Raw genomic sequence first — 64,931 nt, forward strand, 5'->3', positions numbered from 1 at the left:
AAGCAAAGAACCTGTACTTATTCTGCATGTGAATACCCGTGGCACGGGGTTGGGGGCGTGGGGTGCACACAGGGGGAAGGGAAACCGTGCACACAGTCTATGCTGCCAAGTTGCACCTCCTACCTGCATCACAGGCCAGACCGAGTGAGGTCACCCACCAGAGTGAGCAGTGTAGAGAAGGCCCTGGCAGGGAAATATTGGAGGTCCAGAAGAAACTTGCTCTCCTCTCGCTCATAATCAAACACCAAAGGGGCCTCCTGGGGGGGGGGGGGGGGGCGGGGCAGGCAGATGGCTAGCAGGGGGAGAGCCACAGCTGGGTACCATAGGGGGATGAAGAATCTTGAAACTACCCGGGAAAAGCCCCTGGATCATGTTTACTGTTCGTGAAAGACCAAGGACCAAATTCTCCCCTATTTGTGGAAACGAAAAAATTCCTTCACAGTTATGAACTGTGGGCTCTGCTGTTGTGCTCAGGTTTTGAGGACCGTTTTAATAGTTCAATTTATACCCATTACATATGGCCTTGATGAAGGATGGGCCCCCGAACTGTACTTGTGTAACATTGGGGAATCACTGTTCCAGTTTTTGATAAGTCTGGTTACTTATATTTCTCAAGTCACCTTGCTTTTATATTTAGGTCCATTAATGTTAGTTTTTTTTTTTGTGCTCCTGTTATTGCATATATTAAATACCTATACCTATTAAAAAGGTCTGATCTTTCTACTAAAAAATCATCTATACCATTGACAAGCATAACACATTTGGGAAATCGTATTACTACAAAAAGGTGTAAGGTCCTTCATTATTTCCAAATCACGGTGAAGGACTTGGAAGTTCTCTGGGAAATGTCAGAAAGGCTAAGAAGGATTCTGTGAGCTGTTGGCATTTTCCTGAAGAGAAAGATCCTCCGCCCTATTAAGCTTCTCTTCAAAAAAAATGCTCATCAATGGAGACCTTCAGAAATCTCAAGAACAGAATGCTATAGGTTTCCACTTCCCTTGTAGGATATCCACATCCCAAGGGGTGTCAACTTGTACAGAAGACCCATCATCTTTGGGGCTATCTAAAGAGAAAGGAAGAGATTAAGGCAACTACAGTATGTTAACAACTTACAGAATCTGAGCACATTGCTGTGTTTAGTGGAAAGGACACCAAAATAGAGAACCAGGAGCACCTGGGTCCCCCATCTCATCCCTGCCACTTACAGGTGGAGCTGAGGTCCTGCAGGTAAATGGCTCCCATCGCCAGAACTCCATTTTTCTTCTAAAAAAAGGGCTGGGTCAAACCAGAGCCTCTTAGACTACCAATGGATAGGCCTTACCTAGGAATATCCTTACAAGAAGGTAAAATAAGGAGTAGCACTTTTCTAAATTTGGTTATTCTCCAGGGGGAAAAAAAAAAAAAAAAAAGACAGCAACCACTGGACAGTGTGGTCTCTAAGGCATATTCAGAGGCCAACATTCCTTCCACAGTTGGGAGTCCACCTGCCATATAGAGATGCCCCTCTGAAGCCATCCGCAGGGAAGAGCTCCCAGGGAAGAGAGGAAGAACCAGGAGCAAAGCCTTAAGCTCACCCAAGACAGAAGTGATAGGGCCCTTCCCCCTTCCCTGGGAAGGGAAATCGCCCTTGAGTGTAAGGGCACTAAAGGCTCCCCTCAAACAGTCCCACACCCTTGCTCCCATTCTCACGTGTCCCCTGAACCCTGGGGCTGGCTTCCTCTAGGGACACGCAGATTCAGCCCAGAGGCGCAGTGGAGGTCAATGCCTCCAGTCAAGCATGGTCTGGCCCAGTGAGCTGCAGCCCTTATGTTCCAGGGCACTAGTTTTCTGAGGTAATCTTCCTTTTAGGTTTTCTGCTCTGAAAAACTTGTTCAAAACAGCAATGTAAGGCTTTGTATGGACTAAGGCAATGCATTCAAAATTCAGAGAAATGGCTCAAAGATTTATAGTTGCCTGAATTTTCACTTCCTACTCCTTTAGCCACAGTCTTGGTCTTTTAAGCTTGACAACTATATCTCCCTTTGCATGCGTTTGTACCCTGTAACCCTGTTGTGTGAATTGCCTTAGAATGGAAGCTTCCCGGCACAGGAAGGATCCTTAGTCGCCCTTATATGTCGCACCTGCAATCCACAGGAGCTGCTCACTGATGGTCACATGTCATTTCATTGTATGACAGGCTAGTGCAGCTACAGTCACATCGGGGCCACACCAAGACCTCTTCTAGGCTGGCCTTCAGGAGCTACAGGAGGACGACCCAGTTCCCCCAGCAGCAGCTAGAAGGGTAGTGAAGTTAGCCCCTGGCCCCTTGAAATAATTTCGAGCTCAGAAAGGAAGACTCTTATCCAGGGCAAGCCCAGGTGTGCCAGCATGCAGGGCTCTTGCTGTAGACTCCTGGCCTCACTCTCAAGGCTGCACATAAAGCATCCCAGCACCCCTCCCCAACTCAACCCCCCCCCCCCCCCCACACACACACACACACACACACACACACACACACACACACACACACACAGGCGCGGCAGTGGTAGTTAGCACTCCATAACACCACTACAAGCTCTTTATACCTAGTAACTTATTTGACACAACCCTGTAAGAACAGGGCAGCTACCACCATTTTACAGGTGGGGAAATGGTAACTCGCCAGAGATCAGATTTCTACACACTGAAGCCAATATCCAAACCCAGGGATATGGCCAGCTCCTTCACACAGCGTGGAAAGCATTCACACACGGAGTGCTAGACCCTGCTCCTGCAGATTTTAGCACAAATCCACAAGCAAGATCCAAATGCAAAGGACTGGAACTCCGTTCTGGTTTAAAGCCTTCCTCGGCTGGTGAGCAGCAGGCCAAAACACCACCACCAGAAAGGTATCTATGGAAGACCAGGAGAAACATGTCAGAGGCCTGCTCAGAGAGCCAGGGAGCAGTTGTCCCCAGGGGCACCTCCCCCTAGGCTGTGGGCCCATTGTGTCTGCCCAGTCCTTGGGACTGGAGCCAGCTAGGGCAGTGCCCTTGCACTAGATCTCGTGACAATACTTATTTCTCCAGGTAGTTTTTGTTACTAAGTTTTGAAACTTCTGCTTCTAGCCTTTGCTAATGAACTCTGAAAGGCCTGGTTTTCAATCTAATTGCAGGACAATTTTTTACACTTGCTTACATACACACACAAACCAATTAAGCTGGGCAACTCCTAGTGCCTGCCTGTACTTTCTTGAGTTTCCATGTGAAATGCCCTTGAACTAGTATTAAAACTCTGGCTCAGGGGCGCCTGGGTGGCTCAGTCGGTTGGGTGTCCGACTTCAGCTCAGGTCATGATCTCGCAGTCCATGAGTTCGAGCCCCGCGTCGGGCTCTGTGCTGACAACTCAGAGCCTGGAGCCTGTTTCAGATTCTGTGTCTCCCTCTCTCTCTCCGACCCTCCCCCATTCATGCTCTGTCTCTCTGTCTCAAAAATAAATAAACGTTAAAAAAAAATTTTTTTTAATAAAATAAAATAAAATAAAAAGAACAAAAAACTCCGGCTCAGATGCCATGTATACCAGAAAGGCTTCCTAGATCTCTCCAAGCAAGATTCTTTCCCCTCTCTAAACACTGAGGGCTTTTTAGATTTCATCTCCTTTCTGATACCTTCATCTTATAAAAGTGTTCTTCTAATCTCCCCTGATCCCTTGGAGGGCCAAGTACCTTACTATGCACTCCACCTCTGTGATGAGTGGATCAATAGATACTTGTTGAGTTTTACAAACTCTGATCCCCAGTGATGGCAAAGGTTAGAAGTTAGATTGTAAAGAACACCTGGGTGGAGTTAGAGGCCCTCATCAGGCTCCACACTAACAATGTGGAGCCTACATGGGATCCTCACTCTCCCGAGCTCTTTCTCTGCCCCTCCCTCGCTTGCTCACATGCTCTTAAATTTAAAAAAATATGATTGTGATCACTCATGATCTCTGGTGAGAAGGATTAAAAACAGTGAGACCATCGGAAGCACAAATAAAGGTGAACATTTGGTTTATGACAAGTTATGCATCCTACTTCTCGAAGAGGAAGATTTGCATTAAGGATCCTACCAGATCAAGCCAAGAGCCTACATCTTACTACCAGAAACAACCTTAATTCTCCTGGCATAAGAACATTCACTGACCAAGTTTATCAACAGGGAAATTTTAACATTCTTTCCAACCTTGCCACCCTCCAGTAATATTGGCCAAGGCCTTAAAATATGTAAAGATATTCAATGCTTCGATTATCCTCTGGGAATTTTAACTGTTGTTTTCATGTACATTAATAATTTCTTGGTGTAATTTTTCCCAAGAGAACGTATCAAAAGAAAGTTGCATAGATTTACATATGTTACTGCTAATAAACCTCCCAAGAAAATAGCCTTCCATCCAGGTGGAAACCATATCGCTTTAAATCAAAGCTTAATGACAATCAAAGTGTTTTTATAGAGTTATAGAAGAAAGCTAGGCTGGAAGTCAAAGGCAATTGGGAAATTTAAATTGCAATTTTGACAAGTGGCTACTCATCTGATGGCCGTGTGAGCATGTTCTGATCTCTAGTATGCTTTATCTACCATTTTGTCTGCCCAGGATGTATACACCCTTCTTGTTAAGAAGTAATTCCAGGACAGGTGGGCCTGGGGGGAGTGGGTGTGGAGAATGGCTTAATTTTCTATCATGGATACCAAAAGGATGAACATTCCCTCCCCAGCTATGAGGCTGCAAGGGTGTAGGCATAGGATGATGAAACTTAAATAGAAAAGATTTACCAGTGAGCAGAATCCTACACGAATTTATAGGAAAGACAGCATCTCAAGTTAGGGTAGTATCGTGGGTAAGTTTTGTTTTTAAAAAGTCATCTGGTAGAAAAAAAAGATAGGAAGTATTTGTAAGTGACTTATTGTGAGGTCTAAGATTGCTTCAAAATACTCCAAAAAAAGTTAAATGGAAGACAGATTAAATAAAGTTAGCAGAACTATAATAGGGAATGTGGGAATTGATTCATGGAGATTCGTCATGCTTTATTGTGTAGGCTTGAAATTTTTAACAAGTTAAACTTTCCACAAGTCTGAGAATGTTGCAGGGAAAGTCCCAGAGCAGTTGTGGGGTCCATACAACAACCAGCAACACCAGGGATCCCCTGCCTAGGGCCATGCCCAGCTGATCTTGGTTACCGCTCATTTTCTGAGCTGGGTTCTCCAGTCTTCCTAGAGACTCAGTCAACTACCCAATATCCTACAATATTTTTGTTTTCTGCTTAATTCCCTTGGTTTGCAACCAAGAACCTGAACAGTGAGATCTGATAAATTTAGAACTCCACAAGACTTCATGGAGTCCTCTCAGCTGAGGAGTACGACTAGTTAACATGAAATTGGCTCAAGGATGGCAAAGAGGTTTTACAACCACAGCTATTCTCCCCTCCTAAACCCACGACTAGTTTGATAGGGTCACACTAATTACCTTCCCGTTACACCTGCTTATGACCTCAGACTCCTCATCACAGACCTCCCAGCAGCCCCTGTATAACATAGGTGAGGCGTTCGTTATTTGACATTACCAACCAAAGCAGAACAGTAAACTGTTCTCTTCCCGAAAGAGATTTTAAGTTGATTACAAATGAGCATCAGATTATGGACTCCGCCTTCCCTTCTCCACCTTCCCTTTCGAGGCTGCAGAAGTATAGATGACAAACATTTAGTATAAACATCAAATTCAAAAGGAAACCATAAGGCAAGATCCCTACACCTGAAGGGCTCCATAATCCTTTTTGTTCTATCTCCTCTCCGCACCTGTTGATTCATAAGTAACTCCGGGACTTCCTCAGGTGAAATTTGAAACTGGTTCCAAACACAGAAAGCAAAGAGGCCAAAGAAAGCAACTTTGCCACAAACTGCTCCAGACCTCAACCCAGAAGGACTGCACCCTCCTAGTTCTGTAGGCCCTTATGCTAAGCTTCCCAACTCCTCCTGCTCTCCTACCTAGCCTGCCAGTCTTGATGCCAGCCACATAGTAAACACCTACCCGTCCTTCTTTCAACCTCTGCTCTTCTTCCAACTTTCTAACTCAAGCTTCAACCCCTACCCTAGTTGGGCATCGGCGGCTAAGCTACCCACAGGAGACGCTAGCCCTCCGTGCGCCACATGCTTCCTTTCTCCACCGAGTACTTTACCCAGCTCAACAGAGCGCTTTAAGTCGACGTTTACAGAGCGTCCCTCTGTTCACACAACGGTCCGCAAGCACCGGGGGTACAGGCCACCCCTCCCCCCAGAGAGACGCGGCACCCACCTGGGATTCTCTCCATGGCTGCCTCTCTGCCAATGCCGTTTTTTTTAGTCTCCGGGTAGCTCACCTATTGCCAGGTCACAGCTCTGGGAGCTCCCCTAGTGAAACCTGAAACTGGCGCGAGGACACAGAAAGCGAGGAGAGATCCGAAAAAAAAAAAAAGCCACTCCACGTAGGTAAGTGACAGGTTTTACAGCAAGGATAACTTACCAACCAGACTTGCAGAAACCTGAAACTGGCCCAGGGACGCGGAGAACGAAGAAAGATCCAAGAAAGAGACCACTGCAGATGAATAAGTGGCAGGTTTAACGGCCAAGTAAACTTACCGACCAGGCTCCTCCCTGCGCCCATGAGCGAAACAGACCCCCACATCTACCGGCCCCAAGCTTAACGGTCTTTATAGAAGTCTCGCGTGGGTTCAGTCACGTGTCCCATCCAGGTGGTCTCAAGGCTGTGCACTTGAAACAGGTTGCAGCTGGGGAAGGCGAGCGGAAAGCACGTGCCAAGCACAGGGGAGGGGGTGGGAAGCCCCTGAGGGGGTCTGATTGCCCCAGGCAGCTGGCAGGTAAACCCAGGGTCATGTCCTCTCCGTGACCTCCTCCTGCAACAGTATTTTCTAGTTATTTGCCACAACCACAAACCCTTCCACACACACACACACACACACACACACACACACACACACACACCCCTCATGCACGTTTCACAGTAGGGCTTTTTAAGCCCTCTAAAGAACAGAAGGGCACAAGATCTGGCATTTCCCAGCACCAGGGGATGTGCTAAATTGAATACTACTAATTCTGGCTTCTGGAATTTTCCTCCAGTAGAGACAGAAACGGGTAAACAGGATCAAGGCTATCCCACCCAGGCCATGACATTCAAGGAAGCCCCCGTGAACAGAAAATTTCTCATTTCTTTTTCTATTTGAGCTAAAAGTCTAATTTGTTTAAATAAAAAAAAATCACTTTTCCTCAAAAGTTCAAGAAGGAACCCCAGCTTCCCGACCCCCTCACTCACCCCTAGAAGCTCCACACCCCGTGTTGGGTTGGGCCATCTGTCCATCAACTAACTCCCGCCCCAGTGGTTGTTGGTTATTGGGGGGACACTAACTCCCTCCCACTTCCAGGCCTGAGCCTGTGTACTGAGCAAGCTCCTTGCACTTTGGAGAAGCACCTAAAACAGAAAGCCGAAAATCTTGGGTGCTGGAGGTGGGAGGTGGTCGCCCGAGAGCTCCCAACACAAGGCAGCTGAATGCAGAGGTAAGCTGAGGGCATGGCGCATGAAACACCAACAGCATCTGCTTCAAGCCTCCTAAATAATCAAGTGTTAACAGGTGTTAACTATTTATGATGTTCCATGAATGCCTCAGGAGACAACCATGATATCTAATCACAGAACAATTTTATAATTTAAAAGGGATTTGAGTCTCTTCTCTGTCTAGACAGAAAATAAGCTGGGAGAATGACTCAGACCCTGTATATTTAAACAGAACACTTCATGTGCACCTTAAGTTAAGATATGTTAGTCTCTAGTGTGGAAAGTCAGATTAATACACATTATTTTGCAGGGAAACTAATTAAATTTTTCTATCTTCCTTCTTGGCCTCTATCAATTAACTGTAATTTAAACTTTACCTGGGTCTTTCCGTGGAGGAAATAAAGCACACAACCAAAGTCCTAGAAAGCAAATACAGTGTTCTTAGGGGGAAACTCGTAAAGTGTGAGATAAAAGCTGAGAAACGTGGGTAGTTTGCCACTCAACCAATTTCAGACTCTATTATTCAAAGAGGATAAGGCCTAAATGGTACAAAGAATTTCACAAATATGCTGGCCCACATCATCCATTGCAAGGAGATACTAATGAAATTTATATTTCCCAAAATAAAGAAAATCCCGCACAGGGCAAAGGAACTATCGCACATAATATTGCTCCCTAGGCTTTTTCTTACAGGAGTTCTGGATGTTTCTGCAGGCAAGGAGCCATCGTTCCTTGAAGGAACGATCTGAATGAGAGAAAACAGAAAACTGTTCTTGAGAGTTAGTGCAACTTTAGCCAGCCCTGCACAGCCTGTGGGAGCCAATGGGGTGACATCAGCAAAAATAACTCATTTTTCTGTGGGCCATGCCCCTACAGGGTGCTTTAAGTATTTCTTCGAGTTCCCAGGTATATCTCAGGTGTATTTATGGACATGTCCACCCCGTGTGAGTGCTGCTGCTGTCCCTCTGTCTCCTGCCAGATGTCCCCTTTCCCATTACAGCTGAACTCCCGGAACCCCAGGAGTTCAATGCTGCACAGTGGTCCCTCTCCCTTTATTATATGCTCTGTTGCAGGAGTGTCAAAGCTGTGTAGCTCATGCCCTAAATCTTAGAGAAACAAGCCTTGTCACTCCTGAAATCAGCGTTGCACTATATGCTAACTAATTTGGATGTAAATTTTAAAAAATAAAAAATTAAAATTAAAAAAAAGCAAGCCTTGTCAGGTTTTATGTAAGGCACAGCTGTTTTCCAAGGGACTCCCCTCTTCTGTGAAACCTAAAGGAGTAAGGACAAGGACAAGAACTGAAATAGCAAATGCTTCTAAGTCCACATCCAACCACATCCCCATGGCTCTGGATGGTTCAGGACATCTTCGTGGTCGCTTCTTCCTTTAGGTATCTTTCTTTCCAGGAGGCACCATATTCCCACCAGATATAACCAGGTAGTCCTAAATCTCAGTCTAGGACCCCCTTGATAAAAATACAAAAATGGTGGTTTTTATTTTCTTTACTCAATTTGTAATACATGTTTTCCTTAACAAGCACTTTCTCTACACAATTGCTCAACGAATTTTCACTTAACATTCTCAGGGGATGGTGTTAAATTGCAGATTCAGGGCACCTCAGGTCATGATCTCACGGTTCAGGGTCCGAGCCCCATGTCAGGCTCTGTGCTGAAATCTCAGAGCCTGGAGCCTGCTTCGGGTTGTGTCTCCCTCTCTCTCTTCACCGTCCCCCCCACCACTCTCTCTCAAAAAACAAGTAAACATTAAAAAAAATGTTTGTTTGTTTTTAAATACAGATTCAGTAGATCTAGGATAGGGCTCAAGAGTCTACCTTGTTAACAAGCTTCCAGGTGATGCTTATGCTTCTGGTCTTGGACCAACCCTTCAGGAGCAAGGCATAAAGTATTTACAGATAAATGTGACACACCCTGGCCTTCAGGAGGTTACAGTTTGGCTAGAAAAATAAATTTATCCCTATACAGTCATCAGTACAAGAAAGCATATGTCTGAGAATGAGTACCTGTTCTTGATGATGCCCAGATAGTGATCCATGACCAAACTCATATAAACAGGTGCCACAGCAGAGGTTCTCAAACTTGAATGAACATCAAAAAACCCTGGAGGGCTTGTTGAACACAGATTACTGGGCCCCACCCCCAGAGCTCTGTTTTAGCAGATCTGGGTTGGAACTCAAGACTCTGCATCTCTAACAGGTTCCTAGGTGATGGTGATGCTGCTGGCTCAGGTCCCACACCTTGAGAGCATCTACCCTAGAAACCCCAGGACCAAAAAGCCTCCTGCCGAAGGGAAAGATGCCTTTCAATCATCAGTGTGAGGATAAATTACCCCTGGATCCCTGCCCACCCCCTACCCCGAAAAAAGCTTTTAAATACAGTCCAGACCTCCCTACACATGCTTCCCTGCAAACATATTCACAAGAGCCTTTCAATATTAATCTCCATCCTTTTATCTTTTTTTAATTTTTTTAAATATTTATTCATTTTTGAGAGACAGACAGAGAGAGACAGAGCACGAACAGGGGAGGGGCAGAGAGAGAGGGAGACACAGAATCTGAAGCAGGCCCCAGGCTCTGAGCTGTCAGCACAAAGCCTGAACTGTGAAATCATGACATGAGCTGAAGTCGACGCTTAACCAACTGAGCCACCAAGGCACTCCTCCAATCTTTTAAGTGGAGCTTTGTGTTTACAGATTTTTGTGTGTGTGGATCACTTATAGACAACATACTGTTAGATCTTTTGTTTTCTAATACACTCCACTCCAACAATCTCTGTCTTTTGATTGGTGTACTGAGACCAACTAAATTTATTTTTTTATTATTATTATGAAATTTATTGTCAAGTTGGTTTCCATACAACACCCAGTGCTCATCCCAAAAGGTGCCCTCCTCAATACCCATCGCCTACCCTCCCCTCCCTCCCACCCCCCATCAACCCTCAGCTTGTTCTCAGTTTTTAGAAGTCTCTAACGTTTTGGCTCCCTCCCTCTCTAACCATTTTTTTTTCCTTCCCCTCCCCCATGGTCTTCTGTTAAGTTTCTCAGGATCCACATAGGAGTGAAAACATATGGAATCTGTCCTTCTCTGTATGACTTATTTCACTTAGCATAACACTCTCCAGTTCCATCCACATTGCTGCAAATGGCCATATTTCATTCTTTCTCATTGCCACGTAGTACTCCATTGTGTATATAAACCACAATTTCTTTATCCATTTGTCAGTTGATGGACATTTAGGGTCTTTCCATAATTTAGCTATTGTTGAGAGTGCTGCTATAAACATTGGGGTACAAGTGCCCCTACGCATCACTACTCCTGTATCCCTTGAGTAAATTCCTAGCAGTGCTAGTGCTGGGTTATACGGTAGGTCTATTTTTAATTTTTTGAGGAACCTCCACACTGTTTTCCAGAGTGGCTGCACCAGTTTGCATTCCCAACAGTGCAAGAGAGTTCCTGTTTCTCCACATCCTCTCCAGCATCTATAGTCTCCTGATTTGTTCATTTTGGCCACTCTGACTGGCGTGAGGTGATATCTGAGTGTGGTTTTGATTTGTATTTCCCTGATGAGGAGCGACAGTGAGCATCTTTTCATGTGCCTGTTGGCCATCTGAATGTCTTCTTTAGAGAAGTGTCTATTCATGTTTTCTGCCCATTTCTTCACTGGATTATTTGTTTTTCGGTTGTGGAGTTTGGTGAGCTCTTTATAGATTTTGGATACTAGCCCTTTATCCAATATGTCATTTGCAAATATCTTTTCCCATTCCGTTGGTTGCCTTTTAGTTTTGTTGATTGTTTCCTTTGCTGTGCAGAAGCTTTTTATCTTCATGAGGTGAGACCAACTAATTTTCAAGTGACCATTGGTATATTTGGATTAATTTCCACCATGTTTGTAACTGTTATCTATTGTTGCATTTGTTCTTTGTTTCTTTTTTAGTCCCTCTTTTCCTTCCTTCTCTGGTTCTAATGGGTGTTTCAGGTTACTCAATTTTATCTTCTCAGTGTATCAGTTATATGCTTAAGAAAAGCATTTAGTGATTGCCCAAGAATACACAATACATATATTTAACTAATCTAAATCTATGCTGAAACAACACCATACCTCTTCATGCGTAGCACAGGCACCTGATAACAGTGTTCCCAGTTTTTCTCTTCTGTCCCTTGAGACATTGCTGTCATTCATTTCAATTATCCATATGCAAATAATCACCTGATCATTATTATTGCCTCAGATATCTTTTAGATCAATCAAGAATAAGAAAATAAATTATTTTCTTTCATATTTTTTATTCTTTTGCCAATGCTCTTCCTTTCTTTATGTAGATCCAAGATTCTGAACTATATCATTTTTATTCTGCCTAATGAACACATTTTAACATTTCTTGAAGGACAGGCATGGTAGTGATGAGTTTCCTCAATTTTTGCTATCCTGAAAAAGGATTTCTTCTTCACTTATGAAGTAACATTTTACTGGATATAGAATTCTTAGTGGGAGGGTGTTTTGATCAACACTTTAAGTATTTCATTCCATCCTTTTCTTACTTGAATAGTTTCTGATTAGGAATGTAGCAAAATTCTTATCCTTATCTCTCTGGAGGTATATGATTTCCCACAATCACTGCCCACTCACTAGTTTCTTTCAAGATTTTCTTATTGTCTTTTTTTTTTTGTCTAGAACTTAAGATATGCCTAGATGAAAGTTGTTTTGTTTTTGTTGTTGTTGTTGTTGTTGTTGTTGTTTGGGGAAGGTTTTGTTATGCCCAGAATTCGTGATCCCCAAAGACCACTAGGGAGCCGAGTCCGATGCAAAAGCAAAAGAACCTTTATTCGAGCTAGCTCGAGCTCAATCCCCTACCTGCATCGAGGCAGCGGTGAGATACCAGGGAGAGAGCGAGTTTCAAAAGCAAAAAGATTTTATAGGGGTCTAGGGGCAGTTGGTGAGGTAATGGCTGTGGCCTCAGCCGATTGGCTGGGGAAGGGTCGTGGCCTCGGCCGATTGGCTGGGGAAGGGTCGGAGTCCTGTTAGGCAGGTCGCTGGGCGTGTTTTGATCAGGAAGTTTGAACGGGTGAGCGGGAGGTTACTCAAGGGGAGGAGGCGCGGTCTGAGGTTTCTGTGATTTTCCCGGAAAAGGGGTCATGTTGGGGACATAGTCACTCAAGGTGGAGAACACAGAACAAGATGGAGTCGGCCGGCGTAGGCCCGCCCTTTCAGTTTTTTTTGTTTGGGGTCAGGAGGAAGTTGCTCATTTAACCTGCATGATGTTCTCTGTTCCTGGATCTGTGGTTTGGAGTCTTTTGTTTTGGAACATTAAATAGAATGTTATCAGCCATTAGTACCTCAAATATTTATTCTATTCCATTCTCTTTCTTTCCTTCTGATATTCCAATTTTGCCTGCATTCAACCTTTTGAAATTATCCCTTAGTTCTTCAGTGTTCCGTTCTGTTTGGGTTTTTTGTATTGATGTGTTTTGTTTTCATACTTTTTCTCTGCATTTCAGTTGGGGAAGTTGCTATTGACCCATGTTTAAGCCCATTGATTCTTCCTTTGGCTATTTCTAGCCTGCCGATGCGCCTGTCAGAGGCATTCCTCCTCTTTATTACAGTGCTTTTGGTTTTCTAGCATTTCCTTTTAATTCTTTCTTAGAGTTTCCAACCCTCTGCTTACCTCACTTCTCTGTTCTTGAATGTTGTCCACTTTTTATATTGGAGCGCTTAGCATAGTAATCATAACTACTTTAAATTCCATGTCTTGGGGCGCCTGGGTGGCTTAGTCAGTTAAGCATCCGACTTCAGCTCAGGTCATGATCTCGCGGTCCGTGAGTTCGAGCCGTGCGTCGGGCTCTGTGCTGACAGCTCAGAGCCTGGAGCCTGTTTCAGATTCTGTGTCTCCCTCTCTCTGACCCTCCCCCGTTCATGCTCTGCTTCTCTCTGTCTCAAAAATAAATAAACATTAAAAAAAATTTTTTTTTAAATTCCATGTCTGTAAATCCAAAATTTGTATCATATTTGAGTCTGGTTCTGAGAATGCCATTTTCTCTTCAGTGTATGTGTTTTGTTTTGACTTTCAGTAAGCCTTGTAATTTTCTGTTGAAAGCTAGACTTGCTGTATCAGATCCTAAGAACAGAGGTAAGTAGGCTGTTAGTGTGAAGATTTATGGTCACTGCGTAGGAGTCAGGTTATGTTTAATGTTTGCTGTAGCTATAGGTGCCAGAGACCTCAAATTCCTCTCACATCCTTATTGTTGTCTCCCTTCTTGACTTTAGCCCAATGTGGCCAGCACACTGCAATAATAAGTCATGGCCATGTTCCCTTTAATTTGTAAGGAAGGAATATCTACAATAAATAATAGCCACATCTAAAGAGATTTAGTGTTAGACAAACATTCTTAAATTTAAAAATGGAGGGGCACCTGGGTGGCTCAGTCAGTTAAGCATCTGACTTTGGCTCACATCATGATCTCACAGGTCATGAGTTCGAGCCCTGTGTCAGGCTCTGTGCTGACAGCTCAGAGCCTGGAGCCTGCTTCAGATTCTGTGTCTCCTTCTCTGTCTGCCCACCCCCCACCGCCCCCAACTCACACTCTGTCTCTCTCGTTCTCAAAAAAATAAATAAATAAATAGGTCAACATTAAAAAAAATTTTAATTGGGGGCGCCTGGGTGGCTCAGTCGGTTGAGCGGCCGACTTCGGCTCAGGTCATGATCTCGTGGTCCGTGGGTTTGAGCCCCGCGTCGGGCTCTGTGCTGACAGCTCAGAGCCTGGAGCCTGTTTCGGATTCTGTCTCTCCCTCTCTCTCTGACCCTCCCCCGTTCATGCGCTGTCTCTCTCTGTCTCAAAAATAAATAAATGTTAAAAAAATTTTTTTAATTCAATGCCTTCACTTAGTTTTGTGCTGACTCAGTACTAATATGGAATATGCTCACCTCCTTGTCTATGGGCACATTTTTCAAATCTGTAAATGATCCTGTTGTCCACTTCCCTGTTCTTATATTAAGTGTCTTAATCAAATACTAAACATGATTAGAAACTAGAAGCGGAAGTTAAATAAAGAGTATGGCATATTTGTGCTCACACTGTGTTCACAAAATTAGAAGCCAGTGGAGTGGAGAGCATGGCAAGGCAGAGCCCAGGCATCTGGTCACCTGACACAGCTGCCACTGTGTCATCTTAGGAAAGTCCCTCATCTGCTCTTCTCAAAGTTTTAGCATCCTTGCCTGAAATTGGGAGCAATGATATAGTACCTGTTATTGCAGATTCACCGGTTGTAATGGAGACTGAATCAAGGAGTCCGTGAAAAATGTAAGACATTGAAAACTAAATCAGTTTTCATTATTGCCAAGTCCCGTGTCATTGTGCATGTCTGACACACTCCTAATGCGTCAGTTCTGCACACGTACAGCCTCTAATACAGGCTCCAAACCTAAGTTCTCAAATTGCCTTGTACTTTATGCCCCTTTTGGCTTTTCCCACCCCACAACTTCTTCAGTCCTTGAACTGTCTACCAGATTTTGACCCTTTTTTTTTTTTAATTCCTGTTTTGTTTCTCCTACTTAGAATTCTACCTCCTGGGGCACCTGGGTGGCTCAGTTGGTTGGGCCTCTGACTTTGGCGCAGGTCATGATCTTACACTTCATGAATTCGAGCCCCACATCAGGCTCTGTGCTGACAGTGTGGAGCCTGAAGCCTACTTCCAGTTCTGTGTCTCCCTCTCTCTCTGCCCCTCCCCTACTCATGTGCGCTCTCTCTCTCTCTCTCTCTCCCAAAAGCAGATATTAGAATTCCACCTCCAGTTGGAACTTGACAAAAGAATGTCAGCTTCCCTAACGTTTATTATCAGCAGATCTCTAGACAGAATGTATGTTGGCCTTCCACGTCTTTCCCAACGGGAAACCCAGTCCACCTGACCTGGCTCTGGCCTTTGGATCTCCCACCCACGTGGCAAACCTCAGTTGGTGACATGTAATCTGTAAATTCTTTTAAAAAAACAATATGAAAGTACATATGGAGAGCTTAAATATTCATCCCTCAGGCTTAGTAATCTTGGTTTAGAAAATCTATCCCAAGAAAATAATACAAAACATAGGGATAAAACCATGGCGCACAACATTTTTCAATACAGCCTTATGTATTAAAGTGATAAATTAGAAACAAAATGTCCTGCAGAAGAGGAATGCTTAATTAACTTATGGCACAGACACTCCACGGAATATTATATGGTCATTAAAAAAGAATAATTAGAAAGAGTAAAAAACGACTCAGAGTAACGCTATGAGTCAAGTGAAAAAGCCAGGCATAAAACTATATATTCTGTATGATTGCAATTATGTAAAAACTTTGGGTGCATATAGAAAGAAATGAGGAAATACTCAAAAAGCAGAGTAACTATGTTAATGAGATTAGTAATGGTTCTCTTTTCTGTTTTTTCCCCTTCTATAATATTATTACATTGTTTTTAAAATGAAAAGAAGTTCCTTATAAAATATAAATAAATAGTTACAAGGCCAAACTCAGCTTCCAGAATATCTTGTACTTTTAGCTCAAATGACTCATATTCCAGGCTTAATTTCTCATGCTCAGAGGATATTCTAGAGGCAAATATTATTCTTTCCAGACAGAATAAAGGAAGTAATTTGGTTTACTGAGGAAAATTTGACCTCTATGTTGAATTAATGTTATACAAAGATAATGCTGTTGCTCCTCTGTGAGTAGGGCATGTGTTTTCAATTGTTTTTCCCTCATGGGGATAGATTTGAGCTGAACCATTCTGTCTCCTTTCACCTTGCTTTCCATTCAGCTGATGATGAAGCATTTGTAAGGCTGGGGACTGGGGACACTCGGGAACCTGGCCAAGCAAAGCAAATTGACATGTCCACTGAGCACACTGAGATCTTGGCCAGATACTCAATCCAAATGAGCTGAACTGAGATATAATAATGAAATGTTTTTAGGTGATTCTGTTCTAGCGAGGTGAAGCACATTCTTTGACAATGGATTGATGCATTGTCTTGGATACCACCAGATAACATTTTCTGTGTGTGTGTGTGTGTGTGTGTGTGTGTGTGTGTGTGTGTGTGTGTGTTTTAATATAAAGCACTAGAGAAATAAGGGGAATTGCTTATCATAATGTACAAAGAATAAATATTATACTTAAAACCATAGTCTATGATTATGAGAAGGGGAGCATATCTAATAATAATCTAAATTAGTTCCCCCTCTCCTCCTACCATCCTGTCTCTTTCCCAGCTCCTTCAAACCCACGGATAGGATAGTCTATACACACAGTCTCTCCTTCTCCACTTCCCATAGGAATCTGAAGGGCCTGCCCTCATCACTATGGGGAAATCGCTCTGATTAAGGTTACAAATTAACTTGTAGCTGTCATACTGTTTCAGCCTTTTCCTTACTTAACTTTTCTATAACCTGCAAGCCAGTGAACATTCCCTCCTCCATGAGACCTTTTCTCACTTTACCTAAGTTTTCCCACTGTGTGGATTTTCCTCCTACTGTTCCAGGTACACATTTTCATTCTCTATGTATGAGTTCCTTTTCCCCTTCCTGCCTTTATGTTGGTGTTCCTTAGCTCACCATGACTTCTCTGTCTTCACTTACTTCTCCTAGGCAGCTTCAGGCTGCAACGTCCGGGAATGCAACTCTGACCTACTTACTGAGGACTTAGAGATCTATGCTTCTATGGCAGACCTCTCTTCTAAAATCCTGGCTTTTGTATGACTAACTTCTTAGACAATGCTCCATGGATGTTCCCTGGGGATACCTCAACTCTGCATGTCCATCCCTGAATTTGTCTTGGCTCTCTTCTTCCAAAACCATTTATCCCTCCAATATTCCTGATCTCCAAGACAGATGCCTGGTACAATGCTTGACGCCTTCCTTGCTGGTTCACATCTAAGAACTCACCATGCTCTCTCCATTCTGCCTCTTAAATATCCCTCATATCAATTGCTTATCTGCTTTGTCCTTGCCTAAGTTCAGGCCCTGGTCATTGCTCCTAAATTATTTCAACAGTCACCTAGCTTCTAGTCTCCCTTCCTCCAGTCTTGCTTTCTTCCCATCTCTTATCCATATATTAATACCATGGTAATCCTGTCATTCCTGAAAATAATTCGGTGACTCTTCCTTACAAAAGAACTCAAATTAATAAGAGTAGAAGAAGTGATGGAAATAAAAAAATCACCATTTGAACACCACAGTAGTAATGGATCCAGGCAAATCCATGGGTATATGCTAAAATTAGTGGGCAGAAAATTAAGGAGAAGAAGACATTTGTATAGTGTCAAAGAATGTCCCTCCAAAATACTTAATAATCACAAAGGGAAAATAATAACTTCCCAGTGGATAAGCCTGGCATATACCCCCTTAGCCACATGAAAGAGGTTAACATCACCAATAATAAGCATGTCGGCACCAAGTACCACCTGATATAATACACTGAGAAGGTCAAATCACTTCTGTAGTGTTCTTGCCAAAACACCATAATCTCAATCTGATCATGAGGAAACTTCAGACAAACCCAAATCGAGAGATATTCTACAAAATAACTGACCTGTACTTTTGAAACATGTGAAGGTCAGGAAAGACAAAGGCTGAAACTATCACAGATTATAAAATACTGGAGACATGACAGCTAGGTGCATGCAGTGTAGATAGAATCTTTGGGATCTTGGAAGAGATTTTTTTTTCATTTAGTGGGAAAACTGGTAAAAATCTGAATAAAGTCTATAATTATTGCGATTGAACCAATGTCAATTTCTTAGTTTTGATAAATATACAAATTGTTGACATTAGAGGAAGCTTGGTAAATAGCATGTTGGACTTTACACTATTTTTGCAGCTCTTATGTAAGTCTTAAATGAATTATAATTAGAAAGTTAGAAGAGTGTTTCCCAAGTACTCTTATAATAAACTTTAATTTCTTTAGCATGACATTTAATGTCCCTCATGGTCTGACCTACTTGTCACCTCTATTTCCCACCACTGTTCATAACACACCCAACATTTCAGCTCTACTACACTTCTTACCTTGTACCACTTTTAATAAGCACACACACATACACACATACACATATATACTCTCTCAGCACACATGAAGCCCAAAGGCAATTGTCCAATTTTGTCATTAATGGACATACGGCTAAAATTCAGGTTCCCTGATTCCTACACTGCTAGTCTTTATTAAATGAATATAATTCTAGTCCGCTCAGTGGGACACCCAAGTTATTACATAGGACATGTCATAGCTCAGTCAAGATAGTCAACTTAATTTTTCTATCAGTTTAATTGAACCCTTTGATGGGGAGTAATTCCATGTATGTCATGCATGGAATTAAGGACTTTGAACTCATTCATCTCAAATGCAAACACTGCAATCCATTCCATGCAGGCAAAAATGGGCACAATTACACACATTTACAAAGTGCGTAGTTCTGCTTTTATCAATCCCATCACAGTCCTGTCTAAACCCTAAAGTAAAAATGAACGTCGCAGTGAAAAAATTACCGGTGCATATAAAACAGCCTGATCTAACTTTTTAATATATTCATAAACAGGGATTTCGTTCTTTTATTAGTAGTTAGGAAAGGTTGCATTAATATTCAGTAGTTAAAATGTGCCATTCTAAATTTTTCGTAATTTCCCATGGGGGAATGAATTTTTTTGAAAATATTCCCCGTAGGTGAATGACTCTAATAACACAGTGTCTGTAAAGATGGCAAATAAAATGGCTCGTAGATCTATGCTTGGGCAAACAGTTGAAATAGCTCTTCCTTCATAGACAATTGTCAGCCCTGCTCATCTAAGGTTGATTGAGATTGGTTAGATTGGTACATAAGTGTGTATTAACTTTCTGGGTCCCCAAATCCTTTCCTGAAATCTTTCAAAGCTGATGCTTTAATAGAAAGAGCAGAAAGTACAGGCAGATGGGCTTGAGGAAACTGAAGGATTCTGAAATAAAAAAAATGAAGATGCTAAATAAAACTCTGGGTTGCCAATCTCTCTCTTTTTTCCTTTCTCTCTTGGTTATGGAGATAAAGACTGACCAACGTCTTTTTTTTTTTTTTTTTTTAAGAATAGCAACTTGATGTAGCAGAAGGGGAAATTTCTTACTCAAGTGAGGAAAAAAGTTACTAGAAGCCACAGGAATAGACAGGCAATCATAGCAGGACAAAAAAGGACCACAGTCATCTCAAAAGCTTTTCTTCATGGGGTGCTGGAGAGAGGCATGGAATGCTCTGCAATTCACAGGCAAAACCAGATGCAACATTGCCTGGCCAGAAAGAATCACAGCAACTACACACAAGGCTTGTGATGGACTCTTTTCTAGAATTTGCTCACAATCAGGTAAACAGCCTTTTCCTTGAGAGTCCCATGTCTGAAGATTCCAGCCTTTTGAAGTAGAGCTACTTTTCTGTCTCCCCAAGGTCTGAAGTCGATTTGTAGATCTGGATGCAAGGGGCTGGCAGTTCCCAGGTAGGCTCACATTCATGGACAAAAACATCAGAGATAGTAGAGTTGGTGTGAGGGGAAGATTTAAGGAAGCCCCACCCCCAACAAATCCCCTCTCTGATGGAGAGGACAGCAAGAGTACATGAAAACAGCAACTGTCCTAAAAGTAGTAAAGTGAGATTATGGACACACACATATTGGGGGAACATGAAGATAAATCAATGAAAGAGATAGATGTGGGCAGCTGGTGGCTCAATTGATTAAGTGTCCAACTCTTGATTTGGGGTTCAAGTCATGATCTCACAATTTGTGAGATCAAGCCCCTCATCTGGGCTCTGCACTGACAGAGAGGAGCCTGCTTAGGATTCTCTCTTTCTCTCCCTCTCTCTCTGGACCCTCCCCTGGTCTCTATGTGTGCTCTCTTTCTCTCTCTCTCTTTCTCAAAAATAAATCAATAAAACCTAAGGGAAAAAAAGGCGACAGATGGAAAGACCAACTAATCTCATTCATAGGAAGGTTCTAGACTTCTATAACTATTGTATTAACAGTGCTCATCTCTGACCACTGGAATTACGGATTGCTTTGTTTTAATTATTTTTTATTCTGTCAAGCATTTTTTACATGTCTCTCAGATAACATTGGCCAGTCATTGGAAACTCTTGGAAGCATCTTTTCTAGGAAAAAGATGATATCACATGATGAAATGTTTCTCCTGCATCTAGGATTTTGTTACAGAGAACTAAAGAGGGAACAAAGAAAATCAAACAGGGATCTGTGTACCTTGCGAAGTACTTTTATTGAAAAGAAGAATAAGCTTTGAGCATGTATTTCTATAGAAATACTAATTTTATTTGACAATTACCTTCCAAATATTTACATATGGACTTCCTTTATTATTTTAATCACTCTTTTAAATGAGACTATAAAAATTACAAATGAATTGCTTTATTGTAAGAACAGTGTTATACCTTATATTAATGGAACTCTAAATAAGGAATAAGATATTAACCCTAGTTTTATTTTAGAGATATTTGTGAACTTACATCTGAAATTAAGTGAAACCAACTGTTGTTACAAATTACCTTTACTAACCTCAAACTCTAAAAAATGTATAATTAAGTACCATGATCTCTTGTAGAAAAGGTAAGATAAAGAATTGCTTTATGGTCAATTTATTCAGAGATCCGATTCCCCACAAACAGTGTGTGTCATTCCTCACAAATAGTACGTGTCACTTGAGATTCTGAACAAAAAGCCTATCTCTACCACCCAGAGGCAAAGGCTCATGAGTACCCATACCTGGCAATGGGAAATGAAGGCTACATTCCCACGATCTTAAGAATTCAAATTTTGTGGCAAATGTGCTAACGGTTTGGCTCCCATCTGCTAGAAGGAACTTATATATAAGGAACTGATATATATGATGACTTATTTCCTTGAAATTAGCCTCAAAGGAGGTTACATATTTCAAGTGGATACTAACAAACTGATAGCTTTGAAGAAATCCCTTCCTGTTTCTGGAATGGTCACATAACAGAATATTAAAGGTCTCTTGAGCTCGGGGACCCCAACATTAGAGTCTTTGCCCAGTGTAAACCTGGAAGTGACAAATTCCTATTCACTTCTAAAGCAAAAAACAAAAATAAAATAGTAAATAGCGATAAATGTATGAATGGATGACAAACATAAGTGCTTCTATCTAAGAAGGGTTTGTATCTAAATATCCTCTGGTTTCTCCTGAGAACAAGGCTCAGGAACCCCAGCATGCTAAATATCCAAGAGTATTCCCAGGAACTGTGCTCCCAAGTCCATGGTGATATGGATTCTGTCTCCATATGTCCCTGTTAATAATTTATTGTAAAGACTGAAACAGAGAACTTTCTCTTCTTAGACACAATAATGTAAACACAAATAGGTGTACTAGGTAAGCCCCCAAACCCTATAAACTGTACCAGGACAGTTATCTGGAATACACAGCAGGAGGCAAAGCCATAGCATGCTCAGGTTTTTATCCCAGATCTAAATTTTAAAACTTCCAGTGCAAATTCACTCCAGGGAGAAATTGTATTAAGCACAGACTCTTATTTTCTGCTGATGAGCACAGCCATGTGAACAGCTGATAAAGCCATCTCTCCCTGCAAAAGGGTGCCCGCAATATAGTTATGAGTTTCAGCTCCAAAGTTGAAAACCACCCTGTTTGCTAATCCAATTGTAGGTCTGTTGCCATTGCACTAGGCTAAATATATAAGTGTCTTAGTTCTATCTTTTTTTGTCTTACTTAGCAGGAATGGCAAGAAAACGTGCTCCGCCTACCAGAAAAAAAATGTTTCATAGGTCCATTCGGGAACTGAATGCAATGTGAGGTGATATGAGAATTTCTGGAGAAGTATCAAAAATCCTTAACAAACTCAACAAAAATCGTTAACAGTTCTCAGCATGAGGATGCTGAGTGTGTGTTTTGAAATCTGGGTGAGTGAACACTGGCAGGCACCTACTGAGGCTCTACACAGAAGGCTCTTCCGTGGCCCATTGGCAATGACCCTGGGCTGGGACCATTTTCAGGGATTTCTTATTGATTCTCCATTTCATTCAATCTCAAAGCTTTTAAGATAGTCATATAGGGCATGGCATTTATTAACAAATTTCTGTACGTTAGCCCTGCAATGGGTTTTAAACATATTAAGCCTACAGGCAGGACGGCATACATGATTGGCCAGGTCCAATGCAAAATGAAATTCTAAATAACTTTTGAACATTTTTTATTTTTAAAAGTTTTTTTAAATGTTTATTTATTTTTGAGAGACAGAGACAGAGAGACAGAAACAGAGCATGAGCAGGGGAGGGGCAGAGAGAGAGGGAGACACAGAATCCTTAGCCAGCTTCAGGCTCTAAGCTGTCAGCACAGAGCCTGAGGCCAGGCTCGAACCCACAAGTTGCAAGATCATGACCTGAGCTGAAGTCGGAGGCTTAACTGACTGAGCCACCCAGGGGCCCCTCTTTTGAACATTTTTTTAACAGCAAAAGCAGAGCATTAAACCAAGCACTGGATTCTTCTAAGCAGAGGGCCCTATGTGACAGCTTACATCACACGCTCATGAAAATATCTCTGCCTTCTCCTGCAATCAGTGCCAGTTACTGGCTATACTTCTGTCCAAGAATCCATTGTGATTTCTCTGATTTTACTCCCCTCTCAACTTCTCCTACATACAGACGAATGTGTGTTCACACACGTATGTATATGTTTGTGTGTGTGTCAAGAACCCCAGGAAAAGCGTTTTGAAAAAAGAAGCAGAAAACACTGACTCTCACTTACTCAGTCTCATTGAGCTCACTGCTAGATTTCTTTAGGCCTTGGACTCCTAAGCCAAAGTACAAGATGCTCACCTTTAAATCCTTGTGGTAAATTATTTTTCAAATGTAAAATATGGCCTTAAGCATAATAATATCAAATATTCACATTGATAATACAAAAACAATATTGAAAGGAGAAATGTCAGCATTTTTACTGAGAGGTATAATAAAAATACAGGGAGGTTAGGCATGAAATATTATAAAATATGAAACGCTACGAATACTTTCATTAATATTAATAATTAGCACTCTGCATTTAACCAGGTGTTATTAGTAATAGCATTTTTTAATTAATGCTTCAGCATAATAGATTCATAATCACTATAAATAATGTAAGTTTTTTTATTATTGATATTTTCTTTAAAACCTAAATTATTCAAAGATGTTGACAATGATCCCATATTTACTGGACCTGGTTTTAATGAGGAGTATCTCCATAATATTGCTTAGGGAAATTCTCTAAGAGTAAATAAAATACAAAGAAGCAAAATGCCTGAGAGAAAGAATGAAAAGCAAATGGACATTCAATTATGTTTGAGCAAGGTTAATTTGTAGCCCAATTTGTGGCTTTAACACGCACAGCTAGCGCCACCTATAGAAACAACAATGAAAATCCGTGCCAACAGCAACTAGCCTGTTTCTGCAACAATTGAACTGGATCAAACATCAGCAAGGAATGAGTCAGCATTTTAGTGAAAAACTGTGGTCTTTGTTCCGTAAACAAAGAGCACTTCTCTAATGAGCCTCAGCACTGAGCTACTAAAGATTTATTGGAAATGTAAAACGTGGTGTATTACCAAGACTGCCTCTAAGTCTTATCCCAGCCTGTTACAAGAGAAAAACAAAAGTGAAACGAGCGTAACAATTCTACTGGAGAGGGAAAGCATATTGAGCCTTTTATTGCAATTAAGATACCACATGGCTTGTCCTTTTCTTTTCAGACTCATTAATGTACACTAAAAAGTACTAGGGGGACATTTACTTTCTGCCAAGCTCTTGAAAATAAAATACTCTGCCCTCAAGGTGCTTCCAACACCTAAATAGAAAAATATATGCATATGTACATCGATAATGGAATACAGGATAGGAAGTTTTAAGTGTCATAAGATGGCTCATATAAAAGTTGTATTGCACGGCAGAACTACTTTCAACTGGGAGATCAGAGAAAGCAGCCTGGGAAGTGGTGCCTGAGCTGGACTTTGAAGGAGGAGATTGATTGGGACAGAAGGGAAAGGTGGGAAGATACAATTTGTGTATGAAAGAAAGCGGGAGAGACACATTTGGAAGGGTACCATGGAGCCAGATCATAAAGAATTTTGAATAGCAAAGTAATAAAATCGTAAGCACTTGCATAGTATCTACAATGTGCTGGGTACCAGTCCAGAAGCTCTCTACAGATTAACTCATGTCATCCTCAGAACAGTCATAAACAGATCAGTACCATATTTCATATCTAAGTTTTACAGATAAGAAACTGAAATACAGCGAGGCTACCTAACTTGACAGAGATCGCATAGCTAGCGAGTAAGGTTTGACCCACGTTCGTAACCCACTACTATCTCTTGATAATAAGGACTTTGGACTCAATTCTGTGCAAGATGAAGAAAAAGGAAACAGTGTTCTTGTTCTTGTTTTTTTTTAAGTAAATAAATGCTTTCATGAAAAAAGGAAATAAATGTCCACTATAGAGAACTCAAAAGACAAAGAAAAAAGAAGGGGGGGCGGGGATACAGTTTTACTTCCCAGAGACAAACACTGTTAACATTTTATTCTATTTTATTCCCATGTGCTTTAAAACCTCCTGATAACAAATTTAAAAAATAAGAGAGTTTAGGCTGAAAAGAAACAGACTACCCCACCATCCCTGCTCCCCAGCCCCCACCCCCTTAGACAGCCTTTTTCTAGATATAACAATTGAAAGCAATATCTATGGAATTCAGATACGCTACTCCTCTTCTCCTAATGTTTGAAAATTACAATATTGCTTTTACATCTACTATTAGTTATCTTAATCATTTCATTTTTAATAATATAGTAGTCCTCTGCTTATTCTATCAGCTTGAGTTGGTTCATTCTTTGCAAAATGAGAATATTAATGCCTCATTCATCCCTTCAACTTGCCTCCCTTGACCTTCGGCAACTGCACTTTCCAGTACAAGGCTGTTAACATTTATATTCTCTGCCGCAACCACAGTCAAGTCTTTTATTCTTTGTATTTAAGTTGGCTTTAAGACCTAAAAAAAAACAAACAATAAACAGCATTTACATTAATATGACTCTAAATATTTTTTACTGCAAGGCCAAGTGTAACGCTAGGATTATGTTTTCTTTTTTACAAGCCCAATGTCACAACACCTGGGGCCATGGAGAGGAGAAAGATCCTTGCATCAAGATGAAATGGGTTCTCTTACACTCTATCAATTGTGTTTAAAATCAATCCTTGCATATTATATTTAAATTAGGACCACCACAGCTTGTGACCTTATTGTGATTTGGGGTTTTTTTTTGGGGGGGGGGGGCGGGGGGAGGGTCTTAAACTGCCTTTTTTGGAGCGTTTCATAGCCTGTTTTCAGCTGAAATGTTTATCTCCAGGCCTGAGGCATAGCTCTTATCCTGGATTTGCCTTCACTCCCTTCTTGGATTGGAACCACTGTTCCCTCTTGCCCTCTCGAGGTAGATCCAGCCTTTCTCTTGAGTTCCTCCCTTGTTTTTCTAAACTGTATTATGGTGAAACTTCCTAAGAAATGAGATAGGAAAACTGAAGGATACCATAAAAATATGCTTTTTTGCTTCTTTTACTGATTCTATTTTTGCTAGAACAAGCACCTCCACTTTATATATACAAATAATGTATGCCCTCCTTGTAAGGGACAAAGACTTAATGATTTCTTTGGAGTCTTCTCCACAATAGATAACAACTAAGAAATGCCCAGGCAAAAATGACAGGTGAAGCAATCCCATGAGTATTACAAACTGCCAACACTAGACATCTCAACGCCAAGACCCCCTGGCTTTAAGGAATAAGTGACTTATGGATGACACCTAGACCCTTGCCCTTGTTCTGACCAATTCCTGGATGCCTGAGAGCATACATACACATACATCAGACCATAATTCTCATTAAAAACCCCAAACCCCAAGCAAAGACAAGACTCATTCTACTTTCCTTTCCAAGCCTCCCAGATGATCTATCTGTACCTGCACTCTTTTTATATTTTCAATAAACTCTGCTTTCACTTCCTCCCAGCTCAAGTTTGATTTCTGTCCTATGGAAGCCAAGGACACTCTTGACTAGTCCTTCAGGATCCTCCTTTGGGTCCTGGGACCCAGCCTGCCTACATCAGAAGGAAGGTGATAAGCTTTCTGATTCCATGAACTCCAAAAATGTCTTTATCTTATTATATATATTACTCAGATTCCTAACAGGAAAAATGAAACTACTATAAGCATTTAAACAGAGGGAACTTAATGGAGAAAATTGGTTACATAAATAAGGGAAGAACTGAGAAACCAAACAAGGGAAAAGGCAACCCAGATATTAAAGATAGTAGACATTCACAACCATCCTTAGGCTGGAGGGACAAAGCAAGAAGTGGTGTTAGCAGATCTCAGACCTCAGCCTGGTCACCCAGAAGAAACTGGAGCCACAGAGAAGACACAGCAAAGGTCAGATTTCACTAGAGGCATAAGGGCAGTAGGAATTATACACTGGTTTCTTCATTCCTTCTATGCTCTCACTGCTCGAACCCACCAGCAGCCAAAGAAATAAGAGCTTGAGAAATCCAGCCCACAGAGCCAGTGCCTTGCAATATAGAGCAGAGCAGAGCAAAGGCCGGGAATCCATCCCAGAACAAACTCCCTCACTCACACTTGATTTGTTTTCTTCCTTGGTATAAAATTCTAGGTCCTCAGTCCTATTCCTTCAGAGTTTTGAAAAATTACTCCACTGCCATCCAGCATCCAGTGTTGTGGATAAGAAGTCTGATTCTTCCATTCTATGTGCCTTGTCTTCTCTCCTTCCCATCAAGCCACCAGAGAAAGAAGTCTCAAGCTTCCTATTCAAAGTAAGATACTCCCATCAACATCTTTTCCTTCTCATCTCCCCTCAACCTTCCAGCGTGCCATACTACTTTGCCTCCAGAACAAAGAAAGAGCTTTGGGAACAACTCAAATTCCTGGCATTAGTCCCTGGGATTCCCCAGGAGGATGCATTCACTTGCCCCTACTCCACCAAACCACTTGTGACCATGTCAGAGCTTCCTCATAGGTGTTCAATAAATAAATTAAACTCTCTGGAAATAAGAGACCCTCAGGAATCTCACTTCTCTTCCTTGTTTATCCAAGTGCCACCAGAAACTGAAACTCCCCAGGTTCTCCATCAACATATCCGTGTAATCATCTGGACCCACCCAAAAATGATCCTATTTCCTACCTTTCCCAAACCTTCTACTATGACCACTGGAATTCATGACGCATAGCCTGTAAAATTCCTTCCTCCTTCTGAAACCCCAGCAACATTTGAACGTGGGCATCAGGCATTGCCTCCTTAGTTCTCTCATTTACCACCCTACCTCTTACCCACTACCACCACTCTCCTTAATTTGTTAATGACTCTAATATTTAGAGGTTTTTTTTAGTGTTTTAGTGTCTTATTGCTGTTATAACAAATTACCACAAATCCATTGGCTTAAAACATCAGAAATTTCTTATCTTACAGTTCTGGAGTCTAAAATAATTTCAGCAGGACTATGTTCCTTCTAGAGGTACTACCTTCTAGAGGGGAAAATTTGTTTCCATGCTTTTTTCTAGCTTCTAGAAGCTACCCACATCCTTGGCCCATGACCTCACATCACTTGAAACCCTGCCTCCATCATCACATCTCCTGATCCTATTGTCTGACTCTTATAAGGACGCTTGTGATTAAATTGTCCCTCACTCTGTAATCCAAGATCCCCATGTGAAGATCTTTCACTTACTCATATATGCAAAGTCTCTTTTGGCACATAATGTGACACATGTGCTCACAACTCCAGAGATCAGAGCATGGGTGTTTCAGGGAGCCATTCTTGTGCTTACCACACCACCTTCCCTTCCACCCCTAGTCTTATCACCATTCTTGGGGCATCTTCATCCATTGGAAGATCCATCCAACATCTGGACCTCTCAGCTCCTTATCACTTTAATCATCTTTTTTTCTACCACACCTCAGTCACCTGTCCCATGCTCATACTCATGAACTTGCCATTACCAATAACCCACTTTCCTCCAAAATCTGAGTTTCTAATCTTTTTTACTACAATCTCATTTCAGTGAAATTGCCAACTCTAACCATTATTCAAATTCAAAAACTTCCAAGCCATTAACCATACCAGTTTCTTAGTGTCTCTCATTTTTCTCTCATATCTGTTCTGACCCAGCCTAGATCCTGTGGTCCATGATTACAATCTCTCACTTGAAAACTCTTAATTTGTTTGCCATTTTCACCCTCCTACACACTCATCTGAAAAACTTCATCCCCTGGTTAAATCGAATCAAATGATTTAAATTCTTCTAGAGGTAGGATAACAGGGGAAAGGGCAGGGGCAAGCCTCTGATAGCATCTTACAAGAGTACACAATAAAATAAATATATAAAGGACCAGCAACTAGTAATGTCTGCCCACAGTAGAATTCAATAAGCCATAGTTGTTATTAAACTATTCTTGGGGCGCCTGGGTGGCTCAATCAGTTAAGCATCCAACTTCAGCTCAGGTCATGATCTCAGAGTCTGTGAGTTCGAGCCCCACGTTGGGTTCTGTGCTGACAGCTCAGAGGCTGGAGCCTGCTTCAGATTCTGTGTCTCCCTCTCTCTCTGCCCCTCCCCTGCTCATGCTCTGTCTCAAAAATAAATAAAAACATTAAAAAATTTTTAAACTATTCTTTTGGCCTACTTTCTGTATTATTGTTAAAAGAGTATAATCTTGGGGCACCTGGGTGACTCAGTCAGTTAAGTGTCCAACTCTTGATTTTGGCTCAGGTCATGATCTCACAAATGTGAGATTGAACCCCGTGTAGGGTGGGATTCTCTCTCTCCCTCTCTCTCTGCCCCTCCCTCACTCCTCCACGCACTTGCTGTCTCTCAAAATAAATAAACATTTAAAAAACTTTAATATATATGTATTATACATATATAATACATATGTATAATACATATATAATACATATATATTATACATATATATAATACATATATATTATACATATTATATATATATATATATATATATATATAATATTAAGCTAACAAACTATCTCACCATAGTTATCCTTTTGTAAAAGATCTATGTGGGCATCACACATGTGGGTTTCTGATCATATAGCCCAGTACTGAAATATTTGGATTATAGTGCTTTATAACAAGTATTCCACCATTTCAGTAAACCTAAATAAGTCCTAAAATAGGATTTTTTTTTTACCTGAAAGTCTTTTCATTGTTTTTTCAAAACTATCAGTGTGTTTGATGCTTGAAACTGACATATAAAATGAGTGCTTTCTGCCCACAAGCATTTATGCACTAAAAAGACAAGCAAGGCAAAATGTAAAACACAGAAGGTAAAAATTAAAATATTGTTGGGTCTGCTATTTGACAAGAACAGTTTCAGACATGGCAGGTGAGCTTCATCAGGGACTAATACAAAGTAATTCACACAGAAAAAAATATATATATATAATCTATATTTATAGAGTAATGAGCTCAGAACCATCTGTTATAAACCAGTAAAAAAGACATTATAAACTACTAAAATGAGACACTAATCCAACATGCTACAGAGGTGGGAGGAAGAGAGCAATACATTTTAAAAAGCAGATTGTAAATAGAATGTAAAAAGGTATCCTAAACCACATAGTATATGTAATGTATGAAGACCTATTTGGTTCACCTCAAGGAAGATAACTTAAGCTCAATAAAAACCATACAGAGTGGCATCTAAAAATCATAAAGTGAGACTCTCAGTGTTTAACTCTTAATACCAATAATAAAAATAGTAAAGAGCCATCATGCATCCATTCAGCTCAGAAACTTCATGTTACATCACTCAGTCCTCGCAGGAACCCCATGAGACACATGTTACAATCTGCATCTTGTAGGTGATGTGTTTGGCTGATCGGGCTACAATTACAAACTACCACAGAGTGGAGGACATAAACAAAAGACATTGACTTTCTTACAGTTCTGGAGGCTGGAAGTCCAAGATAAGGAGCCAGCAGGGCTGGTGTTAGGTGAGACCTCTCTTCCTGGCTTATAGACAGCTGCCTTCCCACCTTGTCTTCAGATGAGAATGAATAAAAGTGTCTATTCCTCTTCTTTTAAGGACATTAGTGCTATCAGGTTAAGGCCACACACTTATGACCTCATTTAACTTAACCTCCATAAAGGCTCTATCTCTAAATACAGTCACATTCAGGGGTTAGAGCTTTAACATATGATTTTGGGGGGACACAAGTCAGCCTATAACAAATGAGAAAGTCAAGACCCATTCTCCACACTTTTCCACCCCACCATGAGCCCTGGAAGGCTAACATCTGGGACTGCATTGTCCCAGCTCCCTCTGGCTTAGAGCTGGGTTCAGCCATTGGGAGGCACCAGCAGGTGATCAGAGGGTGGGAGGTTGGAGAATTTATCCCCCTGGCTCCTGCCCCACCACGCTATGGGTTTAATGGTAGTCACACTTCCTGTTTGGTGATCCCTCTCCTATACCAGCAATTCTTGCCCCATCCACTATGGCCATTTCCTCCCCCTTATCCCTCCAGACCCAAGGTGATAACAGTTTCCCATGCTGCTAATTCCAGCGTGCTTTACTATCCCCATGTGTATGTTATCCCAGTACACACATTTGCAAATAGTGACTTCATTAGACTCTCTTCAATTGTCTCTTTAATGTGCCATCTGTTTCCTACTGGATGCTAACACAGTAAGTGGTACCCAGGAGACAGACTCTCAAAACATGATTCTGAAATGGCTCACATATTTGATGGAAGCACAGATAACCTCTTTTTCAGTCATAAGGTGACATCACAATTGTTCAAATTATCACTGGTAGTGGCAAGGGATGGAGTATGAGTCCAGGGACAGGAGTTGAGAGATAGTTATGGCATTTAGTTGTTAAGACAAAAATTTGGCATTTATTTGTTAAGGTAAGTGAGGTCATTATAAATATTGTGGGGGCAGCTGATTATTTCTGACCATCCTACACAGAAAAGGGGACACTGAAACTTCGAAATCCAAATTCAAGTAATAGATGTAAAATCAAAATACCACTATGAAAGGAATCTCCAATCTCCTATAACCACAGAACAGATGTAGTTGAGGATCAAACCCAGGGACTGATTGGAAGGATTATGAAGTAGCAGCATGTATTAGTTGAAAAAATCTGCCAAGTAAGGGCATTGGTGCAGAGAGAATGGTGTGGCAACATTGGGCCAGATACTAATGAGACTGAGAATTTTGAACTCCAAGCGCCCCTTAATCTTTTTCACTGGTAGCAGTAGCCACAAACACACACACACACACACACACACACACACACACACACACACACTCACACACACTCACACACACACACAAATACCTGACCCTCATCTAAAACCAGCCTTTGCACCACTTAAAAAAAAATGAGATTCAACAACTATACCGAAAGCACTTGACTCACTAGAGATACAGAACCTCAGCAACCATGCCATCCCTCGTTGGCTCTGGTCCTAAGAGTTAGAGTTAGTCCAGACAGAGCAGTATAAATCCTGCTCCTAGAGAGACATATTACATACCAAAGGAGTGATGGGATCTCACCAATGGTATCATCAGGAGTCCAGTTAGCATGCATGGAAGTAGTCGTCACAGGTATTACACTATCGAAAATAAAATACATTATTTGATTTTCAATATGGATGCACTTACCTGGAATTCGGGGTTTAAATGTGTTAGTGTAAGCTTATGAAAGTGGCTGTATAGGCTTCTAGTTGGTTGACTGAAGCTTAGACTCAACAACAGCCTATAGTCTATAAGTATGAGATGCCAAAATTTCTCTGGCATACTGTAGAACAGTGATTTTTAAATTTTAACATACATCAATATCCCATGGATATCTGGTTAAACGGTTTCCTGAACCTGAGACCTGGAAATTCTGGTACAGTAGGTTGAGAGTGGCCTTTAATTTGCATTTTTAATGAACTCATGGTTGATGCCACTGCTACCAGCCCTGGGACCTGAGACTACACTTTGAGAAACACTACTATAAAGACTACTATAAACACTACTCTGAAGACTCAGGGGAAAAAGAACACTGGAGTATATCCATTATGTGCAACTGCTGGACCACCCTTTAGCCATACTCACTGAGCATGTATTGGTAACAGGATAACCAACATCCTTACAGTTTCCATGGTGGCTGACCTCTGCAGGTTGAAGATGACAATTTCGAGATGCCAACATGGAATTGCGCTCCCTGGTCTCAATGGGAATAATGAGATCCCAGTGCACTAGAGGGCAGATTTTGATCCTTAACAATAAATGAATAGGTAAAGATGGGAATGATTACTATAATAAATCCCAAAGACAGAGTAGTACTCAGAGTATTTTGCCCCATGGGCAAATATGACTAACTAAATGGACCACCCAGTCCTTGGAAATGAGATAAATAAGTAGCCTAATGAAGTGCTGTTCCATAATATATAAATAGAAAATTTCTTGGTCTGATAAGCAGACACCAGATTTAAGTTGCCATAGTGAAGATTCATGGCTTCTTATGTAGTTTCCAAACTAAAACCAGTAAACAGATTCAAAATCTTTGCTTGAGATGGAGACTGGGTCCCTCTAAAGAAGCATCTTGAAATATAGCCATAAGCATGGACTATGACTCTCCTTCCAAGTCTTCTTTGGAACTATCTATGACCATTTAGTATAGAAACAAAAATGCCCAGCCCTTCTGAGGGTTATTATAATGCCCCTGAAGTGTCACTAATCCTTGAAGAATCACAACATTGTTGTCATCCACTGTTAAGCATGAAGACTTATGGAGGTCAGGAGTCTGTCTCTCTGTGAGTCCAATGCATCTATAGATACATTCTATGGCCAGAACATACAGTGAAGAGATTACTTATAACCAGAAGAATCTCCACATTGCTTTTCTGATCATGCAAATTATGGAAGGAAGGGTCAAGTGGAAACCTCTGGAATACTCCTTGCCAAAATAGTAAACACAAAGCAATATGCATTCCCACAGACTGCAAAGATTAATGTCACTTTCAAAGACTTGAAACATGGAAGTGTGGTTGGGGACCCTGGGTGGCTCAGTTGGTTAAGTGTCCAACTCTTGACTTCAGCTCAGGTCATGATCCCAGAGTTCGTGAGTTTGAGCCCCACAACGGGCTCTCTGCTGACAGTGTGGAGCCTGCTTGGGATTCTGTCTCCCTCTCTCTCTGCCCTCCCCTGGTTGATCTCTATCTCTCTCTCTCAAAATAAATTAAAAAATAAAGCTTAAAAAGTAAATAAAATAGAAAGATGGAAATGTGGTAGTTTCTTCACATTTCTATTTAACCTGCCAAGATGGCTGGTGTAACAGTATTCTGGGTCTTGGAGATGACTGTTAATTATCATAAACTTAATCAGGTGGTGATGTCAAGTGCAACTGAAGTTCCAAATATAGTATCTTTTAAAAAAAATTTAGTCCCTGTATAGCCAACGTACAATGTTATATTAGTTTCATGAGTACAATATAGTGATTCAACAATTCTATATATCACCCAGGGTTCATCATGACAAGTGCACTCTTTAATTCCCATCACCTGTTTCCCTTAACCTCCCCCCCCCCCATCCATCTCCCCTCTGGTAACCATTAGTTTGTTTTCTGTAGTTAAGAGTCTGTTTCTTGGTTTGCATCTCCCTTTTTTTCCCCTTTGCTTATTTGTTGTTTCTTAAATTCCACACACGAGTGAAATCATATGGTATTTGTCTTTCTCTGATTTATTTCTTTTTATTACACTGTCTAGCTCCACCAAATATGATATCTTTACTAGAGCAAACACCAAACACGCTGGTATCTGGTATGTTACGGTTACTGTAGGAAATGTTTCCTTTTCTATTCCCATCAATAAAGATCATCAAACAAAATTTGCCTTTCATGGTAGAGTGATTAGTCCATCTCTGACTTAACTCAGTACTATGACAACTTGACTGCTTGGGTGTAGTATACTCCAGAGCTGCACTGTCCAATATGGTAACTATTAGCCACTTGTGGTTGAGGACTTGAAATGTGGCTGTTCTGAATGGAGATATGCTGTAAGTATAAAATACACACTAGATTTCAAAGACTTAGTACAAAAAAATGTAAAATATCTCATTGATAATTTTGCATTCTGTATGTTGAAATGATATTTTGGGTATGTTTGGTTAAATAAGGTTATAAAAATTAATTTTACCTGTCTCTTTTTACTTTTTTAATGTGGCTACTAGAAAAATTACAATAACATATGTGGTTCATAGTATGTTTCTAGGGGTGCCTGGGTGCCTTAGTTGGTTGAACATCTGACTCTTGATTTCGGCTCAGGTCATGATCCCGGGGTCATGGGATCAAGCCCCATGTCAGGCTCCATGCTGAGTGTGAAGCTTGCTTGGGATTCTCTCTCTCCTTCTGCCCCTTTCCCTGGCTCGTTCTGTCTCTCTCCCTCTCTGTCTCAAATAAAAAAAGAATTTAAAAAAACACAGTATATTTCTATTGGGCAGCACGAGGTCATTGAACCTGGTGAACAGAGAGGAGCAAGTACCCAAGATGCCTTAGTAAGATATGTGGATGCCAGAGAATAAGAAATAAAACCTGCCAGAGTACAGTGGCTGCCATATTGGTCATTTCTACGAGTCTCAGAGTTTGACTAGGACTTGTCAGATACCCACTCTAGAATGAAAGACAAGTTACTGCACCTTCTACTACCCATCACAAAGAAGCACAACACTTGGTAGGCCTCTGAAATTTGGAGGCAACATATCATATTTGGGTATGTTGCTCATGAAAATGTTTAGGCGTATGTTGTCTGTAGTTTTCCCTTATTATCTCTTTAACGTCTTCAAAATCCCCATTTTTATTTATGATATTGATAATTTGGGACTACTCTTTTTTCTTGTTTCTTGGACAGTCTGGATAATGCTTTATCAATTTTATTGATCTTTTTGAAAAATCAACTTCTTATTTTATCAATTTTCTCTATTCCTTTCTGGTTTCAATGTCACTGATTTCTGCTCTTTACAGTTGCCTTCTCTCTGTTTTGGGGGGAGTTTAATTAATCATCTCTTACTAATTTCTTAAAGTGGGAGCTTTGATTATGAATTTGAGACATTTCTTCTCTTCTAATATAAGTACTCAGTGCTATAAAACTCTCTGAAGTATTGCTTCAGCTGCATCACACAAATTTTCTTTTTTTAAAGATTTTATTTATATATTTATCTATTTATCTATCTATCTATTCACTTATTTATTTTAAAGTAATCTCCACACCCAACTCGGGGCTCAAACTGAGAACCCCAACATCAAGAGTCACATGTTCTTCTGACTGAGCCAGCCGGGCACCCCTGCATCACACAAATTTTCTATGTTGTATTTTTATTTTAATTCAGTTAAAAAAATATTTTTTTATAGTTCTTTGAGAACTATTCTTTGATTCCTGAATTATTTAGAGATGTATTATTTAATTTTCAAATACTTGAATATTTTCCATATACACTTCTGTTCCTGTTCCTCACTGAAGTCCACTATGATCACAGAATATACTTTATATGATTTTAACTCATCTAACTTTGTTAGGGTTTATTTTATGGCTTAGAACATGGTTCATATCTTGGTGAATCTTCCTTGTACGCTTGAGAGGAATGTGTATTCTGCTATTCTTGGGTGGAGTGTTCTATCAGTATCAATTAGATTAAATTGATTTTAGAGTTGTGCGGGTCTCCTATAACTTCTCTTGATTCTCTGTCTGTGTCTTTTATCATTTACCGAAGGGGAAGACTTGATGTTTCTACGTATAACTGAGGATTTGTCTTTCCATATCACTTTTTGCTGCATGTATTTTTGAATCTCTGTTTTGTAATAGGGGCACACACATTGAGAACACTTATGCCTTTTTGATGAATTTAACCTTTCATCATTATGTAATCTCTTTCTTTATCCCTGGTAATTTTCTTTATTCGGAAGTCTACTTGGTCTAAAATTAAAAGTTACTTCAGCTTTCTTTTGCTTAACGTTTGCAAGGTATTTCTTTTCCCATCATTTTATGTCTAATCTACATTATTTTATTTAAAATAGGTTCCTTCTACATGGCATGTAGTTATTTCTTTAAAATCCAATATAAAAATCTGTATATTCAATTACTGTATTTAGACCATTTATATCCAGGTTAATAATTGATATGGTTGTATTTAGATCTATCATTTTTTTTTTATTCGCTGTTTGTCCCTCTTTTTTTTTCCTGTTACCCCTTCCTTGACTTCGTTTGAAATATTGACTCTATTTTGGCATTCCATATTAATTTATTTCTTGTTTCTTCAGTTATATATCCTTGTATGATTTGTTGGTATTGTTTTGGTTTTATTTTTATTTTTGTTTTGGTGTGGTTGCTCTAGGGTTTACAATATATACATACCGAACTTTCACAGTTGACTCAAACTTAATATTTACCACTTCAAGCAAAATTAAGAAGACTTGCCACATTATAGATTTCTTGATATAACCCCTTTATGTTAGGATTGTTGTGAATTGTGATTTGTAACAAGAAATATATATTTGGTGGCACATAGTTCCTAAAACCCTTGGAATTTCCTAAGTGATAAAAACAATAAAGGTGAAGGGGTGACTTTTGGTGTTCATAACAAGCCCCTTCCAACTACACCTGAGTTCATGTTAATGAGGTGGTTTTTGGAAAGCCCCTAGATAACTAAGCATGTGGACTGGTTGCCAGGAGAACCATGTTGGTTTTAAGAAAGGGTTAAAATTTTCAGCCTAACCCTCCCACCCCTGTCCTCCAGGGGAGGGTACAGGGGCTGGAGGTTGAACCTACCAGCTATGGCCAATGATTTAATCAATTGTGCTATGTAATGAAGCTTCCATAAAAACCAAAAGGACAGAGTTTAGGAAGCTTCCCAGCTGGTGAACACGTGGACGTGCTGAAAGGGAAGTACATCCAGAGAAAGCATGGAAGTTCCATGCTCCTACTCTAATTCCTTGCCCTATGCATCTCTTCAGTCTAGCTGTCCCTGATTACATCCTTTTACAATAAGTCAGTAATACAGTAAGTAAACTGTTTTCCTGAGTTCCATAAGCCACTCTAGCAAATTAATCAAACCTGAGGAGGAGGTTATGGGAACCACCAGTTTACATGTTTTGTGACTTTCCAGTGTTTGACTTGAGTCACTGTGACACAGCTATACTTCTACCCTTGGATTCTGTGACATGTCCCCATTGAGTATGCTTGTTACCTTCCTATGTTTTCTTAAGCCACTATCATTTGAGTCTTAGTGTCTTCTTTGCAATCTGACCAGAAAGTGTGAGATTATTCTCAAGAGTCCTCCAACGTTCCACCCCTTAACAGATACTATCCATTAACGAACTTGCTCTTTTGACATCCACATACAGCATTTGGTTGCATCTCTGTTAGGGGTATACATTGAAAAATTCCCAGTAAAATAAGTACAAAAATGAACTACACTTTTTGCTTATTCTAGTATCAATGTTGCCTGTGAGCCCCCAGTCAGCCTAAAGTGCATAGCTTTGTTTATTCCATTCTGGCAAGCTCAGGACAGTCTGACAATTCATCAGTCAGATTTAGGACTTCTCACAAACAGTTGCCTTGTAGTTCAAAGCCCTTTCTCCTCTTCCGGGGCCCCATCTGGCTTAGAAACATTATGTAAAACAAGAGGAAACAGGTGTGGCCTGCTTTCTATTCTTCCACTCTACTCTGGTCAATGTACCAGCTCCCAAGTAGTGCCTTCAGCAAGACCCAGAGGAGGGAGCAGTTTCTTCTTGGCTATAACTTCATTTTTCTTCAGTTGAGGTTGGCACTGTTTGGTCTCTCACTCAGACAGAGTCAGATGCTGTCTCTGTTGTGTAGCGCACACCATGGTCTGTTGGTGCCCATCTGAGTATCTTGCTCATGCATATTTCTGGTGACTCCCTCACTACCTGGCAATGTCTTGAAGGGTGCAAACGAGCTAACTGACACTCACAGCTATATTCTTGGGTTTATCCAGGTCTCAGAGATTCCAGGAATCTCTGACACGGCAAATTTTAAATGCAAGGAAAAACAAGGAGGGGAGGAGCACCTTCCATTTGTTGGGAGAAACAGTGAGGACATAAGATCCCATTGGGGAGGACAGAAGGAAAGCCCTCACAAACTCCCCTTTCAACTCTCTTTCATCAACCCCATATCTCCTGATGGAAAAGCTTAGTGGGGCAAGGTAAGGGAATTTATTTTAACTAAACAGAAATAAAATAATTTTCTTTAGTCCTTGGTGCTGATTTTGCTCATCTATAACCCAGCACTTTCCACTTAGCCAGCAGGTGGAGGATAAGGAACGAGTCAGCAGCCTTTAATAAACATTGTGGTGGGCATTCAGCATTAGGAGTCATGATTCATGTCTTTTTCTGTTTTCTGTCCTATGCTCCGAGGCCTTAGAAGCAGAGAACTTACAATTTAACACCTCATATTAATGCCAGCAGGCCATGTGCAGGGACCTAGAGGGAGAGGGGGTCCTGCAGAACCAGCCAAGAAGATCCTTGGCTTTTCATAAGATGGAAATCAAATGTGAACCAGCAGGAAGTGAGAGCAGTGTTTATGGAAGATATAGAGAGCAGATATAGACAGAGTGTCTAAGAGACTCCGAAAGGAAAGGAATATGAGTCTCATCTTTGTTCCAGGTCTTGGGGATGATGGTCTGGTATACATGTCCCCTCAGGCATCCAGAAACCGGTTAGAACAAAGAAAAGGGCCCAGGTGTTATTACTTGGAGCCAGGGAGCCTTGATGTCTGGATGTCTAGTGCCAACGGTCTGGAATATGCATATGATAGCTTTCTCCAGTCTTTCTCACCTGGTCCTTCCTTAGATATTATCTGAAGAAACCATTAACTCCTTGCCCCTTACAAGAAGGACATTATGAAGCATGTGTAAAGTGGGGTGAGGGTGCAGGTCCTAGCAAGAATAAAAGCAGAAAAAGGAGCAAAAACAGATTTTCATGGAGTCTTTCAGTGTCCCTGTCTCAATACTGACTTTTATTTACCTACTTCCTCCACATCTGTATCTCTTTCTGTATCCTATCTCTAAATTAATGGTGTAATTATCCACCCAATTTCACTCAATTCAGAACACTGGGATTAACCTGGGTGCCTCCCTCATCCTTATCAGCTATATTCAATCAGTCATTAAATCCTCTAAATTCCTCCTTAGTCATATATCTCTGTCATAAAGCCCTTCTCTGTCCCTCTACTACCTTAATTCCAGCCTTCAACACCTTTTGCTTAAACAATTGCAATAAATTCCTAATTAGTTTCCAGTCAATGAAATCTCTCCCCACCCTACACTGAGCATATCTTCCCAATGATGTGACAAACTCTCCTTTTTGAAAACATTTGACATCTGTGGAAACAATACAAGTCCCATACTGGAGAGAAGAAAATATGCAATCAGAAATTTATTTTCCTTTATGAAGATCATAAGCTTTAATTAATAAGAACCTTATCAATCACTTAAAAAAAGGCATATTGTTTATTTAGGTACTAAGCTGTGAATCCCTTCTCTGCTGATAACAGAAGCTGTAGGGAGAAAAAATACATACTAAGGGAGCTAAACAAAGAATCCATTTGCTAGCTAATCGAATTGGGGGAAGATCTAAAGATTAAATTGATCTTGCCTGACCTGTTCACTGTCATAAGTGACACATTTCTCTACAGTTATTTTCCTGCCATTTCCAAAGTAAAGACAAATTGTGTGCTGCCAAACCGTTTTATTACTCACATAAAATGTAAACCTTTATGTTTGTCAAGATTTACATGCTTAGCGGATTATCATAAATCACAATTAACAATAGCGTAGGAGATAAAGCTCATGAGTTTTACATGTTGTTAATCATTTTATCTAAAACAGCACCCATCCAGGGCTTCAGTCAGCTTTATTTTTCTCTATAGTACTTACCACCAAACATTTTCTCTATTTTTTTGTCTCCACCAGAAAGTAAATGCTGTAAAGGCATTTTGTTTGTTTTGCCCAAACAACAGTATTAGTTGTGTTTTATTCATTTGTAAATATCCCTAGTTTAGTGCTTGGTACAAAGTGAGCCTCAGCAAATATTTGTGTAATGGATAAAAGGAAGTAAACGAAAAACAAAACAAAACCTCTGTCGTGTAGCTGAGAAATGGTTTTGCACTTCAAAAATTACGAGTAATGAAAACATCTTCACAGTTCTCAGGACAAGGTAAGAGGTGGTAAGAGGTCGTTACTCGCCCTACTCTACATGTACATGTATGTATACAGTGAAGCTTGAAAACGTGCCGTGTGGAGGTCACAGAGCAGTGGTGGTACAAAACCTGCTAAAATCTGGCCCGGTGACCTTGGGTGATTTAGACCCTTTCCTCGATTTCATTAGCCAATTTTAGGTGTCAGACCCAAGAAACCAATTTGCTCCCCTTCGAAACTACCACGTTTGGCACACTATTTATCTCGAAATACATTCTTGAGAAGGCGAAAAGGCGACATGAGGAAAGAACGGGCAAAGGAATAATTTTTAATTCTCACACTATTCTTTTTCTTTTTTTTCAATATATGAAGTTTATTGTCAAATTGGTTTCCATACAACACCCAGTGCTCATTCCAAAAGGTGCCCTCCTCAATACCCATCACCCACCCTCCCCTCACACTATTCTTTTTCAATTTTTACGTAATTCTTGTGACTGCCGCTAGTGAAAGTGTTGAGACAGAAACGTACACTAGCTCCGCTACCCATAGCTGACATGACCAAAATGCTTTCACTGCCCACACCCAAAATGGACGCTGACTATGACGTTCCCGGCAACTCTCTACTGGCCCCGCCCCTCTAGCCCGGAACCCCTCCTCCCTACCGTGACCGCCCTTCCGTCAGAGATCTGCTCATGATTGGGTGTCCCTAGTGTTTGGCGATTCTCCGGATGTTGCGTCACGCAGGGAGTAGGGGAGACTGCGCGCGCACAGACAGTAAAGAGCGGACGGAGGGCCAGGGAGGTGTGCGCGTTTGCGTATCGCCGGCCCGGAAGAGTAACTGCGCGGTTGAGGTGACCGGGGACTGAGGTATGGCCACTCCGGGCCGATTGTGGCACCGCAGATCCACTGTCATGATGGCTAGCTTCGCGGGGCCGCTGGGTGCATCCGAGGAGAGCTGAAGGCGGCGGCACTGCTGGCTGCGTCACAGCCTGGCGGCGCGTTAGAGTCACCGTCCTGTGGGTGACCGGGTGAATGGGGGCGACGGCTGCAGGGCCTGAGATAGGCTGGCAGGGGCTCGCCCCCCGCTGCCCTCTTCTGCAGGGGCAGCGAGGTGCTGAATCACCCTGCGGCCGGGCCGCACAGCCACCGCTCTCTCAGATAAGGGGGTGCTTGATAAGGATTGTGCATTGACTCTGGGAGACTGGAGGCTTGCTGCCGAGTCTAGCCTAGAGAGCTGGTTGAACTTTCTCAGGGGACCAGGCGCTTGATTGCATCAATGCTTACGGGAGCGTTTGGGGTTTGGAGTCGGTGATACCTTACCCATTTTATAGCTAACTCACAGGAGTCTCAGAGGGCAAACAGTGTTTCGAGGCCATTTCTAGCATGTGGCAGAAGCAAGATTTCTCCGTTGTTCTGTTACGCGACGTGGTGGCCACTCGGTTGGGCCTCTTTCCCAGTCCATGTGTCGATGACTGAGGAGATAAACAGCAACAACGTACTGAGATGATGTAACGACGTGAAAGTATTAGAAGGACTCGGTGTTTTCCCAGTGTTGTACACCCTCTTATAGATTCAGTGGTAGAGCTGGAAGTACACTCGGTTAAGTAAGTTTTAGCAAAGATTCTTAACTATTGGTGTGCTAGGTAAAACCTATTCCTGGGTCCCATTCCTAGAGATTGAATTATTAGGACCGGAGTTAAGACCCAGGATCTACGTTTTAAGACACATCCTAGGTGGTTTCAGTACCTTGGGTATTTTTATCACATTTTGAAAGAAAGTACTATTTGGCGTGTTTAGCAAAAAATTCATAATGCGTCATTACTGTTGATGTCTTGAAGTCTTACAGTGCAGTCTGACCTTGAAGAGTTATTCAGCTCTTCCTTGGATGACGTTTTTGTTCTGCTCAAAAGTTGTACAGAGTCTTGTTTTAAATTTTCCCATTGAATTCTGGTGTAAATCTTAAAACCATATCTATAAAAGCCATCACACACCCTGTAATTGTCTTAAGAAATTAACATTCACTTTGTATTACATACATAACTTCTACAGAGTTAAACACCTTATTGTTCAACCTAGGATTTAATTCTGTTTTGGTGAACCATCCCATACTGGATTCTGGGATAGATTTCTTGAAATAACGGGGAATAAACAGAGAATTCATCTTTATCATTTAAAAAGGTCACTTCCATTTTTCTCCTAAAATAGGATTGGTCCTTTCCTATCTCTGTATCTTCTGTGTTAATTCCCTCAATTAGTTAGTGGGTTATTTTTTGTCTGTGTCTAACTGGCATTTCAGATCTGCCTGGTAAACCTGGTGCACCACCATGCTGGCCGCAAGACTTGTGTGTCTCCGGACACTACCTTCCAGGGTTTTCCAACCAGCTTTCACCAAGGCCTCGCCTGTTGTGAAGAGTTCCATCACGAAGCATCAATGGCTCTTAACACCCAGCAGGGTAAAGATAATCTGAATGTTTTTATGTTGTGTCTCTGTGCACTAGGACCTTTTTTTTTCTTTTTTTTGGACAGAGTATGAAGTTCCCTATTTTACCATTAGTGATGCGCTGAAACAGCCCTGATAATGCCCCAAATGAGTTCTTTCTCCCCATTAGTTTTGTATCATTTTGTTCCTCCTTACCACGTATGAAAGAGCTCTTATAACTTTCTCTTACAGCTTTTGGAATTTCATTCAGAGAATTTACAGTGATTTGTGAGAGATTGAGAGCTCTTACGGCTCAAGAGATTGTGGAGCCTGTAGTAAAAAGCTGAAGAACCCAGGAATATTACCAGTTGGCCAGTAGCTAGAAATGTTACTAAAAATGTCATTTCACCTTTGATTAGAGAGTGGTAAAATCCATTAGGTTAGGGATGCCTGGGTGGCTCCATGGGTTAAGCGTCCGACTTCGGCTCAGGTCATGATCTCCTGGTTTGTGAGTTTGAGCCCTGCATCCAGCTCTGTGCTGACAGCTCAGAACCTGGAGCCTCTTCAGATTCTGTGTCCCTCTCTCTCTCTCTGCCCCTCCCCTGCTCATGCTCTGTCTCTCTCCGTTTATCAATAATAAACATTTTAAAAAATCCATTAGGTTAGAGAGAAACCCGTTTTCTTTTATAATAGATTTACCGTTCATCGTTCACATTAGAAGTGTAAGTTTTGAAATATGAGGTAGATAAGGAAATATATACAGGCTAAAAGAGACAGCTGTTTTCCTCTTGAGTTAACTGTTCCCTGTTGAAAACAGCTAAAATAGAGGTAGTAGTCATCCCGCCCTTTCTTTGGCTTTGTGTTCAGCAAAGATAACTTTCTTGAGCCCCATTCCCCAGATTTAAAAAAAATGCAGCTAATACATATTGAATGCAGATTTTTTAGCAGTTAGTCCTTGAAATACAATTCTAGAGATATAAATCTGTGGTTTTTTAAATAAACAATTATTCTGAAACTTTAAGAAATAAAGTTGTGAACTAAGGAGTTAAGTGAATCACTTCAAAGATAGACCATAGGTAGGGTCTGCATTGAATTTTTTAGATTGGCTAACATACCTTTATAGTGAAAGTACATACATAGAAACTACCAAATTAGTATAGAGTTTTCTGATGCAGTGAGATTTAATTTTATTTTACTGATAACATTCTGTTTTGGTGTATGTGCTATGTGTCTTTGTTTTCGTGTATATCAGGAATATGCCACCAAGACGAGAGTTGGGATCCGGCGTGGGAAAACTGTCCAAGAACTTAAGGAGGCAGCAGTGGAACCATCAATGGAAAAAATATTCAAAAGTAAGCAGTAGTCTTTAGTTTTTGAGCTGGAATATGTGAATACATTTTACATGCATGAACAGCTTCCTAAACATATGTACAAACTTACGTATATGAGCATTTCCTTGGAAGAAAGGCAATCCATCATTCTTCAGGATCTTGTGGCCCAGAAAAGATTAATATTTCACACTGGGTCCATTGGTTTCCATTCATATTTCTTCCAGAGAAAATGTTATTTTTACCATTTTTTAAAAAGGATTAGTAGTATGACATGATATAAAAACATATAATCTGTTAAGGAAGTTCATTTGAAGTTGCATAGAATCTTCAAGCATATCATATTTGTGTATGTTTCAAGTCAAGAGAAAATCACTAAAACAGATACTAATAAAAACCTAAATGTTCAAGAAGAGTCCTCTTAACTGGTTGTTCATATATGGCCTCCCTGGAAACCAGACCTAACAAAGTCAGTTTGGATTTCAGCTTTGCAAGTTTAACCAGATTGTTCATCTAGCCACGTATACTCAACACTATTGCTTGTTAACAACTTTACAGAATGTCAATATATTATAATGAGAAAGAGTTGTAATCAGTGTCCTTCAGGGCATTTCTTTCTGATAAGTAAGTTTGCCCTGAAAACCAAATTGTATGAATCCTACAGCTACAGCATAGTAATAATCTTAGCAAATATATACTAAAGGGGGTAAGACGCTGTTTATGAATACTTCCAGCCAATTAGAGTTGATAAGCTGTTTGTTTCTCTTGCTCTTGTTTTAGAGCATCCTCTCCCTTGATTCCACTGCATAAATATTGATTACACTTTTGGTTCCTTTTTCTTTCTCTTTGTAAAGCATCATCTTTGTTAATAGCACTTTAGACACAGCGTGATATGATTATTAACATTCCTTTTTCATCTTTCTAAGAATATCTTGAGAACATACCCCTGATTCTTAGGAATAAAACACTATTACAGAAGTATTCCCATGTCCACAGGTATACTGCCTCCTTAAAGTTCATTGGAGTGAAATTAAAGGCCAGTCAAGTCTGATCCTTTCTGTATTATTACACTTAGTTTAACATTGTCCTTTTTTACTGGTGCCCTAATTTTAAGACCATTGCTATACCCCTATATATTCTAACTATGGTTTTACAAAGGAGTATGGTATATAGTTTGATTTTCCTCGTATAAATATTAGAGCTTACCATCCCTTTTCAGTTTAGTGAAGATATGACTGTATTAATGTGCATTTCCTTCTGTGCTCTGCAGTTGATCAGATGGGAAGATGGTTTATTGCTGGAGGGGCTGCTGTTGGTCTTGGAGCATTGTGCTACTATGGCTTGGGAATGTCTAACGAGATTGGAGCTATTGAAAAGGCTGTGTAAGTAAATTGTTCCCAAACATTTCTAATCTTAAAGATTCCAGTTTGTTTTCATCCTTCCCTTTTGCCACTTTTGGAATGTTTTATATCCAGTCTTCCAACTATATAGAAATATACATGAATAAAAATGAAATCTTTTGGCATCTGTTCAAACTTAAGTAAAAATCTTTTACCAAGGTTATATGTGTTTAGGCAAGGAGAAAATGTGTTTCTTTGTAGATGTGCCAAGTGCTTATGTTTTATGTTTTTATTTTTTAAACTTTATTTTGAGAGAGGGAGAGGGTACAAGCTGGAAAAGGGCAGAAAGAGAGGGACAGAGAATTCCAGCCAGGCTCTACGCTGTCAGCACAGAGCCCAATACTGGGCTCTATCTCACAAACCGTGAGATCATGACCTGAGCTGAAATCAAAAGTCAGATGCTTTTAACTGACTGAGCCACCCCGGTGCCCCAAAGTTCTTATGTTTTATATCATTTAATTTTTATGATAGCTCCAATCCATGCATCATTATTTCCATGATAAATGAAGTGAATAAGATAGCAGTGAATTGATATTTCCTAAAGTTGCCCAGCAAATAAATAATTGAACCAAAATTTATATCCATGCTTTTATAAATGAACCATGTTGTGTTTCTTACAGAATTTGGCCTCAGTATGTGAAGGATAGAATTCATTCTACCTATATGTACTTAGCAGGAAGTATTGGTTTAACAGCTTTGTCCGCCCTGGCAGTGAGCAGAACTCCTGTGCTTATGAACTTCATGATGAGAGGCTCTTGGGTGGTAAGTCAGCTTGTTTTTGTTTTCCTTTTCCACTAAATACCAAAAGATTAGGCAAAAAATACTGGCCGGGGGTAGGGGGGGAGTGGATTAAATGGAAAGAATCCCTTACTATATTGACAGATTGTTCAAATCTGAATTAATAGTGCAGCTGGGACAAAGTAGGAAGTACATTCTGAGATAAATCAGCTATCATTCTTAGTTGAGTGTATATTTAAATACTGGCAAAGGGGTTGAAAACCAAACATACAGGAATATCCTACTTACCTAGAAGCAGCTATCAAATAGCTTGTATTTTATAGCAATTTTATTAAAAAAAAAAAAAAAAGACAGGACAAATGCAAAGCCATCTTAGAAATCAGTGGAAAATATGTATTGCTAACATTCTGAACTTTCCTGACCCTGCGTAGAGTTTTACATTCAGTGAGTGTTTCTTGAGCATTTGTTAATTTTTCTGGATTAAAAAAAATAGTGATTTCAAAAGTGGTAGCTATTTTTCTACTGTCTGGTTGAAGAGATGAACTTGAGTAAGTGGTAAAGGATGTGCAAGGAGAAGTAGAAAGTGTAAAATCAGTTGAAAGACTGTTTTTGTCTTGGACTAGTAGGGAAGTTCCATGAAAGAGACGTTTATTTCACCAGAACTGTTGGAGGCTATCATTTTTTATTTTAGGAGAGAACAAAGGTAGTCTAGGTTTGCAGAACAGCTTGAGCAAAGGAGAAGAGGTAGTCATTAAAACTGGCAGAGTGCTCACTCACTCTCTCTCTCAAATAAACAAACATTGGGGTGGAGGGCAACACCTGGATGGCTCAGTCGGTTAAGTGTCTGACTCTTGGTATTGGCTGAGCTCGTGATCTCCTGATCTTGGGATTGAGCCCCCGCGTCAGAATCCCTTCTTGGAATTCTTTCTCTGCCCCTCACCCTCGTGCGCTCGCACGCTTGCGTGCGTGCTCTCTCTCTCTCTCTCTCTCTTCTCCAAATAACATTAGAAGAAAACATCAGAGTGGAGTTCAAGTATCTGAGGTCTAGAGTGTAAAGAAGACACAATCAGACAGTGTCTGGTTGCCACACTGAGGAGCGGGTCTAATCAGTGAGAAGCGGTTACAGATACTGGAACAGCAGAAAATACGATTTGTCTTTGAGTTCTAAGAAGTCAAATGGAAGAGACAAGAAGCAAGTATACCAGTTGGGGCTTTTCAAGATCTGAAGTGGAGGATTATAAGAATGTGAGCTATGAGTTTGAGACTGGAAGGGAATGGGGGATGGGACCGTTTATATCATACAGATTTCCAAATCTGTACTTTCCAAAGAAGAAGCATTTAGGGTAGTGTGGCCATTTGGACACTTCAGTATTCTTAGAATCTTACTTCTCAGATGGGTGTCCTGAATCTCCTAGCCTAGAACTTCATGAAGGCACAGAATAAGCACGGTGCATTCTCACCAGGAATGTACATTTTAATCAGGCAAATAATTTAAAACAATGATTTTTAACAAAGCAACATGGTTATAAGAGAAAAATTTAAGTATACAAAGAGTTTAACCCCTAAAATAAGACTTCAAAGAAGTGTTTGTGCTTGGGCCATATTCTCAACTTACTTTCGGCATAAGATTACTCTTACCTGCTGTTAGAACTACTTAGATTAAAAAATTTGGGAAGCCAGGCAGGTGCTACAGAGAGGAAGATGAAGATTTTTGAGGGGGGACAGACATACACACAAATAATGTCAAAGTTGACACCAAGTGATTTTCGAACAGAGGAGAGGCTTCTGACACTGCTCATGGCAGTCAGGGTACCTCCCAGAATAACTTTCCAGGGGACGAGATAATCCTTGAATAACTCCAATGAATTAGGCAAAATAAACGGAATTAAAGAGGCACGAAATGGGGTCATATTCGCATCCCTACTGTTTCATTGTAGCTGGAGTGTAGAGTATGGAAAGGTGAAAGGCAAAGAATGGAACTGGGTCATGAACATGAAGGACCTTAAAATAAAAAAATACAGTTGTGATAAATACCCTGAAAGTGCCTTGCATTTGTATGAAGAAATGCATGAAGTGGATTTTAGTAATTATTTCTTCATTGGAAAGTGATCTAGTAGAACTCTGTGCTTTTTTCTGTTAGTGAGTAAAAGCTTTGCCATTCTCAGCAAAAACAGCTGTTTTGTTTTTATCTGTACTTTACATCTGAGGTTGAACATTCACATGCCTGTGTTCAGATGGATAATGCAGAGGAGGGAGGCAGGCCTTAGGTCACACAAGGGATTAGTGACATCTAACCAAAAGCATTCACAATCTGTTGTTTTTTGAATAGTTGGGCTACCAGATATCTGCTGTTTTCTGTCCAAGAGTAGCAAATTTGCAGTTTCTGTTTCAGGTTTCCTAAAGATTCATTACAGTCTTCTCTATTATGTACATTTCTTTCTATATGCACAAGAAGTATTTAAGTGTCATAACAATGGAAATGTAAGATAAAAGGGACGGAGGACCAAGTCAGCTAGAAAACTAAGAGGATAGAGAAGTAGAATCTTATTCTCTTTTCCATGTGCTTCTGTTTTTTAGGTTTTTGTTAAGCAAATGATGGAGTTCAAGGCAGTGTGCTATGTATATATTCTAATTGGTGTATCATGATAAGTTTTTTTTAATGTAGTTTGCTATGCAAAAATAAATACAATTAATAATTATTTTGGGATTCTTAAAGAGGTTTTGTTAGGTCTCTGTCTAGGAAGAATACAATTTTTAAAAGGTCATGTTATCAATCAGAGCTCAACATACTCACTTGAAGAGTCTGCAAAACTTTGTGTGACAGTAGGGGACACTCTTGTCCCCTCCTAGATCAGTTTTCATTATCCTTAATCTTTTTTTTTTTTTTTTTTAATTTTTTAATGTTCATTTATTTTTGAGAGAGAGTGAGAGAGAGCACAAGTGGGGGAGGGGCAGAGAGCAAGGGAGACACAGAATCTGAAGCAGGCCTAGGCTCTAAGCTGTCAGCACAGAGCCTGACATGGGGCTCGAACACACGAACTGCAAGATCATGACCTGAGCTGAAGTTGGATGGTTAGCTGACTGAGCCACGCAGGCGCCCTTATCCTTAATCTTCTTAAAATTTATTGGAGGGACTAGCTTAACTTGGAACTTGAGGGTTTTCCCTTTGTTGTTGTATATAAAGATTGATTTTTCTCAGTAACGTGTGTTTCAGACAATTGGTGCAACCTTTGCAGCCATGATTGGAGCTGGAATGCTGGTACAGTCAATACCATATGACCAGAACCCAGGCCCAAAGCATCTTGCTTGGTTACTACATTCTGGTATGTTCTAACTTTAAATTTTTATTAAATAACCTTCATTACTGTCTTCTTTGGTGGTTCTTTACAATTGTGAATGACTTGTGCATAATTTAATAAAGACTCATGTTTAGAAAACGCTTATAGTTTTTTGTACTTAATACTGGTTGTATTATTGCCAGATCTCTACTCTGAAAAAATAATTATTCAGATACTAAGACCATGGACATCCCCAGTATTATACTTGGCCTCCTGTGACAGTCTAATACACGTAGAGATTTCCTTTATGTATTTTGCCTAATACTGGAAGCGTCTCAAACCTGATACACATTACTTGAGAATTATTCTTGTGTATCTTTAGAAAAATTTTAAAATGAGGGTGGAGAAGGAAAGGAGGAGGTAAGTCACAAGAAAGAATAGGAGTACAGGATCTTGCAATGGAGCATTGGAAGAAAGAAAACAATAAGAAAGACCTTTGGAAGTGTACTTTGTCTCTGATATGGTTAACTGGGTCATTATTTAGATGGGTCTTAGCGCAAAGTTACCATGGACAGGGCAAAGGCTGTCCACTCCCTGGTATTGCAGGACAGTTTTAATATCCTTTTAGGTATATGTTGTGATATCTCCCTTAATTATGGAGACACAAATATTTTAAAGTTTAGGTAAAGTGTTTCCATTATCTGTGGGTTGAATAAAGAACCAACTAGACCTAGAAGCAAAAGTGTGTCTTAGATACAAGTTCTCTACCTCAAAACAAGACAGATTTTTTCTATATAGTTTTTTGAGTATAGGTGATAAACAATGTTACAGTGGCAAGTGTACAACATAGTGTTTCCAGTTCTGTATACATTATGCTATACGCCTCACAGTGCAGCTACCATCTGTCACTTTATAGCACTATTACAGCGTCACTGACTATATTCCCTATGCTGTGCCTTTTACTCCTGTGATTTACTCTGTAACCGGAAGCCTGTATCTCCCACTCCTTTCACCCATTTTGCCCATCCTCCCACCTCTCCTCTGGCAACAATCCATTCTGTGTTTTTATGGATCTGTTTCTCCTTTTTATTTTTTTATTCACTTAAGACAAGTTTTATGAGCATTTCCTTGAAACTTTCTTGGAAGCAGGCTCTGAAATGTTTCTTACGTGGGTCAGTAAATGGAAATTAGGTTTTTGGCACCCAGTGAGCCAGATTTCTGGTGCGAACTATGTCATTCATATTATTATGTGCTGTTTTTGTTTTGGTAAACATGAGACTTCACATGACTTCACAATCTCAGTTTTCAACTCTCTTCCATTAGGCCTGAGGTTATTCAACCATAGATTTTGTCTATGGAGTTTTACAGGACAAAGCCCTTGTGATGGAGGGAGGTGGTCCAGTATTTTCTAGTACCAATAACCTGCTTTAAAAAAAATTTTATCCAAAATATAATATGTGTACTTCTAAAAATGTAATATCTCTTGAGTGCTATCTGTAAATATTTAAGGATTACTCAGCTTCGGGACAACTGCATATCACAGTAGTATACAGAGCTTTTTGTTTTTAAGTATGAAGTGTATATCCTTTCATTAAAACACCAAAATCCTCACCATCTGAGTTTAGCATTTATGTTACAGTTACAATTCTCTGGATTATAGTATCTTGTCCAGTAAATGGACTTTTGCACCTGTTTCCATTTTAGACACTTGAGTTCCTTGAGAAAACTGGTTCAGTGTTTTTACCTCTGATAAGTAGTAAATATTTAGTGACTTATTGAATTAAAATAGTCATGTTGTTTCAATTTGAGCTTAGAATTAAGGGCTTTCTATCTGGGTTGCTTAGAAAACTCCTTCTAATCTGATACTGTAGTGTATAAATTACTTGAGGTATTCAATGTATTGGAGGGGATCCCCAACACTACCCATTTGTTCAGTATTTTTTTAGAAGGAGTCATAGGACTCAGCATATAGTTGTACTCAGAGCTAAGGACATCAAAAGGACACATGACAGAATCTGGAGAAATCCATCCACAGGCTGTCAGTGCTCCCTCCTTCCTTTGAGGGGACATAGTAAGGATGTGTAACGCGCAGTAACATACATTGTTTCTGCCCAGGGAAGCCCGTTAGAGACTTGGTACCCACGGGCTTTAATAAGGGCTAATCATGTAGGCACCCTCCTAACAACTACCAAAATACAAATTCCAGAAGGAAAACAGAATTTCAGCATAACTCTTAACTGTTTGCACAAGTAATCTAACCCTGCCAGAGAATGATTTAAGTGCCAAGTTCTTAAATTCTAGCCAAGGACCAGCCCTGCAAGCAAGTCTTTGTAAAGATAACCTTAGGCCTGCTATGCTAAACCTTCCCTGCACAGCATGAATGCCAATTTTTGCTTTATGCTTCATATATACCTACCTATTTTAAGCTATGCAGGCAGGCATTAGTATTCCTGTTTTGTGGATGAGGAAGCTAAGTTATGTGAGGTCAGTATGCCAGGAAGTGCTGTATTATTTCTTCAAGTCTAGCCCTGTATCCACTTTTTTTTTTTTTTTTAAAGTGTATTTCTTTTGCAAGAGAGAGCATGAGCTGAGGAAGGCTAGAGAGAGGGGGAGAGAGAAAGGATCTGAAGCGGGCTCAGTGCTGATAGCAGAGAGCCCAATGTGGGGCTCGAACTCATGAACCATGAGATGTTGACCTGAGCTGAAGTCAGATGCTTAACCAACTGAGCCACGCAGACACCCATGTCCACTCTTTCATTCACTGGAATGATTGAGCTGAGAACTAAAGAAAGCTTAGGTGACCCAAGGGCACCCCCTCGCAGTATTAAAGGGACATCAGAGTTGGCTTTTGACCAATATTAACATCCCAGTGCATTCCATTTTCATTTTTCATCCAGATGTTTAGCACTATGCAGATACAGCTGTGGTCTTAATCAGGACTAAGTGATACTATGCAGGAATTACTGAAATGATCATTGGAAAACTATTCTAATTGTGTTTTTCCCCCAGCTTTATCAGGATGTAATTACCACGTAACACTGTAAGTTTTCAGATGTACAACTGGTTGATTTATACATTTATATATTGCATAATGACTACCACCATAGCATTAGCTGACACCTCCATTCCATATTTACCATTTCTTTTTTGTGGTGAGAGTACATTTAAGATCTGGTCTCTTAGCAACATTCAAGTAGATGATACAGTGATAGCTGTAATCACCATGTGTATATTAGGTCCTCAGATTTGTTAATCTTACAACTGGAAGTTTGTACCCTTTTACCAGTATCACCCCATTTCCCCTACCCCATCACCCCTGGTAACCACCACTCTATGCTCTGTTTCTCTGAGTTTGACTCTTTTAGATTGCACATAGAAGTGAGATCATATGGTATTTGTTCTTCTCTTAGTTCACTTAGTATCATGCCCTCAGGGTCCATTCATGTTGTCAAAAATGGCAAGATTTCATTTTTTTTATGGCTGAATACTACATTGTGTACATACACCATGTCCTCTTTATCCATTCACCCATCAAAGGACAATTTGGTTTTTGTATCTTGGAGATTATAAGTAATGCTGCAGTGAACATGGGAGTACAGACATCTGTATAAGATCCTGGTTTCATATCTTTTGGTTATAAACCCCGAAGTGGGATTGCTAAATCATATGGTAATTATCATTTTAATTTTTTAAGGAACCTCCATACAACTGGCTGTACCAGTTTGGTGAATGTTAGTTTTTGTTCACAATAATAATGGTGAGCTATCTTTGTTAGTTTTGTAATTAATAATGTCCTTAAGCAGCAGACATCTATTACCATTTAAGATTTTTATGAGAAAGTATCATTGAAAAATCTCTGAATAAACTTAAAAGTTTTGCTAAAGCTACAGGGAGGCTGGGCCACAGTTCCCCACACCATCAGATAGCCAGGCCTTAGAGAACAGGCTCACCAAAGAGCCAGACCGTGGGGAACAGACCTTTGGAGGGACCTCCCTAAAGCTGACAAAAAGTCCTGGAGGACCAGACCCCCAAAGGCCTCAAACTTAGGGGCTACTATTCTGAAAAGGCCAAGAATCAGGTGCCCACACTCTTTGAGGACCCAGATCCTGAGGATAAGTCTCCCAGAGGGCTAGAACACAAAGAGCCTGATTGCCAAAGAGCTAGGCCACGAGAGTTGTATCTCTCAGAGGACCGTGGCATCTGGGATGAGACCTTGGCACAGCATGGTGGCCAGGATCTCTGGAAGACCAAGCCACCAAGGGCCAGATCCCTCAGGGATAAAAGCTCCAGAGATAGAACCTCCAATGAACTTGTGGGAATGCAAACTGGTGCAGCTGCTCTAGAAAACAGTGTGGAGGTTCCTCAAAAAATTAAAAATAGATCTACCCTATGACCCAGCAATAGCACTGCTAGGAATTTTCCCAAGGGATACAGGAGTGCTGATGCATGGGGGCACTTGTACCCCAATGTTTATAGCAGCATTTTCAACAATAGCCAAATTATGGAAAGAGCCTAAACGTCCATCAGCTGACAAATGGGTAAAGAAATTGTGGTTTATATACACAATGGAATACTACGTGGCAATGAGAAAGAACGAAATATGGCCCTTGGTAGCAACGTGGATGGAACTGGAGAGTGTGATGTTAAGTGAAATAAGCCATACGGAGAAAGACAGATACCGTATGTTTTCACTCTTAGGTGGATCCTGAGAAACTTAACAGAAGTCTATGGGGGAGGGGAAGAAAAAAAAAGAAAAGAGGTTGGAGAGGAAGAGAGCCAAACCATAAGAGACTCTTAAAAACTGAGAACAAACTGAGGGTTGATGGGGGGTGGGGGGGAGGGGAGGGTGGGTGATGGGTATTGAGGAGGGCACCTTTTGGGATGAGCACTGGGTGTTGTATGGAAACCAATTTGACAATAAATTTCGTATTAAAAAAAAAAAAAAGAAAAGAACCTCCAATGAACCTAACCATGCAGAATGACAAAACCAAAGAAGTGTATCATTGCCGTTGAGGCCACTCGAGAAACTGTCTTTGACAGGGTCAGCCCACACAGGAGAGGACCATTTGAGGGGCAGGCCATGGAAAACAGGACCACCAGGCTAGACCCTGGGGAGCCAGGGGAGGATTGGGCTCCACAAGGGGGTGCTGTGAAAGCGTGATGAGGGAGGCAGGGCCTCATTCTTGCTCCCTGGTACCAGCTCTACCTCCTGCTCCTGCCCCCCTCCTATTCCTGGCCATTGGTGGCTAATGGGGTCAAGAGAACCTGGAGCAGAGAGCTGGCACCAGTATAGGGAGGGGGGTGGGGGGAAGGACACTTTTTCATCCTCTGCCTGTGGCTTAATCCAAATTTTGGGACAGGGAGTTAGTTACCTGGGGCAAGTAAAGTGGGGAGCATGATGGAGAATAAAGGTTTTTTTGTGGATTCTGCACAAAATTTGCTAAAAATTTTGCTGTCAGTTGCAAAACTGATGGGAATCCTAATAGAAATGTCATAGAGGAATTTTTATTCAGTATTTTTCTTACATCAAAAGGTATTTTTAATTGTTCATTATCATGTGATAATATCTTATTACTTGATCTAGAAATGTTACTTTCACAAAAGAGACACACTGTTAAAATTATAGGATGAAGATAGCTCCTCCTATTCTGAGTTAAACTCTGCACATTTAATGTGTAAGAAGAGGGCAGCTTGTTCTACTGAGCACTGAAATAATGCCTTATCTGAGATTTATTTTTTTTAATTAAGGTGTTCTTTTAACCTTTGCTGATTAAATTATTGGTGCCTTTCACTAATTTTCCTGAACTTGTTGATAAATATCTGACAACTAAAATTACTGTTTACAAACTGAGCTGACATTCCCTTCTACCCAAGGAACAACGGTGTCTGTCCTTGAAGTTCCTGCATCTTAAGATTAGCATCATATATGCGTTCTCTCATTTTACTTTGTTCCCTTTTGGCAGCAGCAGGTTTGACCTTGAGTTAGTCATTTTAAGCCTTTTTGTCTCAATTCTTACATATATATGAATTTTATGAAGAATACCAGTAGGCTCACACACAGATAATGAGCCACGTAGAATTTGATAAAGTTACTAAAACGCCAAATTAATTAATGTTTGTGTTTTTGAGTTGAGACTGTTTAACTAGGTATAGTGTTGTGATTTTGAATTTGGATAGCCACAAGTTTGGGGTGTGGAATTTGGGGGTAGTATCACCTAAATAAGGGAGAGATGTTGTAGTCCTGTTGTTTAACCATAAGGTACGTGATGTTCAGATGGTGTGTTAGTTACAAGTGGTGTTTTCTTTCTGGTTCTTACTTAGTCAATACTTAACTACTTGCTCTTTCTCCAGGTGTAATGGGTGCAGTGGTGGCTCCACTGACAATATTAGGGGGGCCTCTTCTCATCAGAGCTGCATGGTACACAGCAGGCATCGTGGGAGGCCTCTCCACTGTGGCCATGTGCGCACCCAGTGAGAAGTTTCTGAACATGGGAGCGCCCCTGGGAGTGGGCCTGGGTGTCGTCTTTGTGTCATCACTGGGTGAGCTACTGCGCTTTGACATTCACTTCTTGGTATCCGAAAACCGTTGATGTACTCAGCTATCCTAATGGAGGGAACTTATTAAGAGTTATTAAAAAAATTTTTTTAATGTTTATTTATTTTTGAGAGAGAGAGAGCATGAACAAGGGAGGGGCAGAGAGAGAGAGGGAAACACAGGATCTGAAGCAGGCTCCAGGCTCTGAGCTATCATCACAGAACCTGACATGGGGCTCGAACTTGTCAACTGTGAGATCATGACCTGAGCCAAAGTCAGATGCTCAACTGACAGCCACACAGGTGCCCCAAGAGTTATTTTAAAAAGTTTAAAAGACAAACACTAATTAGACTGCATTTTATTATTTGGCATCCTGGTAAACTATTTTGGGTTTTACACAATACATCTAAAATGGGAAAGTTGGTCTGGAGAACATGAAAGAGCCTTTCTGTAATGTGGGCAGGTGACCCATTACAGGAATAAGTATCATGGGTTTGGACTGAATGTGCATAAAATTACACGGTGCATATAGTCAGTCTTTTTCCTATCTGTGCAGTACACTAAAAGGTTTTTTTAAAGAAATGTTAATCATAAATCCAGTTAGAGAAGAGTCCTTTTTTCTTTTTTTCCTCCCAGGATCCATGTTTCTTCCACCCACCACTGTAGCTGGTGCCACTCTGTACTCAGTGGCAATTTATGGTGGATTAGTTCTTTTCAGCATGTTTCTTCTGTATGATACACAGAAAGTAATCAAGCGTGCGGAAATAGTGCCACCATATGGAGTCCAAAAATATGATCCCATCAATTCGTAAGTAGTCTTCAGTGTCTTGTCTCTGTTACACAGGACATTTGTGTTACTATGGTCTGTTTTGTTTTATGGTCGTATTAGTTTCCTAGGGCTACCGTAACAAATATTACAAACCGAATGGTTCAAACCATGGAAATTTACAAGAAGCTTCTTGTTTTGGCCAGGAATCCTTGACATTCCTTATCTTATAGGTACATCACTCCAATCTCTCCCTCTGTCTTCACATGGCATTCTTCCCGTATGTCTGTCTCTGTCACCTCTTATAAGGACACCAGTCATTTTGGGTGGAGGCCCACCCCATTCCAGTATTAACCTCATCTTCCCTCCTATCTTGATTATATTGGCAAAGACCTTCTTCCCAAATAAGGCCACATTTACAGGTACAGGGATTAGGATGTCAACATATCTTGAATTCAACCCACAGTAATGGGTTTGTCAAATTTTACGATCTCTGTTGTTGTTTGGTCTGTTTTATCTTTTTAGTAAGCTATGTATCCACAGAACATTTGATTATATCGTAACTAAGTTTAATTTAGATATTCAGTTAAGTCCAAATATTTACCTACTTTTGTTAATTAGCTTTCTGGTGCAGTTGTTATATAACAACACTTTTTTTCTCTTTTCTTGGCCTCTCCACCAAGGTAGGTTATTTTATTTAAACAATTTTGTTGGGTTTCATGTTTTCTATCACATTTTTACAAGTAATTTGTTTTTTGTTTCTTTGAAGCTAAAATTTAATGTTTTTTTAAAAAAATGCTGCTGTAACACAGATATATAACAGGTTTTGGTTGGTGGTGGGGGGTTTCCTTGAGGGGGCATATTATATTTAAAAATGCCAGACTTGTGTCTAACACATTTTTATGAAGGTGCTACTTTAGTTTTATTTTAATTATTTCTTGGCCTATCTTACAGGGTGTTTCTGTAAGATACTACACTCATAAGAGAGGGTCAGAGGGTAGAATAATGATTTTTAAAACTGCCCTTTAACATTTCAAAGATTAATCTGCCAAGGAAAATCTTGACTGTTTTCAGAGCCTTCCTTAGTTGGCATCTTTTCTTTTTCTCATTCCCATTTCATATGCTCTACCTATGACAAATAGTATTGCTTTTTTTTTCTAGATTAAGAAATAGTTCTTTTAGAGTTATTATTAGAATTACATCATCTATAATAGGCCGTAATTTTCTTTTCCAGGATGCTGGGAATCTACATGGATACGTTAAATATATTTATGCGAGTTGCCAGTATTCTAGCAACTGGAAGCAACAGAAAGAAGTGAAGCAACTCAGCTTCTGACCTCTCCAGTACCTCGGATATCTTGTTTGTTTAATAGGGGCAGGTGTTCACGGAATAGTTTGTATAAGCAGCTTTCACTGATGTGTAGAAGATAAGACTTGTCAGCAGGTTTCAGATGTTTGGTGATTTGATGCTTCAGGTCTGCTTTCTCTTCTAAAGAATAAATTCAGTTGTTCTCTTCCAAATAAGCACACACATTTCCAGTTTCTCAAGTGTGAGTAATTCTAAAACGTTTTAATGAATGTGAAAACTAAGGTTTGTGTTGTGAGGATTTAACTGTTCTGTTTTAAAATTTATTTAAGTGAAAATTAGCAAATTTTGTTTTGCTGCACATTTTTTGAAATGCAGAAATATTAAGTAATGTCATAAGTGACGTAGAAGTTTGGTAAAGGGACCAGAGAGAAGCAAAGGATCACCTTCAGTCTTTCTTTGAATACTTAGCACTTGTGTCAGTGGTGAGCCAGTGAGAGGGGTCTGGCTCTTTGGAGACAAATTAATCATTGCTGTTTTCACATTCATCTGTTGAACTTAATCAAAAGCATTGAACATAAACAAAGATCTAGGTGATTCATTCTCCCAATGTTCCTTTCTTTCTCAGTGCTATCTTTACAATGTAGAAGTGATCGTGTTTGGGTTTTCATTGTTTGACGTTGTTAGGACAGTTGAGAATGTTAATCATCTGGAGAATTCCTGACATGTAGTTAAATATGTTTAAGTTTTACTTTTAAACCTTATGGAGCAAAATATCCTTAAAACTCTTCTCAGGATGAAACATTCAAAGCATGAAATCTGTTGCATTTTCAAATATACAAACACAGTATTCCTAATTGCTGAATTTTTTTTGCATATTTATTGAAATGTTTAAGAGAATATATGCTTGCCTTTCTTCATCTCTTCAGGCTTTGAAGCTTTTATTAGAAAAGCCTGTTTGTGGCTTACACTTAAGATTATGAAAGCAGTTTTTCTCTCAGGACTTGGTTTCTTGCATTCCTCTCAGACTAAGCACTAAAAACACAGGAGAGCATAGCTAGTCTTTCTTCATGAACTATATCAATCAAAACTATAATGGGCAAAGTGCTTTGTTAGAGTTTCCCCCAGCAGACTTTTCCTTTTCTTCTGCATGGGCGATTACTTGACTGTTGTGATAATTGGTAAGTTTTTTTGATACAGAAGAGTTATTTTTGGAAGTTCTTAATGAATGAAATAAGTGTGTATGATTATTGAGATGATTGGTGTTTTTGACAAATATTTATTACAGTAATCCAGAAGTAACTATTCTAACCACCTCAAATTACATAGAATGCTTATTTCTGAATTAATAAATGTTCCAGCCAGGTGGTGATTGGTCTGTAATTTTTCCAGCTGAACCATACACATACTATTTGGATAGAGGATTTGTTTCATGTGCTGTCTTACCCTAGTATGTAGAGTACAGTGTGATTATGACCACAACACGTACAGCCAGACTGCCTTTAATTGAACCCCACTTCTTCCACTCATTTCTTTTGTGACCTTGGGCAAATTACTTAATCTCTCTGTGCCCATTTTTGAAGATGGTAACAGAACCTCCCTCCTAGGATTGAGGTTCTGAAATGTGTGGGCATTTAGCTCTATAAATGCTTCAGCTGCAGGTTAGGGGGTCAGGATGAGTGTTGTCTTGAGAAAAATCTTAAGTGCCAAATTCTGTTTTTTCCCTTCTCTACTTTAGTTCCTATACAATGTCAGTGTGGTCTTAAAGGTCTTGTCTTCAGTCACATTTTAGAATCCAAAGTTTATATCCCTATGTTAGGGTGGTATCACATAAAACAAGATGCTATAATTTCAACAATGGGTATCAAGCAGAAGTTTATTTAGAAAAATAAGGTACGTCTTTTTTTTTGTTTTTAGTTTATTTTTCAGTTTAGTTTATCACAGCACTTTTTCGGACTTTGCTAAGACAAGGAAGACTGCAGTATAAAAAGTGAGTTATATAAAATGTGAATACTTACAAAATAAAATACTATGATAGATCTAAAGTGATTAAAAAAAAAAAAAATCACTAGTTCCTGGACTCCATTAACATGCCATCAAGGTCTTTACTTCACATTCCTAACAGGGAAGAGTGAAGACCTGCACATGGATAGGCTTTAGGCAAAAAAGAAAAATATCTGTTCTTTATGTTCTAAAACATCCCCTGAAGCGTTACAGGATAACCGAGATACATATTTAAAAATAATCACACAGGTGGCACCTGGGTGTCTCAGTTAAGCATCTGACTCTTGATTTTGACTTAGATGATGATTTCACAGTGCGGGAGATAGCATGGAGCCTGCCTGGGATTCTCTCTGCCCCTCCCTGCTCCAAATAAATAAACATTAAAAATAATAATCACCGTGGATGGAACTGGAGAGTGTGATGCTAAGTGAAATAAGCCATGCAGAGAAAGACAGATACCATATGGTTTCACTCTTATGTGGATCCTGAGAAACTTAACAGAAGTCTATGGGGTGGGGGTGGGGGGGGGAGGAAGACAAAAAAAAAAAGAGGTTAGAGAGAGAGCCAAAGCATAAGAGACTCTTAAAAACTGAGAACAAACTGAGGGATGATGGGGGGTGGGAGGGAGGGGAGGGTGGGTGATGGGTATTGAGGAGGGCACCTTTTGGGATGAGCACTGGGTGTTGTATGGAAACCAATTTGACAATTTCATATATTAAAAATAAAATAAAATAAAATAATAATCACAAGGCACTTGGGTGACTCAAGTATGTTAGGCATCTGACTTCAGCTCTGGTCATGATCTCACAGTTGGTGAGTTCGAGTCCTGCATCAGGTGGACTTGAGCCCTGCTTCAGATGAGCCCTGCTTCTGTGTCTCTCTGTCTCTCTCTGTCCGTTGTCACTTGTGCCCTCTCTAAAAAATCAAAAAATAAAGGCCCTTTTGGTTTTAGAATGGTATCCTAAACATTCAGTCAGAAAACAGGAGTGTGGTGGGGTACCTGGTTATCTCAGTTGGTTGAGCATCCGACTCTTGATTTCAGTTCAAGTCACGATCTCACGGTTCATGGGGTTTCTACTGACAGCATGGAGCCTGCTTGGAATTCTCTGTCTGCCTCTCTCCCACTTGCGCGTACACTCTCTCTCTTTCAAAATAAATTTTAAATAAACACTTAAAAAAAAAAAAAAAGAAAAATCATGTGTGTCAGGTACCATGGTGCCTGAACCCAGGGGAAACATGGTCCATTAGTGAACAAAGCTTTTTGTTTCTAAGGTGTGCCAGGAGGAAGTCTTCCAAGAGAAAACAATTGTTTCAGCACATAGTAAAGGGAGGGTGTTTGACACAGCCTGAGTATGATGGAGGAAGAGTAGGAAAGCAGGGAAGGATGCCAAGAAATGGCAGTTCCCTGGAAGCCTGATTTCCTGCTCACAACAGGTGTGTGTGTTCTGTGCCAGGACCTCGAACCCTTGAATGTTTTCTACATACTTGAAAATATTAGAACGTGGGAAGAAAGGCAGGCATGTTCCCTTTAAAATTGTTCATCTGGACAGAGGGTGTGTGTCCATGTTAAAGTTCTTGAAACTGAGTGATACCCAAGATTTGTATCATTCCAGTATGGCAGAAGGGTACAGATACGCTGTTAATTGCCAATGATTCAGTTGTATTATTTACTTATTGTATGCTAAGTCCTTTGCATAAATCGTAAGATTACTTTGGGCTAGGTACTTGATATCCCCGTTTTCCAAGGAGTAAGCTGAAGCCCACAAAAGTTCGATATTTGCACAAGGTCATATGGCTGGCAAGAAGGGGTAGAGTCGAACATCTTAGTCAAGCTGGAAAGTTCGATGGATGCCACAGGTCTGAAATCCTGTTTGAGAATCAAAAGCGCTGTACAAATTAAATAGGTTGAGATTTTGCTAAAAATGCTTAGAGTGTTAGAGTGTTAGTGTTTATCCAAGAAAAAAAAAAAAATTAAAAAAAAAAGGCACCTGGGTGGCTCAGTCGGTTAGGCGTGCGACTTCGGCTCAGGTCATGATCTCACAGTTCGTGGGCTCTGTGCTGACATATTAGAGCCTGGAGCCTGTTTCAGATTCTGTGTCTCCCTCTCTCTCTGACCCTCCCCCGTTCATGCTCTATCTCTGTCTCAAAAATAAACATTTTTAAAAAATGAAAAAAAAGTTAGTGTTTATCAAAAGGGATTGGTTCCAGTATCTGAAGAATAAATGGTAATCATGTTTTACTTCCCCAGATCCTATTTGTTATATCTAGTACCATAAACTCCTTTACTCAATTGCTTGGTCAAACGATTTTTTTAAGGTCAATGTAATCAGTAAGATGGAGTTCTCCCTAAATACACTCAATTTAGCTAGCAGTCAGAATGGAAGCCATTTTTCAGGAAAAGATGAAAGCTATCACCTTGAAGACTTGGCCTTTTGTAAAGGAGTTCAGGAAACTGGAGAAAGTTCCCCCAGTATAACACTTGAAAATTGCAAAAGGAGCAGCATATTGTGCCAGAAGCAAAGATGAAATCAATTAGGGAAGAGGGATTATATGGGCCATTCTAGCCAGTTAGCCTGAGGGCAGGTGTGCACAGTCTGTCCCCCTCTGCCTCAGCATTTCATTCTGCCTCACTCCTAGCTTGTATTTGTATTGCTTCCTCGCTGGTGGGGTGTTCTCCTAAGGGGCCACCGAGTCTCATAGGTGGTGGGGGTATTGCAGCCTCACTGGATCTAGAAATAGAGAATTGATATTTTCTAGCAGGACCAAAGTGACATTCATGCTCACACATGAGCACACAAGTTTAGGAACAATTTTTGAAAATTTAAGACAGATGCTTTCCACTGAGTACTTTGTAAAAGTTGCCTAATCACCTGTATATGTCAGCTAGCCACCATCATACGTCTTTCCTTGTGTGTGAACCACCTGGGCTGCTCACCTGTATGCCCCAGAGTGGTTTTACATAGCATCACTGAGCTTCGTGAAACAAGATTTATGTGACGATTTCATAGGAAGGGTGTTTGTTCTAGGTCTTAATTTTTATTTGCTCATTAGTCATGTTGCCTCAATACCAAGAGCTTTGTTTTTTATACTTCATTTCTGAATTAATATGGATTTTTTGCAAAACTAAACGATCTTAAAATCAGTGGCATTTTAGAATTAAAAAACATTCCAGTAGTTGATTTTCCCATTTCTAATAATTCATTGTCCTGTAAGAACGGGGAACTGAAGGATTATCTTTCCATAACTGTAGCGACTTTTACTGATGATTTAGAGGAAATCTTCCACAAGAGGATACAAATTAGCCCCACCCAGTTACGTAAGTCATGCAGGTTGAATGGACTGATTTCCCAGCAATGCAAAAATGCTTCCAAAGCAGGACTAGTGGGAGTTGAGAAAGCGTTAGTGGTTTGATGTGATCTAACTTCATAAAGGAGAGTGAGGGATTTGATAGGTTCAGTTTGCTATTCTGAAGGAATTAACTCTACCAACTGTGGGGGGGGAACAAAGATGAATGAGAAACTTTCTGCCCTGGCGTCATAGCTGGGCTTGAAAAATCTATAAAACAGCATCTGATGGACAGAAGCAGTGGGTAGTAGCCAGGAGAAATCTGCGAGTGAAAGAAGGCCACTGGCCCTGCTGACCTTTGAGCAGTGAATGTTGGAGACAGAAGGTCTCCAGTGGGAAATTTAGGGCCCAAACACAAGTCACTCTTCTAGGAGCTTAAGTCAACAGAGCCCTCTATTAGGTACCATGTAGGTCAAAAGTGAGAAATAGCGACAAATGACCCAAGGTAATTGTAAAGTCATCTAGAAACTACAAAAACGTTATCCAGACTAATTGCTACAGGAGTTCAGAGAAAGGGGGCAGTTGAGTGCGTGCCCACAGGAATGTAGGTGTCCACACACACCAGCACAGAGCTTGGTGCCTGGAGGAGGCTCCTTGCTTGAGGGAAGGGGGATGTTTGGGCAGCCCCAACATGCAGCATCATGGGAGGTATCCTGCCCTACTTGCTGGGAGCCCAGCCTTCTCTGCTTGCAAACCAAACGTGCTTGTGACTCTGCTGGTGTGCTCACAAACTGACACCCTTACCATACTGGGTGCCTCAGGAAAGATGGGAGTATTATCACCTACTTCACTGAAGTAGAAGAGTCATGTACAAAGAAGTTGGAGAAATCATGACAAGATTTTCACAGTTGTTAATTCTGAGTAGGAAAAAAATGGCATTTGGTAGGAAAATGGGGTGTTGTGTATCTTTGCCAATATATTATAGCTGCCCCTAAGCAATTTTTTTTCAAAAGGAAAGTACTTCTGGAAAGAAAGTACATTGGA

General features: G+C 40.4%; 1 protein-coding gene across 2 annotated transcripts; it reads left to right on the top strand.

Annotated features, from left to right (window-relative positions):
* The first annotated feature begins 41,532 nt into the window (after positions 1-41,532).
* GHITM (growth hormone inducible transmembrane protein) lies at positions 41,533-58,816 on the top strand. 2 transcript variants are annotated; one of them, XM_015542483.2, is made up of 9 exons: positions 41,533-41,695; positions 43,125-43,281; positions 44,500-44,599; positions 45,846-45,957; positions 46,596-46,737; positions 49,928-50,036; positions 56,343-56,531; positions 57,163-57,334; positions 58,527-58,816. In XM_015542483.2, the coding sequence occupies exons 2-9, from the start codon at positions 43,153-43,155 to the stop codon at positions 58,609-58,611; spliced, it is 1,038 nt and encodes a 345-aa protein (XP_015397969.1). In that variant the 5' UTR covers positions 41,533-41,695; positions 43,125-43,152; the 3' UTR covers positions 58,612-58,816. The 2 variants fall into 2 exon arrangements, with proteins under 2 accessions (XP_015397969.1, XP_042816410.1); XM_042960476.1 differs by lacking the exon at positions 41,533-41,695 and adding an exon at positions 41,922-42,432.
* Positions 58,817-64,931: the final 6,115 nt, after the last annotated feature.

This window comes from Panthera tigris, chromosome D2, assembly GCF_018350195.1.
Source record: "Panthera tigris isolate Pti1 chromosome D2, P.tigris_Pti1_mat1.1, whole genome shotgun sequence".
Classification (NCBI taxonomy): Eukaryota; Metazoa; Chordata; class Mammalia; order Carnivora; family Felidae; genus Panthera; species Panthera tigris.

Bases quoted from the DNA above. Each gene is read 5' to 3' on its own strand.
- GHITM (XM_015542483.2), top strand. From the start codon at position 43,153: ATGCTGGCCGCAAGACTTGTGTGTCTCCGGACACTACCTTCCAGGGTT. The intron at 44,600-45,845 runs GTAAGCAGTAGT...TGTGCTCTGCAG, and splicing joins AATGGAAAAAATATTCAAAA to TTGATCAGATGGGAAGATGG. The intron at 56,532-57,162 runs GTGAGCTACTGC...TTTTCCTCCCAG, and splicing joins CGTCTTTGTGTCATCACTGG to GATCCATGTTTCTTCCACCC.